This window comes from Sminthopsis crassicaudata, chromosome 2 (genome assembly GCF_048593235.1).
Source record: "Sminthopsis crassicaudata isolate SCR6 chromosome 2, ASM4859323v1, whole genome shotgun sequence".
Lineage (NCBI taxonomy): Eukaryota > Metazoa > Chordata > Mammalia > Dasyuromorphia > Dasyuridae > Sminthopsis > Sminthopsis crassicaudata.
In genome coordinates this window covers 599988343-600060431 of record NC_133618.1, presented here as the reverse complement: position 1 = coordinate 600060431, position 72089 = coordinate 599988343, and the positions used below count along the sequence as shown (strand labels likewise).

The 72089-nt window shown below is 33.6% G+C and overlaps 1 protein-coding gene across 2 annotated transcripts; it reads right to left on the bottom strand.

The window, feature by feature from the left end:
* Positions 1-23581: 23581 nt before the first annotated feature.
* LOC141553067 (scavenger receptor cysteine-rich domain-containing protein DMBT1-like) lies at positions 23582-54624 on the bottom strand. Of its 2 annotated transcripts, none has more exons than XR_012485269.1 (11): positions 54488-54624; positions 48966-49119; positions 46035-46231; positions 38660-38974; positions 36669-36710; positions 33699-33849; positions 32735-32942; positions 30640-30812; positions 27188-27585; positions 25192-25466; positions 23582-23829 (listed from the first exon to the last, which is right to left on the bottom strand). XR_012485269.1 is itself a non-coding variant. In XM_074284958.1 (11 exons), exons 1-11 carry the CDS (start codon positions 54543-54545, stop codon positions 23675-23677), a joined length of 2220 nt encoding a protein of 739 aa, XP_074141059.1. In that variant the 5' UTR covers positions 54546-54624; the 3' UTR covers positions 23582-23674. The 2 variants fall into 2 exon arrangements, 1 of the variants encoding a protein (XP_074141059.1); XM_074284958.1 differs by having other exon boundaries at positions 30640-30832; positions 32661-32942.
* Positions 54625-72089: the final 17465 nt, after the last annotated feature.

The window sequence follows — 72089 nt, the reverse complement described above, 5'->3', positions numbered from 1 at the left end:
GGGTGTCCTCCCTGGACAGAAAGATCGCGGAGAGGCTTTCACTAACATATGTCCTTGTTTTTCCCTGGAAGAAGAATTGGATCCAGATGAATGGGAATTAGTAGGAAAGCAATTAGGTGAACACTACAATTGCCTTTGTGACATTTTACCCTTTGGTTCCAGACTAAACTCAATTTCCAAAGATACAATTCATACATACAATTTAATCCAAATAGCTTTAAAAAAAAATGCTATTCTAAAGGAAGAGAAGAAAGAGCAAAATGAGGAAGTGTCAACTAAACTAGGTGAAAAGGATGAATTAGATAACAATGAAATTAAGTACGATCCTGAGCAACAAGAGCATTTCTCATCTCCTCCCTCAATTAACCCTTCAGGGGTGGAGCAAGAAGGAGGAAGGGAAGAGACAGAAACACAAACAGAATTGCCTGTGAAGCAGCCTAAGCCTATGACAAGATTAGAAAAAGCATTGGTTAAAGCTAAGAGAGAAGGACAGGATATAAGTGATTTTATACATGCATATCCTGTGATTGAAGAGATTGATTCTGTAGGTCATAAAAGGAGAAAATATGCACCTTTAGATTTGAATAAAATTAAAGATTTGAAAAAAGGTTGTACCCTTTATGGGGCTACATCAGCTTATGTTAAAATGTTACTAGATGGTTTGTCTTATGAAGTCCTAACCCCAAATGATTGGAAATCCATAGCAAGGACATGCCTGGAACCTGGAGAAAATTTGTTATGGCTTGCAGAGTTTCATGAATTATGTAAAATCCAAGTCAGATGCAATTTGGAAATAGGAGTTAACACAAAATTCACTTTTGAGCACTTAGCTGGTGAAGGTCGGTATGGAGAGAATTCAGAACAGACTAATTATACCATGACAATATATGAGCAAATTGCTAAGGCTGCAATAAAAGCTTGGGGTGTCCTCCCTGGACAGAAAGATCAGGGAGAGGCTTTCACTAAAATACAGCAAGGTCCCAATGAACCTTTTGCAGATTTTGTGGGACATTTACAAACTGCTGTCAAAAGAACTATTGGAGAAAATGCAGCTACAGAAATAATGACCAGACATCTGGCTAAGGAAAATGCCAATGAGATTTGCAAAAGAATTATATGGGGATTAGACAAAGATGCTCCTTTAGAGGAGATCATAAGATGTTGTGCTACAGTGGGAACAAATTCTTTTTACACCCGGACAATGATGAAGATGGAAAGACAGGGTCCCTCCTGGCAAGGGACTTCTAGAGAAACTCGGCGATGTTTTCAATGTGGAAAAATTGGACATCTAAGAGCTCAGTGTAGGGTATGGAGATACAGTGAGAAAACAGGGTGAGAGAAGACCTAAAACCAACCATGTCCAAAATGCAACAGAGGACTCCATTGGGTATCAGAGTATAGAATAATTCAGGGAAACGAGATGAGGGGCCCAGGTCCAGGGCCCCAAGCAAAAAAGACTTGGGGCATGATGGCAGCTGATGTTACACCCAAAGAGCCTTTTGAAGGTCAGGACTCTGATTTTATCAACCAGCAGAAAAGCAATCACATGGCAGAAAGGGATTACCTGATAAGTCAGACAAAAGGCAATCAGATTGCAAAAATGGATTACACTTGGGAAGAATACAGGCCTTTTAAACCAACAGGGCTGTGTCCAGTGCAGACAACTCCAATGTAATTGTCAGATGATGAGAAGAGATTTAGAAAGTGGTAAATAGAAGGAAATTAAATAGGTTAACTGCCTGGGAGAGAGGGTTTGTTTGTATTTTAACAGACAGAAGGAAAAAGATGAAGAAGGAAACAGGTGGCAACAAGCTCCTGGAAAGAGACAGAAAAAGGGAAAGACCTCAAAACAAAGGAGAAAATCTAAGAAACATCTGACACTGAAAGAGCATGGCTAATAAAAAGACTGTTAAAGAACTTTAAAAACCAGCAGGAATCATTGGACTTCCTCACACAAGATGAGACTAATGGACAATGGACTTATGGACATTTATAAATTCTCAATTTATGATTATTTGATCATGTTATTTGTCATATACTTCTAGCATGTGTTTATGTTACTATGTTACTATATGTTTATATAATCTATGTAATTATGTGTAAGGCCTCCCATATTCATGGATTTATGTTTCAAGGTCACGACTACCCTATGTTCTAAATCAAAAGAAAGGGGGAGATATTAGGTTCTTACTGAGTACTAATGAGATAATGAGATATTGGGTTTTTACTAAGTGCTAAGTCAGTACTTAACAATTTTCTAGTTCCAGACTTTCCTGGTAGTTTGACTTGTGAATTCCTGGGGAAGAGCTTGCGTGCTTGGGAGAAGAAAGCTCATTAGTTGAAGTGGTTCTTCTCAGAAGCCCTTGCATTATCCCACACCCATTCTCTAGGAGGATAAAGAGGGCAGCACTCCAGAGATAGAGAGTCTCTGCTCTACACCAGGCTTGATGCTGCTCTCTGCAGGAAGGGAAGTCACTTCTCTGGATAAGAGTTAACGGCAACTGTCTGGAGACAATGGTTCTCTACAGGAAGAAGAATCTGTCCTAGAGATTTGAGTTGACACAGCAGATCTCCTCCCAGAGAGCAATCAGCAGCTTCTGGAGACAATAGCACGTTACAATACATGTCCATAAGTCCTAGAAGGAGGATATATAAATGACAATCACACATACATCTCCTTCAGCAGCCAAGAGATAGTCCCAAAATCAATCTATTGTCCATTATTTCATGTGTCAGGGAATCCAAGGATTCCTGCAGATTGTGAAGTCCTGTATCAGTTTTATTGACAATTTTTATTGTTTATTGGCACTTGTAGTCAGAGATGGAACCATCTGATGTTTCATGGATCTTTTTCTTTGTTTCTTGGGTCTTCTCTGTCTCTCTCCAATGGACAAGGCGAATATGGCTCATTGGCATCCACATAATTCCTTCTCCATCTGTAGAGATACAAGCAAACCCTCTCCCTCAAGCAGTTAACCTATCTGGTCCCTTCCATTCATCTCTTTCAGAATCTCTCCAGATCACCTGGCTATTATCTAAAGATAATGGAGCTGCTCACACTGGACACTGCCCTTCTGGTGGGTTATAAAACCCATCTGCCAGAGTCAGTGCATCTTTATCAAAAATAAAAAAAATTAATAGTGTAAAGAGCTAAATAAAGAAGTTCTTTAGAGTTACCTATGGCAGGTATGGAAGTGGTGTGTAAAATCTGATTCTGTGAACAAAATTATGCAAACTGTTTAGAAGTATATGCAGGTTCATTATCTATTTTTATTTGTTGTGGCACACCCATGATTGCTAAAAGCTTATATAAGGAATTCAGTCTCCACTCAGACTGTCTCTATTGCTGCTGATATTTCAAAAATGAATTCTGAAAAGGTGTCTACTAAAACATGGATAAAAGACAGACAACCAAAAGATTTATAATGGGTCACATTCATTTGCCAAATTTCATTGGGTCTCAAACCCAATTTTTTTTTAACAGAAAGCTTTTGTATTATAAGGACCTTAGGGTATACCTCATATCCTAAATATTGAAAAGGAGTATGTCTTTGAATTTTTTCTATGTGCAATTTGTAGTTCCTTAGTGTTTCTATGTCTACAAAAGTGTAGACATGCTTCTAACATCTCAGGTGTTCATCCCAATATATCACCCATGTAATGTAATAATATAACTTTTAGAAATGCTTTTCTTACTGGAGCAAGAGCAGCAGCCACATATATTTGGCACATAGTAGAACTATTTTGCATTCCCTTTGGCAAAACTGTCCATTCATATTTTTATAAGGCTTAGCTAAATTAAAAAGACATTGAAAAGGCAAATATTTCACATCCTCCTTATCTAGAAGGATAGAGTAGAAACAATCCTTATTGTCTATAACCCAAAGAGGCCATTCTCTGGGTAATTGAGTAGGAAGTCCAGGCTGAAGAGTTCCCATAGTTTCTTTCTGTTCATTTGCTTTTCTTAAATCAGTCAACATCCTCCATTTTCCAGATTTCTTTCTTACAACAAATACAGGGGAATTCCAAGGTCTTAGAGAAGGCTGTAAGTGTCCTTGGTCAAGTTGCTCCTGTACTATATCTAATAAGGCCTGAATTTTTTTCACTTGCAAAGGGCCACTGTTCTACCCACACTGGTGTATCAGTGTGATCAGTAATCCTTCCTATATAGGAGGATTAATAGGAATTGAAGTTAGTGCTACCCCTTTGAGATGGACATTTGAAGGTGAAACAGGAATTTATACTCCTTTTATAGATGAAAAAATCCCCATCAGTCTATGGGGAAGAGACATCTTACAAGAGTTAGGATTACAATTGAGTAATTCGATTTTTTTTTATGCAGGGCTACTGTTCCCATTCAATGGAAAATTGATAAACCAGTGTGGATAGAACAGTGGTCCTTAAGTGATAAAATTCAGGCCTTATTAGATATAGTACAAGAGCAACTTGACCAAGGACACTTGCACATGTCGGCCTCTTTCCATCCTTTATGATCTCTTTGGGATATAAGCCCAGTAGAAACACTGCTGGGATGATCATTATTCTAAAACCAACTTGGCTAAATTCAGAGATGTTCCTTAAGAGAGAGCTTGTCATCAGTTTATTGTTTTTTACCCATTGATCACAACAATATTATCTACTATTATCTAATATTATCACAAATATTATCTACTAAATTTTAAATGGGCAGCAATCTTCACTAATGGAAGAATTAGGCACACTTGGAAAATCAGAGATTTTTAAAAATGTATTTGTAATTTTTATTTGTTATAAATTAGCATTTTGCAAATATCAATAGTTACCTCTGAATGCAGGTATCATTAAGTGAAGATTCTACAATCAACCTGTACCTATTGCCTTCGTTAATTTATAGACTGTAATCATATCCCTCCTCTATTGTCATCTCATCAGGCTGAAACTTCTTTATTTTTGTAAAAATTAAGTTTTTTATTGTAGTATCTTGCTTTGCATATCACCATGATTTCTCTCAGTATTCTTTCATCTCTCAGAGATCCATCTCATGTGATAAATAGTACTTTTAAATACAAAAGAGGAAAAATCAACATAAATTATCAGTAATAATTCCTTTGTGAATTTATAGACTACAATCATAGCCTTTCTTCATCTTAGCAGGCTGAAGTATCTTTTTGGAAAAAAAAAAACCAACAAATTTTTATTGTTGGGTTTTGTTTTGTATACTACTTTTATTTCCCTCAGGACCTTTCTTTCCCTGAAAGAATCATCCACTATGAACAATAAGGTTTTTAATATAAAAAGAAACTATTATAATTAAATATATTGAAAATTATTTATATATTGAAATATTTTGAATATATTTACAAATATATTGAGAAAATATGAAAACTTGTGCATTGTCTAACACATGTACTTTCACATCGACAACAGAGAGGTTTGGGTGTGCTTCTCATTTCTCTTTTTTTAATCCATCCTTATTCTCTAGAATTTTGCAACATTCACTTCTGATATATTTATGCATAATAATTATTTCTATTTACATTGTTGTCATTGTGCATATTGTTTTCTTAGCTGTCCTTACTTCCTTCTTTATCAGTTCACGTAAGTATATCTTTTCATGATTTTCTGTATTGTTCAGAATGTATAGGAATGAAAGTGATTAATATTAGGAATGATTCAAGGCTGAGATTTGGCTGAGAATAATTAGTGATAGAAAAGGGCTAGGGATTCTCAATCAATGAACATCTACTTTGTTTTCTATTCTTTGCTATAATAAAAAGTGCTACTAAAATATTTTGTTCTATATGGGTACTTTTTAAAAATCAATGGTCTCCTTCTAGTATGAGCCTTGTAGTAGAATATCTGGGTCAAAGAGAATGAATATTTAAATAATTTTCTTTGAACAATTCCAAATTAATTTCCAAAATATACTGGTTTTCAGATGTACCAGCTGTCCTTCAATCTTTTCTGTGCCTGTCTTTTGTCATCTTTTCCAATTTGCAGAGCATGAATGAAATTTCAGCTTTGCTTTGATTTTCATTTCTTGTTATTTGTAATTTACCTTTTTTCATGTGAATGTTGATAGTTTTCAATTAATTTAAGAAGAGATTGTTTGTCAAAGGCCTCATTTCCAAAATATATAGAAAATTGACTCCAATTTATAAGAAATCAAGCTATTCTCCAACTGATAAATGATCAAAGAATATGAACAGACAATTCTCAGATAAAGAAACTGAAACTATTTCTAGCCAGATGAAAAGATGCTTGAAGTCATTATTAATCAGAGAAAGGCAAATTAAGACAACTCTGAGATACCATGATACACCTGTCATATTGGCTAGAATGACAGGGAAAGATAATGTGCTATGTTAGAGGGGGTGTGGGAAAACTGGGACACTGATGCATTGTTGGTGGAATTGTGAATACATGCAGCCATTCTGGAGAATGATTTGGAACTATGCTCAAAAAGTTATCAAACTATGCATACCCTTTGATCCAGCAGTGTTACTACTGGGCTTATATCCCAAAGAGATTTTAAAGAAAGGAAAGGGAACTGTATTGCAAGAATGTTTGTGGCAGCCCTCTTTGTAGTGGCCAGAAACTGGAAACTGAGTGGATGCTCATCAATTGGAGAATGGCTGAATAAATTGTGGTATATGAATATTAGGGAATATTATTGTTATGTAAGAAACGACCAGCAGAATGAATACAGAGAGGCCTGGAGATACTTACATGAACTGATGCTGAGTGAAATAAGCAGGATCAGGAGATCATTACATAATTCAACAAAAATACTGTATGATGATCAATTCTGATGGATGTAGCCCTCTTCAACAATGTCATGAACCAAATCAGTTCCAATAGAGCAGTGATGAATTGAACCAGCTACACCCAGAGAAAGAACTCTGGGAGATAACTATGAACCAATACATAGAATTCCCAAATCCTCTATTTTTGTCCACCTGCATTTTTGATTTCCTTCCCAGGCTAATTGTACAATGTTTCAAAGTTCTATTCTTTTTGTACAGCAAAATAACTTTTTGGACATGTATACATATATTGTATTTAATTTATACTTTAACATATATAATATGTATTGGTCAACCTGCCATCTGGGGGAGGGAGTGAGGGGAAAGAGGGAAAAATTGGAAGAAAATACTTGGTAATTGTCAATGCTGAAAAATTACCCATGCATATATCTTGTAAATAAAAAGCTATAATTTAAAAAAAAAACAGGAAAAAAAGAGAGATTGTTCATTTCCTCTGACTATTTGTCTATTGAGGAATGGTTTTGATTTATGTAGATATACATATAGATATATGGTACAGATATACATATGTCCGTATTGTACACACATATTAATTGTTTAGATATCTTGGATATCATATCTTTATCTGAAAATTTTGATGCAAAGATTTGTTTTCATTCAGCCATTCTTATCTTATTCTAAGTGAATTTTATTCATGCAGAAGCTTTTCAGTTTCATGAAGTTAAAGCAATCTATTTTATTATTTACAATTGCCTCTAACCTTTATTTGGTTAAGAATACATCTCCTCCCCATTTGCCAAAGAAGTATATGATCTACTTCTCTTCTGATTTTTTTATAGTATGATCTTTAATATTAAAGTCATATGCCCAGTAAAAATGTATTGTAAGAGGGTGGGATCAAGATGATGAAGTGAGAAAGGGTTTGTTTTTTGTTTTTTGTTTTTTTTCCCCTAGCTCTTCCAACATACTTCCTCCACAATACCATAAAAAGCACCAAACCAGATACTGATGGGGAAAGCCAAGAAAAAGTCACTGTAAGTCACTATTTCAGCTCAGGGCCACTTAGGAAGCAGAAAATTAAAGAGACTATTGGGACTAGTGCAGGAGTGCAATGTAGCTACAGCAGCAACACCACATCACTCTTTCTATTTTGTTTACTAACTTCTATAATTTCCTTTAAGTTGAATTGTAGATGGTTTTAATTACTGATATTATATAATATAATTTGGGGTTTAGAAATTGTATTCACTTCTTTTGTACTTCTCATTATTCTTTTTGATATTCTAGATATATTTTTCCAAATCATTGTTTTTTATCATTTTGTCAAATTACATAAAGTATTTCTTTGATAATTTAATTAGTATAGCATTATAAGCATAAATTACTTTTGGTAGTATTATTTTTATTATATTGGCATGATCTAACCATAAATACTAAAATATTCTTCCAAGCTACTTAAATTGTTCTAAATTTCTTTATGGAGCACTTTGTAATTAATTCTACACCTTTTTTGTACTTTAGTAGACCGATTTTTAGATATTTTGTGCACTCTGTAGTTATTTAGAATGAGATTTTCCTTTCTATTATTGTCCCTGGGGACAATATTGAAATGATGAATGTTTTGAAGATTAGTTTTACGGTCTGTAACTTTACTGAAGCTATTAATTGTAGTAATTACTATTTTTGCTTATTTTTGAAATGTCTTTATATATTTACTTATTTTTATATCTTTAATTTCTTTCTCTTGTTTTATTTCAGTGCTAGTAATTCCAGAATCATACCAAATAGCAGTGAAAACAATAAGCATTATTGTATTACTCCTATGTTTATTGGTAAAAGGCCTAGTATATCCCTATTGCATTTAAAGTGGTTTTTTTGTATTAGATATGCCCTTTTTATGATATTATAAAAGGTTTTCTATTTCTATATTTTGTAGAGTTTTTAGCATAAATAATGTTTCACTTTGTCAAAGGTTTTTCTGCATCTATTAAGATAATTGTATGGTTTGTGATGCTTTTTTTTTTTTAATATGATTGTGTTGATTACTTTGCTAATGTAGAACCTTCTTTCTATCCTTAGTAAAAATCCATTTTTGTCATAATGAAAGATTTCTTTTATGAATCACTGTATTCTGGTTTACAAGAATTTATTTATAATTTTAACCAATATTCATAAAGTATACTTGGTCTATAGTTCTCCTACACTTTATCCTTCACTAGTTTCAATATTAAGATGAAATTGTTTCCCAAAAAAGGGATGTGGAAAAGTATTTTCTTTTTAAATTTCTGAGAATAATTTGTCAAATATAGATACTAAATTTTATTTTAAAATTTGATACAATTTTTATATAAATACATCAAAATCAAGAATGTTTTGCCCTTGGTAGATGTCTTAACTAATTCCAATTCTTTCTGAGATTGGATTGTCTAATATGCTTATTTAGTCTTCTAAAGGTTGAGCATTTATAATTTTGAATTTTTTATTTCTTTTATATTCTCCAATTTGTTAGCTTGTCACTCTATAATATTCTGATTATTATTTCTTCTCTTTTTGTAATGATTTTCCCTTGCTCATTTGCTATTTTGTAAATTTGATTTTCTGTCCACACAGCTGTCACTGACATTCCATGTCACTACTCTCTTCGAGAAGCTACAATAGTTCCCTGTAATCATGAGAGTATTAACTTAGGATCTGCAAAATTTTCCACCTAATATTTTGATGCTATATTTCAATTTAAGTGGTTTCCTTTCAAAACATATATATGTCTATTTTAACATATTTAACATGTATTGGACTACTTGCCAATGGGATGGGGGTGACAGAAGGAGGGGATAATTTGGAACAGAAGGCTTTGCAAAGATCAGTGTTGAAAAATTACCCATGTATATGTTTTTTAAATAAAAAGCTTAATAAAACTTAAAAGAAAAGGGGAAAAAAGAAATTGTATGTATTTTAGTTTGTGCATTTAAAATGATATGTTTAAAAAAAAAAAGAGGTTCATGGGTTTCACCAGCCTGCCAAGGGCATTCACAACACAAAATATTAAGCCTTTCACTTGCCTCTAGGATAAAATATCGTCTTCTGTCTCACTTTAGAAACTCTCCCTAATTCTACCTTCCTAGGCATGTTGATTTCTTCACACATTCTACATTCCAGTCAAATTGTCCTGCTTCCTCTTACTTTTATACGGTATCTCTGATTTGGCATAAGCTGTCCACTAGGGCTGGCTTTCAGTCCCTCCTTGCAACCCTCTTGATAATAACTAGTGAACATCAAAGCTGAGCTCCAATGCCCACTATAGGAAACCTATGCTTGCTACTTTCCTTCTCCAAGTAATTACTCTGAATATATTTTGTATCGAATGTAAATGTTGTTCTCTCCTAACAGAAAATAATCTCCTTAAGGAGGTTCTTTTTCTTCTTTATGTCCTCTCTAGTTCATTAACTAGAATACAGTAGATACTTAAGAAATATTTCTTAAATAAATGAACTTAATAAAAAAGTATTCCTATGATTTCACCTAACAGTTTCAAGTCATGAGATACTATTACCTTTTGAGGCAGCTCATACCTTCCACTTGAGTATAACCCTAATTATTAAGAGAATAGTTTTCCTTATATTAAGCTTAAATCTACATCTTTGCAATTTCTTTCTGGAGTAATATGGATGAAGTTCTATAACTGGATCATTAATGGCAGCTTGAAGCAAGCATTATATAAGTATACAACCTCAGTTACCTATTTCTCATACATGAGGCTCCCAAAATAGTTCAAGGTACTTTGTGAGTGACTCACAAATCCCTAAAATTGTGTTTATTTTTCCCTGATCTATCAGAAAATATAAATAGTTCAAATAATATTTAAGGAAAAAACATAGAGAGGTCATGGTCAAACATTCTTTATATAAACCTAGCATACCTTTCCTAAAAACATATGCAGCATCAGTTACGACAGTGTTAGCATATAGAAATCACAGGGGGGGGAGCACACATGTAGGGAACATGGATGTTTAGAACTTCTGAAACTGTGTGTTGCAATCCCTTATGGGTAGCTGAATGTGGGGACTGCAAAAAATTGTCAACAGTAAAAAAAATTTGAATGCTCTGTGTAGTGCAGTATCAAATATTTTACCTTACATAAAAATAAACAAGCACATCCATCTCATTAGTATGCAAATTTGCTTTCAATTTTGATACATGTTTTATATATGAACATACCAAGAGTCTCATAAAAATTTCTCAGATGAAAAGGGTCACAAGGAGAAAAAGCTTAAGAAACCTTGATCTTGAGTACATGAATGGAGGAGTAGTTAATGTCTCTCGGAGTTATAGGATCACTGGTATCTTCTGATAATGTTATCACACAACTTTGCTTGTTTCTACTGGTTTTTATCCTACTGGAGAGTCTTTTTATATTCCCCACCGGTACAGTGATAACGACTGGCTATATAATCAAATTAAATATTGCACCTCTCTACTCACTCTTGGACTCATATCTTCAACAGCCCCAAGTCATCTCAGTTCCAGGTTACTAGGATATACTAACTAGGACCTCTTCTTAATGAGAGCAAATTTCAGCCTATGTATGTGTATGTGCATATATATATATATATATATATATATATATATATATATATATATATATATGGCATCTTTGATTTTTTTTTCTTTGCATCACCTGTGAGTTCAATGAGGGTAGTACAATTATTGATAGTGAGATTATTAGTATAAAATATTCTGGCTCCCCTAGTTTGTCTTCTAAGTTTTTTATAATATATCCCAGACTGTTCTTTATAGACACCATTTGATCTGGTGTCTTTGATTTTCCTACTTCAAAAACAGTAGAAGTGGGACTCTTCTTTACCTCTTTGGAACAAAACCAGCACAAAATTCATTGAGTCACCATTTTCTCCCTTTCGAGTTTGAAGTATCTTATATCTTGTGATAATGACATAGCCATACTGATTCTTCTAGGAGTTCTTTTCTTCTTAGGGATTCCTATCCTTATAAAGCCTATGAGGTTTTTAATGATTTTTTTTTGAAGTTGAAGACAGATACTGAAGTTTTACACCTAAAAAAAATATAGGCTACAACTGAGATTTTCAAACTTCATCATCAAATCACCACCAAATGATTCAAGAACAGAACCATAGACTTTAAAATGTAGAAGTATCTTCACTCACAGATCTTTTCTTTCTCTCCCTTCATTCTACAGATGAAGAAATAGAGAAGAAAAGTAGTTGCAGCAAATGTATTCTAAGACATTAGATGTCTTTTGGAGATCAGACATCAAATAGTGATAGAACTAAGATAACAAGATTCTTCCTTCGAAGGTCAGTGTCTCCTTCTATTTTATTACTCTGGAAACTGCTATGATATCTTTTTAAAATATCCAATAAAATATGCAAATGAGCAAAACTTTCTCTCAACCCAAGCCAGAGTTCATAGAACTTGGGTCATAGTTTTAAAGTTAGGTAGAATCTCTCAGAGATCATCTATTGGATGTAAATATAAAATATAAAAATTTTACAATTTTTTATTTTTTTATAAATTTTTACAATTGTTTTTACAATTTTATATTTTTTTTTACAAATTTTATAATTTTTTTTTACAAATAAGGAAATGAGACCGAGTAAGATGATTTGACCAAGATAATAAGTGGTAGAGCTGGGATTTGAAAACAGTTCTTCTAACATAAGAGCTAGTATTCTTTGTACCATGTAAAATAGAAATTTTGCATCAGCAATCCAATCAAATAATTAAGTATACTAAACTTTCCCTTAGCTAAAAGAGAGAGGTAGGATGAAGGCTATCATTACATTGATTCTATAAGTAATCAAAATTAGGCACAGAAAAATTAAATCACTTATTGAAGTTCCCGATGTGGTAGCTAGATAGCACAGTAGATAGAACATAGATAGAGCCTCGAATCATGAAGACCTCAGCTCAAATCCAGGTTGATCTTTCATTTTCAAAGACAACCAAAAACATTACAAGTGATGACTTGTACATAAATTGTACAGAGTGGCACAAAGTCATTAGCTTCACTCTCTCTTCCAGTCATCAAAAGTCCAGTGATGTCAAGTCAGTCAAGATGACTGGCTATGGCCTGGGATGCTGTGGATGACCTTAACTTCTTTGAAGATTGATCAAATACTAAGCACTCCACAATGCCTGCTTCAGCCACCTTCATGGCTTTTGAAACAAAGTATTCTCATTTTCCTTTTCTGCTGCAAGAAGTCTTCACATGCTTGAAGTAGACATTCCTCTAACTCACCAATGGATTTGAGGACAGTCAGTTGCCCCAACCTGGTTTATCTCATCTGCTGAGAAGGTTTATTGAGGAGTGGCATCTACCCATGCTACAGCTTCTTGGAGCCCACCGGTAAAAGTTGGGAGAATAAGATGGACACTAAAGGTGGATGAACAACTCTAAAAAGGGATCAGCAAGCCCAGTTCTTTTGAATACTCCATATGACCAAGGTTGTGAACCCAGAAAGTTACTTAATCTCTTCCTATCTCAATTTTTTCAAATTTAAAATGGAGATATTAGCAGCACTTATATTCCAGGACTGTTGGGAGGATCAAATAAGATATAATTTTTTAAATGTTTAACATAGTGCCTGGCACTTATATGCTTAATAAGTGCTTACTCTCTTCTCTTCCCCTCCCTACTTTTACAAAATGGATGAAATCTTCGGTGCTTGGTATCTGAATATAGTGCTCTTTGCTTAGGAAATAAAAGTCCTATCACAATCATTACTTTCACTGAAGGAAAAGCAAAAAATACAACAGTGTTTTATATTAATATGCTCTTATCACTAGAGTTTATCCTCTTTGATTATTTCATTATTCATTGACTCTTAGAACAATGTTGATAAGATCCACAGCTACTGGATAAAGTTTAGCCAGGTGTAAAAAACATAGTTATATAATATACATTAAGATTAGTTCTATAAAAATAAGAGAGAAAGAATTTGATTTCTATATCTCTAAGTCTCTTCATTTAGGAACCTTGGAAAGGAGCACTCTACTACTTAGTGTCTATATAGACATTAACCAAGAACTTTGCTGATTTCTGACTTAAATTCATTTTATTTAATTATCCGGGGTCTAGCCTCCCAGTTTGTCATATTCTAGGGTTTCACTGTCTTTAGCAAGGATGATTTGCTTATATCCTTTCTGCTGTACTTTCAATCCATATTTCTAAGTAAAAAAAATTGTTGACAACCAAAAAAGAGCAAATTATTAAATTATTTGCTCTACTAGATCATGTTAAATGGCCTATAAAGTATATCTTCATCATTTTGGAGATCTGTAAAAATTTACAGATTTTCAGATGATTAACCGAATCTCTCTATTCATCTTGCACACTACTGTCAGATTGATCTTGTTAAAACTTTATTTTTCATCAATTTAATTCAATTCACCAAAAAAGTATTAAGTGCCTATCATGTGTAGGACATTGTATTAATAGGTTCTTAGGATAAAAAGGAAATCAAATATAGTCAAAATTCTCAAGAATCTTGCAGTTTAATGGGAGGAAGGGAAAGTATATAAATAAGTATGATTTTTAAAAAGAAGAGTGAGATATGTATAAGCAATTGGAAATATAGATAGAACTTAAAAATAGAGATATAAATTTGAATGTTACCAAGAAGGAGATGATAATTAAAGCTACTGAAAATAGATGTGATCATCAAGAAAAAGTACAGAGAGATACTTTTGAGGGGAAAAAAAAAGAGGATGAAGAATTGATTAAAAGAAAAAAAGGGAACAGAAATAATCAGAAATCTAGAAGAAAAAATGTGATTAGTGCCAATTAAGCCAAAGGAAGAAAATATTTTCAAAAAATTTTCAAAAAGAGAGAGAGAGACTTCCATAACTTTAGATCCATCAGGGAAGTCAAGGAGAATAAAAATAGAAAAAAATTCCTTGAATTTGTTGATTGTTGGCAAGAGTGAAGTTATTCAAATGAATAGCTTGATAGAGATGGAAAGGAAGCTGCAAAGGTCTAAGGAGTGACTGGGTGGTGCCAAACAAAAAGCAGCAAATGCACACTATTCTTTCTATAAACTAGGTCCTTTTTGAACTAAATTGTCAAGCATTTCAATGATACTGCAGAAAGCACAATTCTGATGGGCTGCTTCTTTGTTCAAATGCCAAATGCATACTTGCCAAATAGATTATTTTATGAAGAATTCACACAGGGCAAGCTCTTGCAAGATGATCTGAAAAATCACTATATGGACACTTTCAAGCTATTTCTTAAGAACTTTAGAATTGATTGTATGACACAGGAGACACTGGCACAGGACCACCCTACATGGTGTGCGCTTATCTATGAGCAGAGCAGAATTTAATTCTCTCAGAAGGAACAAGATATGTGCAAAGTTAGTGAAGCCACCCCTAATGTTCACAGGGACTATTTGTGTCCAACCTGTAGCAGAATGTTCCAAGCTCATATTGTCTGATCAGCTATAGTCAGTCACACTGTGACTCGACTCTAACATAATAATGTCATTTTGATCCTTTTCAAGAATGGGACAACCAATCAACCAACCAATAAATTTGTCAGTAAAAGAACAAAAGAAGATAGAATAATACAGTGATATGGATAAAAGAGACCCAAATGGAACTGTAGGTGAAGGGGAAAGACCCAACTCCATGGAATGGGAGAAGCTGAAAATAAATGAGAGAAAGGAAATTGTTAGAGAAGGTAACAGAGGCAATGATCTTAATAACATAGGGCTATAGATTAACAAATGAGGGAGGCTTTCTCCATTTGAAACTATATGACTAAGAACACTTAGTAGGGCAATAGTAATAAGAGAATTTATATCAAATAGCTGTAATATTTTTCATGAAAAATAGAAGACAAGATCATCTCCTGAGAGTGAGAAAAGAGGATTTTGTTGAGACCTTGGAGAATGAGTAAGAACATTGGCTGTAGAAGTATAAAAGAGTCAATAGGAGATCATTGAATCAAAGGTTTAGAGCAGAGAGATCTATTAGAAGCTACCTACTTAAAACTCCTCATATTCTAGATGAGAAAATTGAAGACAGACTTGCCTAAGTTTACATAAGTGGAACGTCTCAGAGACAGCACTTGAAATCCAGGTCTTCTGCCTCCAGATTCATTACTCTTTCCTATATAGCAGTAAGAGTCCAGTTGAAATTAGGTAGCAAAAATTTGCAATGAGAAGTATCATGGGTGCATTGCTAGATAGAGAGCTGACCTCAGAATCAGGAAGACATAACTTCAAGTTCTGCCATATCAGACTTGTAACTTGGGCAAGGTCACAACCTCTCAGTGCAACAAGCCATAAGCAACTAAAGGTTACAGAAAAAGTGTGAATCTGCTTCAATAGAAAAAAACAATCTTTAGCAGAAGTTCGCAGCACTGATGGTATTGAACATTTAATTTAAAAACAACAATAACCTGTAATGGAGTCAATTAGCCTAATTTTATCATTCACTTGATCAAAAATACTCAATAGTTTCTTATTACCTAGAACAATGGTTTTCATATCGTTTTATCCATACATGTCTTCTTGGTGTGGTTTGAGTGAGATCTGGAATCACAAGGAACAGTACAAGAAGGGGTACAAATCTTTTTTAGGATACCACTTATGCTTGGGAGAAGGAGTGGAGTAATAGTTGAGAGCAGGCACAGCCCTGGGGTCAAGGAGGACACCTACTATTGAGGGATAGAGGTTATTTTTTTTCTATCCATTATTTTCTATATTCCCTAAATTATAATATGGGAATTAGGTATGACTTCCAGGACCATTAATCCTAATCCTAGAATCTTTTTGATGCTTCTAAAGGAAAAAACTGGAATGGATGGAAGGTGAACATAGCATGAGTTGATGACTAGAAGAAATTAGAGCAAACAAGTGTTATGGGGGGAATTCTCAGAGTACAAAGGACTAAAAGGAAAGAATGAAACAAAAAAGATACATTGGGTTACCTGGAGAAAGAGAAGACTGCAGGGGGCAAGCTTCAAAGCTTTTGTTGTAAGATTGTCTGGGTCAAACAGTACCAGTTATGAGGAGACAGAGTGCAAAATCTAGCTTGGAATGCAAATCATGGTTCAGTCAGATGCTGACTCATTTTGGGGTGATGTCCTGAATAGTTGGCAAGCTAGTTGAGACTTTAACTTTTAAATGACAGAAAAAGGTCTTTCAATCACTAGAACATATAGACTTTACTTTTGCTAAATCAATTCAAAGAATTTGGTTTCTCTGGCTTCTTCACTTATTGATATGGAGATTTAGTTAAGGTTCTTACAATCAATTTGCCAACTCCTAGTATCAATGCCTCATTTGATAAAGGAAAAAATGCCGTAAAGAAGTGAAGTCGCATAAGAAATGACAAGACTGACTTAAAACTAGATAATCCAAATTCTATCCAGGACCATTTCCCAAAAAGAGTATCTGGGGGGGGGGGGAGAGAAGGAAGACATTCCTACATATTCTGTTCAAAGCACCCTGACATTTATAATGCTATTCTCTCCATCTCCATTTTGAAATCTTTGGGTTGCAAAAATCACATAGTAGATGGGGGAAAGCACTGAATCAAGAGCCACAGAAACTAGATTTGTCTCCCACCTCTCATATACAGACCCCTTCTAATAGATTCTATTATACTAAAGAATCTAATTTCTATGACTCTTGAGTCAGTGCTTTTCTTCCTTCTACTATGTTATTTATGCAATCCAAAAGCTCCAAAATGGAGATGGAGAGAATAGTATCATAAGTATCAAGTTTTTTTAAACAGAATATACAGGAATTATACTCCCCCAAGTAGTCTTTTATGTAATAATACTGGAGAGGATTCAGATCATCTATTTTTAAGTCACAGCCTTGTCATTTACTATGTGACCATTATAAGTTTCTTTACCTCTTTATGTCTACATTTCTTCCTTTATAAAATGAGGCATTGAAATAGCAGGGATTAACAAACTATGACCTCAAAGCCAAAATCAGCCTTCCGTGTGTTTATATACGCAAATGAGCTAAGAATAATTTTTACATTTTAAAATAAAGTTTTCTTGTATTTTAAGAATGCAAAAAACCCATTCCCTTATTTTAAAATGTAAAAAAAGTATGTTGCCTAGATTAGATGATTCCAGCTTCAAACATTGGTGGTAAGATCTATCCATTTAGAAATGACATTGTACTTACTGATCACATAAATCGATAGAATTTCAAAGAGTCTCAAGATTCTTAATCATTCCCCAAAAAAGTTGAGGTTAATTATCTGTAGAGGAAAAACCAAATAGACTAAGAATGATTATTGTCTAAAGACTGTGAAATTGAGTTAAATCAACATTCTTTGGGTTATCTGTCTTTCAGAATATTTGAAAATGGATACCAGGCTTTCAGGAAAAAAGTCAAAATGCCAGAGCAGAGAAAATACTCAACTGAGATCTTCCAATATTCCTTCTAAACAACTTTTTAAAAATACCTCAAATCAAATTCTGAAGTGGCAGAGCCAACAAAAGATCAGACTTCCAGTCCAAAATAACATAAGAAGTTAGTAAGAGTTATCTGGCATTTCAAATGAAGACAACTCTGAGATACCACTACACACCTGTCAGATTGGCTAAAATGACAGGAACAAATAATGATGAATGTTGGAGGGGATGTGGGAAAACTGGGACACTGATACATTGTTGGTGGAGTTGTGAAAGAATCCAGCCATTCTGGAGAGCAATTTGGAACTATGCCCAAAAAGTTGTCAAACTGTGCATACCTTTTGACCCAGCATTGCTGTTATTGGGATTATATCCCAAAGAAATACTAAAGAGTGGAAAGGGACCTGTATGTGCCAAAATGTTTGTGGCAGCTCTTTTTGTTGTAGCTAGAAACTGGAAGTTGAATGGATGTCCATCAATTGGAGAATGGTTGGGTAAATTGTGGTATATGAAGGTTATGGAATATTATTGCTCTGTAAGAAATGACCAGCAGGAGGAATACAGAGAGGCTTGGAGAGACTTAAATCAACTGTTGCTGAGTGAAATGAGCAGAGCCAGAAGATCACTATACACTTCAACAACAATACTGTATGAGGATGTATTCTGATGGAAGTGGATATCTTCAACATAGGGAAGAGCTAATCCAATTCCAATTGATCAATGATGGACAGAATCAGCTACATCCAGAAAAGGAACACTGGGAAAGGAGTGTAAACTGTGAGCATTATTATTATTGTTTGTTTGTTTGTTTTTCTTTCCAGATTATTTTTACCTTCCGAATACAATTCTTCCTTTGCAACAATAACAACAACAAAATTCGGTTCTGCACATATATATTGTACCTAAGATATACTATAAGATATTTAATAGGTATGGGAATGCCTGCCATCTAGGGGAGGGGGTGGAGGGAAGGAGGGGAAAAATTCAGAACAGAAGGGAGTACGAGGGATAATGTTGTAAAAAAAAATTACCTATACATATGTACTATCAAAAAAAATGTTATAATTATAAAAAATTTTTAAAAAAGATGGTTTGACCAGGAAGCACTTTGGAGATGTACATGTTTTAGTATAAAACAGATTGCCTAGTTCCCACAATCTATTCTGACAAAAACCCTATATTTCAAAAAAGAACAATGTTCCAGAAATCCAATGAGAAAATATAGTAAGTGACTGTCTCCACTCCAGAATTGTAGAAAAATTCAACCAGAATTAGCATTAGGGAAGTTTGCCACTAATAGGATCAGGGCCATCATAAGCAACGAAGGAAGCATTTATCCAGCTACTTAGACAAGGGCTATATGCATTTGTAGCCAGGGAGGTTCTATATCTAGAAGGAGAATGTGCTCTATCCTAAGACCCAAGCTCCCAAGAATAGCAACAATGAACAAGAATGAATACTCAGATAATTATGCCCAAAGAACCTAGGTCTCTGAGGTTCCTAACACTATATCTTAAGATATCATGAAGGACCCTAAAGACCTAGAACTCTGAGCAAACCAAATTACCAGTATCAAAAATGAAAATAGTGAACTTACCAGTAATTAAGAGGAAACTAAACAATGACTAGAACCTATTTTATCCAATTGCCAATAAATGTGATAATCTAAGTGAAATGGATGAATACTTATAAAAATGTAGATTGCCCAGATTAACAGATGCAAAAATAAAATACTTGAATAGTCCTAGTTTAGAAAAAAAAAGCCATTAATGAACTCTTAAAGAAAAAATCTCCAGGGTCAGATGGATTTACAGATGAATTCTACCAAACATTTAAAGAACAATTAATTCCAATACTATATAAACTATTTGGGAAAATAGAAGAAGAAGGAATCCTATCAAATTTCTTCTATGATATAGATATGATGCTGACATCTAAAACAAAAAGGATCAAAATAGAAAGAAAATTATACATCTATTTCCTTAATGCATATTGATGCAAAAATCTTAAAGAAATTATAAGCAAAGGGATAAAGTAGTGCTGAACATACACAAAGAGTTTAGTGTAGTAATACAGCAAACTCAACAAAGATAAGAGACAGGATGGGGGAAATTATAAGGAAGGGCAATATCAAAAAGGAAAAAGTTACAGGTAAAACAAATTTTCTGATCTTAAAGGATAGATTAAAAATAGAAAAAGAAAATGAAGAAAAGAACTAGAATCTACAGGGAGATAAGGTTAACTTGTTTCTTAGACAAGTAGAGCTTAAATTGACTCATGGACAATTTGGAATGACTGAACAAATTATGGCACATGAATTAATGAATATAGTTGTACCATAAGATAATCCTTTTCAGATAATCCTGGGTACTATGTAATAACTCTGTGTAATAAAAATCATGTCTCCAGAAGACTCGTGATGGAACATATTATTTATCTTCTCTAACAAATAGGACTCTCAACAAGGGATAGTTTATCTGTCAGATGTATGAAGAAAGGGAGAATTTATGATTGAACAGGAGGTAGAATATTATGAAATGCAAAATGGATAATTTCCATTAAGTTAAAAAAAAGTTTTGCACAAATAAGCCCAATGCTCATAGACCCACACTTACTACATACCAAGATAAGACCAAAATGGGTCCATGATTTAGGCATAAAGAATGAGATCATAAATAAATTAGAGGAACATAGGATAGATTATGTCTCAGACTTGTGGAAGAGGAAGGAATTTGTGACCAAAGAAGAACTAGAGATCATTATTGATCACAAAATAGAAAATTTTGATTACACCAAATTAAAAAGTTTTTGCACAAACAAAACTAATGCAAACAAGATTAGAAGGGAAGTAACAAACTGGGAAAACATTTTTATAGTTAAAGGTTCTGATAAAGGCCTCATTTCCAAAATATATAGAGAACTGACTCTAATTTATAAGAAATCAAGCCATTCTCCAATTGATAAATGGTCAAAGGACATGAACAGACAATTTTCAGATGATGAAATTGAAACTATTTCCACTCACATGAAAGAGTGTTCCAAATCACTATTGATCAGAGAAATGCAAATTAAGACAACTCTGAGATACCACTACACACCTGTCAGATTGGGTAGAATGACAGGGAAAAATAATGATGAATGTTGGAGGGGATGTGGGAAAACTGGGACACTAATGCATTGTTGATGGAGTTGTGAAAGAATCCAACCATTCTGGAGAGCAATCTGGAATTATGCCCAAAAAGTCATCAAACTGTGCATACCCTTTTATCCAGCAGTGCTACTATTGAGCTTATATCCCGAAGAAATACTAAAGAAGGGAAAGGGACCTGTATGTGCCAAAATGTTTGTGGCAACCCTTTTTGTAGTGGCTAGAAACTGAAAAATGAATGGATGCCCATCAATTAGAGAATGGTTGGGTAAACTATGGTATATGAATGTTATGGAATATTATTGTTCTGTAAGAAATGACCAGCAGGATGAATACAGAGAGGCTTGGAGAGACTTACATGAACTGATGCTGAATAAAATGAGCAGAACCAGGAGATCATTATACACTTCAACAATAATACTGTATGAGGATGTATTCTAATGGAAGTGGATATCTTCAACAAAGAGAAGAGCTAATTCAGTTCCAATTCATCAATGATGGATAGAATCAACCTCACCCAGAGAAGGAACACTGGGAAAAGAGTGTAAACTACATTTTTGTTTTTCTTCCCAGGTTATTTTTACCTTCTGAATCCAATTCTTCCTATGCAACATGAAATTCAGTTCTGCACACATATATTGTATCTAGAATATACTATAACAGATTTAAATGTATGGGACTGCCAGCCATCTAGGGGAGGGGGTGGAGGGAAGGAGGGGAAAATTCAGAATAGAAGTGAGTGCAAGGAATAATGTTGTAAAAAAATTTACCCATGCATATGTACTGGAAAAAAGAAGTTATAATTATAAAATTAATTAAAAATAAGGGAAAAAAACAAATAAGCCCAATGCAACCAAAATTAAAAAGGGAAGCAGAAAGCTGAAAAAAAAATTTACAATCAATGTATCTGATGAAGGCCTCATTTCTTAAAAAAATATAGAGAACTGAGTTAAATTTATAAGAATATAAATCATTCTCCAATTAATAAATGATCAGAAGCATTTTTCAGGCCTAAAAACAAGCATTAAAGATTACAAATCTTTTAAATCTTTTAAAAATCTTTTTTAAAATTCAGATTAAAAATCAAATAAATTAAAGCCATCAATAGTCATATAAAAATTCTCCAAAACATTATTGATTAGAGAAATGTAAGGTACTATCTCATACCTATCAGAGTAGCTAATGTGGCAAAAAAGAAAATTGATAAATTTTGGAGAGGATTAGGAAAATTGGAACATTAATGCATTGTTGTTGGAGTTGTAAACTGATCCAAACATTCTGGAAAACAATTTGGAACTATGCCCAAAATACTATAAAACTGTGCTACTCTTTGATTCAACAATATCACTACTACATTTGTATCCCAGACATAAAAAAAAAATTGGAAAAGGGTAACTATATAAAAATGTTTATAGTAGCTTTCTTTGTGATGGCAAAGAATTGGAAATTGAGGGGATACCTGTTAATTGGAGAATAGTTGAACAAATTACTATATATTAATGTAATGGAAAACTATTATTCTGATGAGAAGGTGGATTTCAGAAAAACCTGGAAAGACTAACATGAAATGAAACTGAATGAAATGATCAGGACCAGGAGAATAGTGTACATAGTGACAGCAGCATTATGTAGAGGATCAACTTTGATAGACTGCCTTTTTCAGCAATACAATAATACATAATTTAAGACAATTCCAAATGACTCATGATGGAAATTGCTATCCATATGCAGAGAAAGAACTATTTATTCTGAATGCAGATTGAAGCATATCATTTTTATTTTTTCATTGTCTGTTGTTTCTTGTGGTATTTCCTTTTTATTTATTTGTTTGTTTGTTTGTCCTCCTGACTTCAGGGCTGGTGCTCTATCCACTGCACCACCTAACAGCCTCCATTCCTTTTTATTTTTAATACTTCTTGTATAACATGACTAATGTGGAAATGTATTTTTAATATGATGGTACCTGTGTAACTTCTATCAGATTGATTGTTTTCTTTGGAAAGGGAACAGAAGGAAGGGAGAGAGAAAAGAAAAATCAAAATATTATAAAAATAAAATATTGAAGACAAATTAAAAAAAAAACAAATAATGGAATTCAAGACATAGAAAGAGACGTGCGTTTTTGCATATGGTCTCTGAGTTGATTCTTTTGTTCGGCCAGCTTATTTGTCACACAAGGGTTTGTTTGTTTCATTTTGATTTGTTTTTGCTTTCTCTGGTTTTAATTGGAAAGAGTGGTTAAAAAAGAGAGAAACAACAACAGGAATGTTCCCATTAAATGTTTTATTGTACTGACAAGAACAGAAGGAAATTCAGAAGTAAAGGGGGAAAGGAGAAATGATTTCTTCTCTTCGTCACACTTTATAGGCAAGAAGCCCCCTCCATTGTATCCTTGCTCCTCTTCTTCAATTGAAAGGCTCCAAAAACCACCACAACAACAACGAATACTCCGATAAAGGCAACAACGGGTTGATACAGCTTATTGTATTCATATGGGCCTTGAACATCCACAACAGCTAGATATGGAAAGATAAGATAAATAATGAGTATTAATAACTAGAGATAGACCAAGAAGGCTTGGAAAGGACTGGAGATGAGCTTCTGAGAAAAAAATCTTTATGAGTCAGATCAGAGAAGGAATCATAGTTGGATTTAATGACTTATAAGCCATTCAATTAATGATACTCTTATTTAATAGGTAGTTTTAATAATTTCATTGTTGTTTTTATGCAGACTTTATCCAATCTTTGTCAGAGTGAAAAATTAGATTGTGAGTTCTCTGAGATTTGAATTTTCTTTTTTAAATCTTTCTTCAAATCCCCAGCATTTAGCATAGCATTGACACAGGGAACATGCTTAAAAATGCTTGTTCACATTGTATGGATTTGAAACATGTCCAGTTCCTTCGAATTTGCTTGCACTGTGCCTGCTTTAAGAATCCCAAATCATTAGACACCAATGTAGTGTGATCTTAAGAAAATAATTTCTTTCCCTGGGTTTCAGTTTTTTCCTCTGTAAAAGTAGGTTTTTTAAATCTTTCTTTCTTTCTCTTCCTTTCTTCTTCCTTCCTTTCTTCTTTCCTTTCTCTCTTTATTTTTCTCCCTTCCTTCATGCTTTTTTTCCACTGGAGACTAAAAAATGCACTGGCCATGGACAAAAGATACACAGTAACAATCAAAAGGATTTTATAGTACTCCCTATGTGCCAGGGACTATACTAAGTATTTACAATTATTTTTTCATTTGATCCTCACAATAACCTTAGATAGGTGCTATTATTGCATTTTACAGTTGGAGCAACTGAGGCAAACAAATTAAATGATTTGACTGAAGTCATACAATTAGCAAATGTCTTAATTCAGGTCTTTCTGACTCTAGGCTAAGGACTCTATCCACTGTGTCACCTCGCTAACTTTTAGACCCATCCTAATCCAAGGAAATCCCAACCTTATTGTTATTCACATCAGACTAACCACTTGGACTGGTTATTGTATAACTAATGTGACAGTATCATATAACTTCATATCTCTTCCCCACCCTACTTCCAATCCTAATTCATGTACTGACTTAATAAGCTATCGGCAAATGTTTGTTGAACTCCTATTTCTGTTTAGGTTTATGGCTTTAAATTAGAAGTAGGATTGCTTTAGTTTGTATCCCATGTGGTCTTTTGGCACAGGATATATTTTAAAGGGGGAAATGTAGGGCAGATATCCATAAGCCCTACTGGTTTGAAGAGAAATAGTACAGTTCAGCAAACACATCATTAGAACTGCCAAACTGGTAATTAACTAATTATTTCACTGAAGTAGCCAAATCAAATAGCTGTATGGGTCAATCCATCCAGAGAAGTCAAGGATCACCAAGTCATTGAATTACCCAGATTTCTGTTCTCATTTCCGTCTTCTTTCAGAAGTTGAATTGGTCCCAGAACAATATCCATTTTTTCCTCATAAGTACTGGTATCTCTTTTAGTTCTTTCCATACAATGCTTGTAACATCTTGAAGAATAATCAAAAGCCTTACACACAACCATTTTACATTGTATATAAACAAAAGGATGTTTCTCTAAGAAGGCAAAGGATTTGAATCCAAAACGAGCCTTCTCTGGGAAAGGTGAGTCATATGTAACATAGGTCTCATCCTTTGCACACCTGAAAATAGAGAAAAAACAGCTGTGATCTTTCACCAAAAGGTCATATCATCCAGATTAAATATGTTCCTTTTGTCAAAAACAGAACAATCTAGATTTTATCACACACACAACACATAAACACACACAAAAACAGCATCTGGCCTTTTTTGTTATCTCAGGAAAAAATAGATTTACCTAAAGTGGGAATTAGACATGGTCAGTTGGTCCTGTTTGTCAAATAAATTTCCAAAAAAATATAAAAATGTCAACAATAATTTAAATTGTAAAGTAGAACACAGAGGGGCTTGGAGGATTTAGAGTTGAAATACTCCTTAGAGAAAACCTTAATTATTGTTTTATGGATGAGAAACTGATGTCCTAGAGAGGTGAAATGACTTGGCCAACTGGAAAGTTAGTGACTGCACTAGGATTTGACCCCAAATTGCTTGAGTCTGAAGTTAACGCTCTTCTTTCTGTGCCATGTTGCCTATTTCTATACCATTACAAATAAACACATAAACACATACATTTTTGCATAAACACATAGCTAAAAGATGTAGATAAGCCAGTTGCTTAGAAATAAAATAAAATTTTCCACAGGAACATTCAATCAGCCAACATTTATTTAGTATCTTTTATGTATAATGGCTTATAATGAAGTGAGAGGAAATGTAATATCTATTAGACATTATGTCTACTCTCCAGGAGCTTCCAATCAAGCAATAATAATTCAAATTTGTAGAATGTATTAAGTTTTGTAGTTTTTCTTCTCACAAAAATTCCTCAGAAATGTCAAAATATTTGTTCAAGATCATACAGCAAGTAAATAACCTAGCTAATATTCAACCCAGAAGTTCTTACTTTATATATTTAGTCTTATAACTATCATACTATACTAATTCTAAATTAAGGGATGTTTTAGGAATAAAAGTCACTTCCAGTAGGTTGATCTGCAATCATTATTTATGCAATCTAATCTACTATACATTCTTCATCTATATCAGGACTTCTATATCAGCAGACCCTTAAGGGATCTGTGAATAAATTTCAGTCTGTGAATATGAATAGGAAAAATTACAATTTTATGTCAATATAATTAAATTCCTTTGTAATTCTATGCCTTTTATTTTATACAATTAAAGATTTTCTGAGAAAGGATCCATAGGTGTCATCAGACTGCCACAGGGATCCATGACACAGACACAAAAAACCATAATAACTTCTTATGTATACATATATATGTATAATCAGTAAGTATAAATTGATGTTCATAAAAATTACGTTAGACCACAAGATTTTCAGTCATGTAAGCAATATTTTACTATATTCACTAGACTATATTTGTTAAACAAAAAATGAATCAGTACAATTGAAAAATAATTGTAGCAACAAGTCTTATTTGGTAATAAGGAGTTTTTGTTCTGAATGTAATTATTCATTTACTGCATATCCTTGAACAAATCATCTAAACTCTCCCAATCTCATTTTTTTCATATGCTAAATAAGGATAACAGTACTTATTGTATCTAATGGAATTGGTATCAGGACTAAACCAGCTAATACATATATTTGTGTTTTGAAAAATTTTGGAAACATAAAAAAATCATTATTAATAATTACTATTAATAAGAATTTGTGTTTGCTCAACACTAATCAATCAGTAAATTTACTCCTTGAGTATTTCAGGAAACTGATTTTTTTTCCTAGTGAAATTTTAGCAATAACAGAAATAGTCCTTACCCATCTCTGATTAAATCGTAAGTGAGGGTTGTAAAATCATCTGGATATGGGGATGCTATACATGTATCCACAAACAAAGTCAGGCTGGAATCAGTGTGAAGAATTTCTGCTTGAAGGAATAGATCCTGGTTTAATTTTATATAGTATGGTGTACTATTCACAGGTACGATAAAAGCAGAAGTTTCATAAAAAGCTAGTTCCACATGGTAATTGGAATATTGGACTTCAGTGATATCCACACCCCCCATAGAAGCAAACATAGTTTCTACCCAGACATTTTTGAGCATTTTGCAACTAATATGTAAGTGGAGAGCTTCAGTCCTTGTGATTATATCACTGCGTTTAGTTGTTTGATTTACTCTGAGAATGTTACTATAATTGATAGTATCAGTGGTTATCTGTAAAAAAAAAAAAAAAAAAAAAAAAAAAAAAGAAAAAAGAAAAGGACAATCAGCAAGATTTCAATACAATACCAGAAGTTGTCATTCACATATATGTGTTTGCAAAAAGTTTACAAAGAACTTTGCTCATAACATATCTGTGAGATATATAACATAAGCATAATAATACTCATTTTACAAATGAGGAAATTGAGGCTCAAAGATGTGAAATGATATGACCAAACTGAAACTGAAACTCAGATTTTTTTAGCTTCGTTTCAAGTGCTTTTGTTGCCATAATGAGTCAAAACAGATTTGCTGCGGTGTTTATGAAACTCACTGAAAATCATCCAAAAGCAGCATTCCCCTAACAAGTTAAGCCAATTCGACAATAAGATGTTCTCACTCTTCATTTAAGATATATTTTGATGATACGTAACGGAGGGAAATAAATCCCTGATCAATTGATGATTTGCCTAAACAAATCAAGGGCACAATATGAAAGGTTTCCTTGTTCACCTCAATGTAATTATAAGAAATTGGTCATTGAACATTGATAACTAGTTGAAGGTCAACCCCATGATGGATCCTAAAAAGCATGAGTCAAGAATCATAATTGAGCAGAAGAAAGGTCCCTCTTCACCTTTTTCCCTTGAAGAATACAGCTAGGCAGGGAAGATTTTGCTACATTCTTCCCACTATCTTGCATCAGAAGTATAAGGTCCTGTCCCATGGTAAGAATCCTTTGGAAGAATCAAGTTGAGTTGGTCATTAATAGGAGTGTAGGGCCTCCCCTCTGTAACCAGCATCTTGTTCAGTGAAAAGAAGATCCAAGAGCTGAAAACTCTGCCGGTGCTAAAAGTATAGGCTCTTGTTCATTCTGAAAATGCTGCCTCATCTATTCAAGAGAGACTTGACTACATATTCTTGTTTTCTTATAGCTCAAAAATTAGTGATTCTATAAACCTCTTATTAATGCCATGATATAACTTGCCTTTGAATTCCTTGCATTCTTTGAAATGTTTTCCCTTACAAGGTCAACTTCTCTTCTGGAATAAAGTAATTTAATCACTACTTCTGACTTTGTTCACTTCTAACAAAAATGACTGAGAAAGTCTATGACTTCCCAACAGATAAGGGATCATTAATATTCTGGGTCAATGTATATAAAGGCAAATTGTACATATTAAATTTAATGCTCCCCTTACCCCATAATAAAGTCACAGGATACACAAAACAGTATAGTAGATGGCCATAAAAATCTAGTGTTTGACAAACCCCAAGAGCCAAGATTTAGATACAAGAAGTCACTATTTGAGAAAAAGTGGTGGAAAAATTGAAAAGCAGTTTGGCAGAAACAAGGTACAGACCAAGATTTCATACCATATACCAAGAGAAGGTCAAAATGAATACATGATTTTGACATGAAGAGTAATATCATAAGCAAATTAGAGGATCATGGAATATTTTAACTGTCAGATACATTAATAAAGGAAGAGGTTATGACCAAATAAAAGATAAAGATGCAAAATGGAGTTCTGATCACATCAAATTAAAAAGGGATTGCATAAGCAAAACTAATGCAACCAAAATTAGAAGAAAAAAAGGAAATGGGGGAAGGGATTTTGTAGGAAGTCATAAGTTTATAGGAAGTTTCCATGATAAATGCCTTATTTCTCAAGTATGTAGAGAATCAAGTCAAATTTATAATATGATTAATTTCCTAATTGAGTCAAAAGATTTGAATAGAAAGTTTCAAAAGAAGAAATCAAAGCTACCTATTGCATAATATTAAAAAAAAAAAAACTCTAAATCACTCTCACTTAGAGAAATGTAAATTAAAACAACTCTGAGGTACCACCTTTTCCCTATCAGATTGCTTATTATGACAGAAAAAAGAACTATGGTATCAATTATTGTTCTTATTGTTATTGTTGTTCAGCTATTTCAGTCATATCCAACTCTTTTTGGACCCATTTGGGGTTTTCTTGGCAACAATACTGGAGTAGTTTACCATTTCCTTTTCTAGCTCATTTTACATATGAGAAACTGGGGCTTATGGCAATTCCTTACAGCAGAAATGAAGTACTTCAAAATGTAATGTGAGGTGTACAAATTTAGAGAGTCCACTCAAAATAATCACATGGACTACTTCTGCCTGACCAATGGCAGAGCATTTCAAGATCAATATTGGTCTGATTAGCTATATTTGGACACACTGTGACTTGGCTCCAGCATAGTGACATTATTTTGGTTCTCTTCGAGAAAGAAGGATGACAACTATCTCTAACTTTTATGTCCTCTTCTCCCCTTTGTGACAGCCAGGTGACTCAATGGACAGAATGCTGGGCTTAAAGTTAGGGAGACTCATTTTCTTCAGTTCAATTCTAGCCTCAGACATTAACTAACTGTGTGACTCTGGGCAAGTCACTTAACTTGTTTGAAAGCTAACTATTAAGGATGGATTAATAGGAGAAAAAGAAAAAGTAAGCACCAGCATCCAAGAATGATGAAAAGAGACACAAGAGAATAGAAACAGATTACTGTGAATATAGGTTACTAGTGTTGATCAGATTCTTTTTCATTCTATAATAAAGTATTATTTTGTTCTTTATTCTTATTTTTATAGTTTTATTTTTATATAATATGATATATAAATAAATAAATATTTAGATATATTTGTATTTTATTCTTAGTTTTAAAAAATCAGTATGGAAAACAAGTTGGATTGGAAGACCTATATCATCCCTGAGCAAACTAACATTGCTAGACTTCATTTTTTTTATTTGTAAAGTTAGGGGTTGGACTAGATGACTTCTTATCTCCCTTATGATCCCATGAATCTTTGAGTTTCAATTTCTCCAATTGTAAAATGGCTAAACTAATCCGTAGAGTACCTATAGCACAGAGATATCATACAGTGAAAATGGGGGGGGGGGAAGGATATGAAAACATCTTATCAATTCTAATGTTTCACATAAGAATGAAATAACAGTATTATACTTAATTTTTAAAAATTTCTAATCATGTGTTTTTAAAAGAAGCATTACTCAGAGAAAACCCAAGACATACCGTTTTTTTCGTGCCACATTTATCATATGGAATTTCAACTATGATATAAGTTATGTTTTCCATGGTCGTGCAGGATGAGTTATACAAGACAAAATTCCATGAAGTATAGCCCATTGACTTGAGATATTCTTTACTGAAAACAGCTGTCATTTGTTCTTGTGAGCATGTTAGAGCTGATGGAGGAAAAACAACCCTACTTTTAGTGTCTTCAGGGATCTGCAGAAGTTATTCTTCTCAAAAAGTAAAAACAGTGAGAGTCAATATCTGTGTTAAGGGTTTTGTTTCAGGAAGTATTTATTAGTAGCCAGCAGGATACAAGCAGGCTTTCAATATGACCAAACTTTATTGCTTCAAAACTATAATGAGCCAAATCCTTTCTTAAAATCAAAATACAACTCACTGGAACCTCTGAAGTAGCAAAAATGACAAAACAAATTCAGAATAACAACACTGAACCACACTGACCCCTAGTGTACTATCTATATAACCCTGACATGGGAGCCTTTTCAAATTTACAATTTATGGTCATACTTTATGTAATACCAAAATTATGACATTCTCTCTCCTTCTCTCCCTTCCCCGCCTCTCTCTGATTATATTCATAAATTCTTTATCATATCCAGCATAGGCAGATAAAGCCAATAGATCAGTTCCTTGATAAGTCCAATTTCATTATCAAGTTACTTTACCATCACTAAATGCTTTCAAGAAACCAAAATAGTTTATCATTATAAAAACTTATGAAATATCCTAGTTCCTCCTTTTGACCCACTATTTGCGTTAATGTTGGACAAGAAACCTCAGTTTATTTATCTATAAAATGAGGGGACTAGACTATATGATAAATCTTGTGATTCAGAATACAGAAATAAGTATCAAACTGGTCCCTATTGTGGATAATATTACACCAAGGTTTTTGATAGGATATGAGGGAGATTGTCAATCCTTAACCATCATGGAGGCAGTGATGACCTCCACCAAAATTCTGCTCTGTACTGTTAGAAATAAACCATAAATATGAACCAGGATAATACTTCCAATATTCATATAAGATCTAAGATGTAATTCAGGTGCCTGAGAGAAGGAACGCATGTTCTCAAGAGTTTCTCACATGTTCCTAGGGAATAATAAAGTACCAAAAGAATTTTGTTCTATTTCTTCTGAACAATTTCTTTCATGTTTCATTGTATCACCCTCCCCAGAGTCCTATTGTGTGTGGTGGGAAAGGGAGTCTGGATCCTTGAATATTATCAGAGAAGAAGCCTAGAAAATTCTACCTACAATCATGAAAAGATTGTGGTCTCAGAAACAGACTAAGTGTTCTTTCTGAAAGCCACTCTACCAATGTATGTCAAGGTTCATCAGTAGCTAATTAGCTACTAAGTAAGAAATCATTGTGGTAAGGTGACCCAAAAGATATGTTATAGTGTTTCAGAAAATAGAAAAAAAAAAAAAAAAAGACCAAAAAAGGCCCCTAGCAAACAGGAAGGTCCTCTATAAAGGACTTTTGGTAGGACAGGAACAATTCTTAGGAATTGTACTAGATAGAAACAGTGGACAGTTCATATCAATAAGCTACTGAATCCATCAAAACAGTGAAGGAATTTTTTGAACTGTCTGTTAGATACTGTTCTGGACTGGTAGAATGGAGATCTATTAACCAGCTACCTAATCCTCATCATGTTTCTTTCTCTCTATGAAAAGACTAAATGAGATGATCTCTAAGTATGTAGAACCATGGGGTTCATAGCCTGGAAGGACTTTAATCAGTTCTAATATTATCTAATTTTACCAAATTCAATATCAAATGCTGAAAGGAAGATTGGGAGGTAATAATCAAACAATTTAACAAGTCTACAACTTGACTTCAGGAACTGGAATCAGGTTCATTTCCCTCTTCTTCCCCCCCCCCTCCATTTAACAGTACCAAAAGAATTGAGAACTCAGTAGCCTGACTGTATTAATAATGGAGCTTTCTTTACTAATATATTTATAAATTATATTATTAATGCAAATTCCACTTAAAACTGGGAAGTAGTAGAGGCAAGAATCTAATTTGATCACCAACTAGCCATTTGTTGGAGAAGAAACTTACAACTGCCATTTTTGGAAGGTATGGAATAGTAGTGAGCCTGAAATCCTCGTCTGGAGTTACCACTGTGGCTGAGAAGCGAATCGACAGGTAGTTGGATGTTGACATGAAGGAGCCTCTCTTATTACCACAAATTCGTGTAATTCTAGGGGAAGTCTGGTAAGGTCCATCGTAGATTTCAATAAAATCCAGGTCACATTGTTCAAATAGGCTAGAGAGCCAAAAGCAAAGGATGTTTTAATTTTACCTGGTTTAAATATGAGGGATCCTGCTTTTCCCACATCTGCTTTTTCTTATCCTCTTTACTTTATTGCTCTTTTAAGGTATTCAGTAAACCTAATGCTGTATCTTGCTTGTCCAGGTAATCTCACTTGACCCATCACTTGCCCAGGGATTTTTTCCCCTATTAATGGGAATACCCAATTTCTCCTCACTTTCCCCTCTCTGAGATTATGTGTCACTCTCCCTTCAATTATATTATAATGCCAATTCCTTCCTTCTATTAATTATTTCCACTTTATCCCATATATAATTTGTTCATACATAGCTGTTTGTAAATTCTTCCTTTAGACTGTAAACTTCTTGAGAGCAGAAATAAAGTATATAATACAGTGCCTTGCACATAAAAGGTGTTTAATAAAATTTTATTGACTGCCTGTCTTGAATGGGTTGGTGAGGATGAAGAGAGAGATGAAGAGAATAATCCTATTGCAGTTGCAATAGATCTGATCCATGGGAATTGTAGAAAAAGGCATACTGTCCAGTAATAATGATAATGTAACTGTTAAATAAAACCAGCATTTGCTACTGATCATTAACAGGGAGAGAAGTTTTCACCCTTACATGGTGATGTATCCCTTAACTATTACAAAATTCACGTTTACAATAATGATTCCCCTCCCCCAATTTTCGAATTCACCATTTCAATTTGATTGTTTTCCATTCTATCAAAAGAGTCTTTACTTACTCAACATCTCCAAATACTATGGTCACAATGTAATTGTTTGCTACTTGAATATCCCAGAAACAGTTGGTGTTGTTTGAATAGTTTCCAGGGTAATTTGGGCTGAAGATTTTCCCTGAGGGTTGGGAAAAGTAGCCTCCACAAGAGTAATTTGCTGTGGAAACAAAAGAATTTAGATCTCAGTCTGACTATGTACAAAGTAGAAATAATAATCCTCTCCCTGGTGGCTTCATGGAGCTGTTGTGAAAATCAAATGTGATCATAGATATGAAATCATTTTTAAACTAAAACTAGATACTTATGCCTTTTGAGAATCATACGTGCATTAGTCTTATTGGCAGGGCTTTTTTGCACAATGTAATATCACAATGAGGACCTTGGAATGCAGATCAGCAAGCCTACCAGAATTGTCTTTTTAAAATAATGAATGTCATATAAAGGAAAAATTCAACACCTCTTATGTGTAGTTATGTGTATATATATATATATATACATATATGTATATATATATATATATATATACATAGAGAGAGAGAAAGAGAGAGAGAGAGAGAGAGAGAGAGAGAGAGAGAGAGAGAAAGAGAGAGAGAGATCTAATTCTCAACAAAACTGAGAATACACATACAAAAATAGAGGATTACCTGCAAAAAATAAAAAGTACAACAGTAATAGAACACCAAATAAAGATCTTAAATAATCCAATCTCAAAACTTTAAAAACCTTAGCAGACTGGATGGATTGAATTTTTAAAAATCAATATATATATTTACAAATTTTCCTCAAAAATTGACAAAGTGCTCTAGCTAACTCCCTTTTAAAACAAATAGGCTCCCAACAGCTAAATCAGGAAAAGATAAATTTTTTAAAAAGGAAACTAAAGGTCAATATCAAAGAAAATATGTACAGTTATGAATACAATGTCTTCTATTATTATATGTGCTTTCTTGAAATGAAAATTTGTTACATAATTTGAATCCTCCCTGATGTTCTGCTGGGCAATAGATAAAAAGTCAAAAGCTGTAAAATATATATATATATATATATATATATAAGAGACAGACAGATAGACAGAAACAGACAGAAAAAGAGGAGGAAAGGATAGAAGGAGAGAGAAGAGAAGCCAGACTAATTCTAGCTGCAGAAGTAGAAACCCAAAATGTAAGTACCTGAAGGAATTTTTTTAGCTAATTTAGGGGCAGCGATATGGCACAGTGGATAGAAGCACCAGCCCTGAAGTCAGGAGGAGCCGAGTTCAAATTTGACCTCAGACACTTAACATTTCCTAGCTGTGTGACCATGGGCAAGTCACTTAACCCCAATTGCTTCAGCAAAAAAAAAATAAATAAATAAAATAAAATAAAACTAATCTAAAAGCTAGAGCTGTTCAAGGACTGAACAGGTTTCATTTTGTCACAAAATGGCAAATTTTCCATCACTCACTAGAGATGAAAATTCTGTAAAGAGAATTCTTGCTTCAGAGAAGGATAGAATTAGATGATCTTTAAGGTCACCTCAACTCTGATGTACATAACATCTTGTAACCATAAATTATTATGCAATATACAAATCTGAATTGTAGCACATTGTATTAGGGGAAAAAAACTGAACAGGAATTCCAAAGATGTATTTTGAATATTGATTGGTAGTACCAAGCTATGTGATGATAGATGACATTTGATCCTTTTGCAAGAAACCTTTCCTGATTTCTCCTTAATACTAATGCCTTCTCTCTGCCAATCATCTTCATTTTCTCCTGTATATATCTTCTTTCTTTTATTTTTTGCTGAGGCAATTAGGGTTAAGTGACTTGCTCAGAGTCACACAGCTAGGAAGTGTCTGAGTGTCTGAGATCAGATTTGAACTCAGGTCCTCCTGACTTCAGGACTGGTGTTCTATCCACTGCACCACATGGTTGTTTACATGTCATTTTCCATATTAGACTGTAAAACTCAAGAACAAGGACCATCTATTGACATTTTTTGTACCCATCATTTAGCAAAGTTCCTGGCATATATCAAGTTCCTAAAAATGCTAGGTGGCTAACTTATTATAAAAGAACTTCATAAATTTTAAATAGCCATATGGATATGAATAGTAATTATTCTACTAATATCCTTTTCTGATGTCCTGTTGTGACATGGAAGTGATACTGGGTTGTTAGCCTAATTTAGTTCAAATTTAAAGCAACTCTAGCAAGTAGCACTACAGGTTTGCAAATAGTGGTGTATCTAGTGACTATTAGTTAAGAACTCATCTCATTTAGGTAGGATATACTCTCATTAGGAGATTAGCCACTAGACAATGAAATGTATCGGCCACATCTTCTCATGAGGATTGCTAAAGTTTGAAGGGGCATGAATAATTGGTCACCAGGAAAATACTGGCAAAATCAGGAACTTTTGATTGAAGAATGACCTGGTAAACAATAAGTAATTAATAAGTACTTGATAATAATATTATCATTGCTGTGGTTTCTATAGAGGGGGTTTCTGGGTGGGTTTGAAGACTAGACTGGCTAATCCTTCCACCTCTAAGTTCCTTTTTCACAGGTTAGTTTGCTATTAATACTTAGATCTTCAAAGGCATTGGTGTCAAGTCCACTTAGAAAATGGGAGCCACTTAACCATACACCAAGATCCCTTTAAGTAGTATATTAGAAAACCACATATTTATACTACCTAGATTCTATTGTACTTATATTGATTTTCTTCAATATTTTGCAATTGTATTTTATTCTGATTCTTGCAGTACCATCAGAATGGTCTTTTACACTTTGCTCTAAGAAATCTCATTCAGAACATAGGCTCATTTCAATTTGAGTCATCTAGGGGGAAAATGTATACATGATTTTTATTAGCATTAATCTTGATATAGTATGGCATCACTTAGGGATGAAGACAATAGATATTAGAAGAAAGTTAAAAAAAGAACCCCAGAATTCTCCACCAGAAAAGTCGGTGACACTCAACTTACCTACTGCAGGTGGTCTTGTGTAGTTCAAACTTGGATAAAGACCTGAAGTTATGAATTTTAAAAAGAAAAAGTTATTTTCCTATATAACATTTGGGAACCATTCTACAGCAACTTATTCAAGAAACAAGTGGAAATCCCTTTATCACTAATGCAATCATTTCAGGAATGAATTGGGCTTTACTTTTTTTGATGATTGCTAATGAAAAACAAATGGGTAATTTTTTTTAAAGCAACACTACAAAACACTTAAAAAGTAAAAAGTGTTGTGAGAGCAAACTGGGCAAGAGATAGCGAATTGGAAAATAATTTGAAGAAAAAAGGCTAGAGAGATGGAGAATGGGCAGGATTTGAATATAACAGGGAAAATATAGTTCAGCTATAAAATCATTATCAAAAAAATAACCTACCTTGTAAGCATAACAAAAAAGGAACAGTGTATCAGCTGCAATAGGATTTAGGCCTGGACTAGACCTTGGAGATCATCTCTTTTAACACCGTTACTTTGAAGATCTAAACCAAACTAAAGCCCAGAGTTTGAAAAATGAGATCTCAACTAGGATAAATTACATAGAGAACTTGAGGCTCCACTTTAAAAACAGTGTTATCAGACCAAAGATGAGGCACATAAAGATAATGATTTTTAACCAAGGAATAGTAAAGTGAATACTGTGCAAGGTAATATGAGTTTGTACAACAGATTAGAAATTAAGAAAGGCAGTTTTATAGCCTTTCTTTGTTTCATGTACTTGTCAGGTACTTTAAATAAAATTGAAAGGACATGATCAGCAATAATCAAGCTAATCAAGCACCAATAACCTCTCCTGATTTTATGAAATCCTTTATTTCAAGGAAACAGATTATTGTACTGGGAGAAAGACCATGAAAGTCCATTTATTGAGATAGAACTTAGAAAAAGAAGAGATTTCAGGAAACTGGTTATTTAAAATCCAGGAGAGGAAAAAAAATCTATCCAATTGCCTGATTGGCCAAGAATTTTCTACTTTCAGATTGTTGTTTTGGTGTTGGCATATATATAAGTGTACATTTGTGTGTGTGTGTGTGTGTGTGTGTGTGTGTGTGTGTGTGTGTATGTATGTATTCATGGTCTGTAGGATGTAGAGTGAATAGAGTAGATAGATTCATCTTCTTGAGTCCAAATTTGGCTTCAGACACATACTAGTTGTGTGGATAAATCACTTAACACTACTCAATTCCATCAATGACTTAGAGAAGGAAATGAAAAACCATTCCAGTATCTTTATAAAGAAAACTCCAAATGAGGTCATAAAGAGTTGGGCACATCTGAATTGACTTAACAATATACAAATAAGTGAAAATTTAATCCTCTCATGAAGCTTACAGAGTAAGATGTTGTGCTGACAAAAGGATTAATATGGCTGACTTATAATGAGGATCCAAACAACAGGCTGGAGGCACTTATCCTGTCAAATTTTTAGCAAAACTGAAGGACAACCATACATTCTATTTATTTACACACACAAACAAAATTTGAGTAAACATAAAATGAAGATATAAAATGAGCCTAATTTTTGACCAATCTACTAGGACTTCTACATCCAAACCAGGGCTTCATTCTTCTCTCCCAGGTCTCTCTTACAGTGCATCCTTCAGGGTCTTGCCCAAAAGCTACATCCTAAAGGAAGACTCCCCCAATACACTTCAACTCAAAATAACTCAAATTAATTATTTCCTTCTTTGAATTTCCAGAATCCTTCATTCTACTTTGACACTGCTGTCCTATTCCATTTTGTATTTCAGTTAATGGAGTTGTTTTCTTTCCTCCCTCCACTAGTCTATATGTTCCATGGTATAAATCAAGATATGATTCAAGGACTATATGTTGTTTGTAGTCTTTCCGTCACCTATTCCAGACCTTGTACAAAGTGGATTCTCAAGGAATATTTTAAAATGACAGAATGAATAAATAAAGGAAATGTGACTCCCCAGAAAAGTAAGAAATAATAAAATACCTGAACAGGTAACACCAGCATCATCATGGTGATCACATCTCTGAGAGAACCAGCCTGAATTCTGACATTGCCAGAGATTTGCCTCATTCCCTTTACACCACACATTATTCAGGATGATAGGTCCAGTGCCTGGACCATAAAAGGCTTTTCTTGGAGCCGAAATAGCATTTCCACAGCCTAGCTGTCGACAAATCACTTTGGCAGTTAATATATTCCAAAAACTATCACAAATTGTCCCCCACTGTCCATTGGCTAAAACTTCAACACGACCAGAACAGTCATAACTGGATGAATTGATCAACCTCAAGTCTGCATCTGAAAGAGAAACATAGCATTAAGAAATCTTGAATCTTTAGCCACAAATAAAAGATATTTTAACATGTCAAATTAATAATCTGTGGTCTTATTCAACCTATCTTCAGTCTCACTTAGCTTTTTGTGATAAGAACATGTCTTAGGAAAAGCGCTTAAGAAAAGATTCTGGGCAGCAAAATAACTGTTTGAACATGTATACTAATATTGTATTTAATTTATAATTTAACATATTTAATATGTATTGGTCAACAAAAGGTTTGGCAATTAATGCTGTAAAATTATCCATGCATATAACTTGTAAATAAAAAGCTTTAATTTTAAAAAAAGAAAGAAAAAAAAAGATTCCAGGAAGATGGAAAAGTAGGTCAAAAAATTCCAAACTCTCCAGATTTTCCCCACAAACAAGACAAAACAATGCCTCCAAGAGAACTTATAGTGATAAAAATATACAAGAGTTGGGTCAAAGCAGTGTTCCTCCTGGGATAAGAGAAGAAATTCTAAAGAACCTGCTAAGACAGAGCACTGTGCAAAAAGAAATCAGCACATGCCCAATGAAGGCAGAAGCAGTGGAGCAGGGACACTGCTGGCTGTGGGCACTTATAGGAGGGCAGAATTCTTGGTTTCAAATCCCAGACCAAAGGGGAGAATTGAAAGAGAACTTGAGGCCAGAGGCACCATTCCCCCAAAACCCTATGATTAGATGTGATTACACTAACAAGCTGCTATTTTAAAAAGAGAGCCAGAAAAGAAAGAAACCAACCATAGAAAGTTACTATGAGAATAGAAAATACCAGAGTTCATCTACAGAGGAGGATTCTGACACACACACACACACACACACACACACACACACACACACACACACACACACAGGCTCTTCTACCCAAAGGATAACAGCAAATGGTCACCTACCCAAAAGGAATTCATAGAATAATTTTATTTTAAAATTTAATTTAGTTTTAAACATTTTAAAGACTTTAAAAATAAAATGAGAGAGACTGAAAAATTGAGAGGTTGAAGAAAAATAAGAAGAAAAAAATTATGAAAAGAAAGTCAACCATTTGGAAAAGGAGATACAAAATCTTAAGGAAGAAAATGACTCCTTGAAAATTAAAACTGGGCAATGGAAATTCAGCAAAGTTATAAGAAACCAAGAAAAATAAAACAAAATATATAGAATTAAAAATAGAAGAGAATATGAAACATTTCAAAAGAAAAACTAATCTGAACAATCAAGATCAAGAAGATAAAATGTAACAATAATAGGGCTTTCTGAAAGCTACAATCAAAAAAAGAACCTTGATACAATAATGCAAGAAATGATTAAAGAAAATTGTCCTGAAGAGTTAGAACAAGAGAGGAAAGCAGAAATAGAACAAATCTACCAATCGCCACCAGAAAGAGATCCTTTGAGGAAACTTACCTGAATATCATAGCCAAATTCCAAAAACCCTAGCAGAAGGAGAAATATGAGCAATAGAAAAAATTAAAATATGATGGAGCTACAATTAGAATCACATGAGACCTAGCAACAGCTACATTAAAAAACTGCAGATCTTGGAAAACTATTTATTGAAGAGCAAAAGAACTAGGATTGTGGTTAAAAATATCATACCCAGCAAAGTTAAACAAAATCCTTAACAACAACAACAACATTGCCAGACTTACAGGATTTTGTTGCAAAAAAAAAACCCTAAACTTAATAGAATATTTGACATAAAAGAATCAAGAAAAATATAAGGTAAACATCAAAAATTAATTATAAGCAACTCAATAAGAATAAACTATTTACTTTTTATACATGAAAATGTATACATCCAATATGTCTAAGATTGTCATTAGTAATTGGGTATTAAAGGAAATATGGAGATAGAACTGAGTATTATGTAATTCTACAAAAAGCAAATTTTATAGGAAAAGGTAAAAAGAATAATTATACAAATGAGGTATGAGAGAGAACTGACACAAAGAAATTAGATAGGGAAGAAGGTGGTAGTTCTGGAACCTTACACTCTCAGGTATGGGTTAAATAGGGAACAATCCATATATATAGAAGGATATAAAAGTCTTCTAAATTCAGAAAAAAATGAGGATAAAGGGATAAAGAGTGTGAAGAGGACATAGAAGAGGATTTTAGAGGATATCCTAGACACATAAGATCTGTGTTAAAGAGAAAACAACATATACATTCTGAAGAGAATAAAAATCTTCTAAATGTATAAGAAATAAGAGGGTGAAGGACTAGGATAAGGAGTAGATATAGAAGGATGTGTATATCAATGGAAATAGAATAAAGAGAAAACAATATATATATATTTGAAAGGCTATAAAAGTCTTTAAATTTATTTAGAAAGAAGAGAGAAAAGGAAAAGGATTGAGGAAGAAGATAGAAAAAAGATCCTTTCAGGAGAAAAGAGGAGATTAAATAATAAGAGGGAAAGATAGGGGGTAAAGTAAAACAGAAGGGTTAGGAGGGATAGGAAAAAAAAAGATACACAAAAACGTAAAATAAAGATTAGGATTACAATATATTAGGTTTAAAAAAAAAAAAGCAGGGATACTAGTCATGACCTCAGACAAAGTAAAAGCTAAAATAAATTTAATCAAAAGAGAAAAATGGAGAAATTACACTATCAGCCATAATAATTGTTTAAAACTATGTAAAATAACCAGGTAGTATAAAGTTGAAATATTTCTATGGTGTAGGAAATGATAATTTGGTAAAACATGGAAAGAATTGGATTTATGAAGAAAGTTGTTATCCACCTTTAGAGAAACAGAAGACAAGCACAGTACATTCTTTCATAGATGTGTATGAAAGCACATGTGTACATATGTGGATGATTATAAATATCTATGTATGTGTATGTCTATGTAAGTATTTTTATATATGTATGTATATGTAAAGGTTTGTGTATATATGTATGTATAAATGCATATGTATATATGTATGCTCATATATATACATTCATATACCCATGCTTAATTGTAGCCTTCTTAGTATGGGGAATGGATCCAGAAGGGGGAAAAAAAGAATAAACGCACAGCAGAGAACAGAAGAAAACCTACAAGGAAACAAAAAAAAAATGGATAGCTCTAAACACAATGTGTAGTATTTATTATAGAGGCTTTATTGAAATAGAAACATTGTTTCACATTTTAATCCCCTCTTATATTCTGTGCATATGGCAATTTTTTTTCTTTTAATATTTTATATTTAGAGAAGAAAGAAGGTAGGAATGAAGAAAGGAAGGAAGGAAGGAAGGAAGGAAGGAAGGAAGGAAGGAAGGAAGGAAGGAAGGAAGGAAGGAAGGAAGGAAGGAAAGGGAGGGAGGATGGGAGATTCATTATCTACAAAGTGAATGAACTGTACTAGGTGATCTCTAAAGATATTTCTAGCTCTAACACTTTATGATTCTGTTTTACAAGTAAGATAATTTTTGAAGGAGATTTTTATTGGATGATCTGGATCAGTAGTTTTCAAGTTTTTTGGTCTTAAGAGCCGTCAACACTTTATTTTTTTAAATTTTATTTACTGAACTAAAGATAAAATAAGAGAAAATAGAATAGAAAAAAGAAAGACAGAAGAGAAAAATAAAGAAAACAGAATAAAACTATTATCATATGCCCAAAATAATGTCAGAGATGATTAAAAATAAATGTCCATTTAAAAAATATGTATGTATATATCTACATATATACATATATGTAAAAATATATGTAATAATAGAAGAAATTATATTCATGAGGGTCCATCTTTTCTTTGCTTCCTTATAGGCTACTCTTTTGTTCTCTGCTGTGTACTTTTTACTTTATTCTTTTTTCCACCTTTCATCCTCCCCACTTCTCCCAAGCAGGATATAGTTAAGCAAGGATATATTTACATATACATACACACATGTATACACACATATACACACAAACATTTATACAAGCCACATACATGTACATATATCTATAAATGCACATAGACCTACATGCATACATACTCACATAGACACATGTACATATACATATATACCCCTATATAAACATCTAAAACAATATTCATATGACTGACATATGTTTGACTTTGTCTAAGAACAATTATTACTAACCCTATTTTTTTCTCATAAATTCTACTCTTATCCTTGTTGTAATGTTCCTGTATATCTCATATTTCCTATCTCTGCTAGTTTTTCTAGTTTAATTCTGCTCCTCCTTAACTTACTTTGCTATTACTTAACCTCACCCCACTCACAGATTCCTCCCTTATTGTCTCCTCCTATTCTTTCCATCCCTTTTTATCCCATTCTCATTCATCTACACATTTTGCCCCACTACTATAAATCTACACATTCCTCTATAACCCACCTTATACTACTCCCTCTCCTTTTATTTCTTTGTGGATTTTGGAGAGTGTAATACTCTTCATGGTGTGTGTGTGTGTGTGTGTGTGTGTGTGTGTACATACATATATATGTGTATATGTGTATATACACATATATATGTATGTACACACACACTTTTAACATTTGTAATTTTTACACATATATATGTATACACACACACACACACACACACACACACACACACACACACACACACACCATGAAGAGTGTAACATTGAGAATGGGTTAAATAAGGAGCATTACTATTCCCAATGTGAGTAGGTTTTCACAACTTTGAGCCCTCCTCTCTCTTCTCTAATGTCTCTATATCAGGTCTTTCTCTGCACCTCAATTGTATAACATAATTACTATTTTTACCTTCTCCTAGACAATACTGCTTTTTAGAACAAATCATACTCAATTCTTCCCCAATCTTTTTTTTGAGCTACCAAAGACTAATGTCAATCTTAAATATATGGTTCATATTTCCATGCACAATATATAAATGATTTGTTCATGTTGAGTTCCTTGAAATTAATCTTTGATATCGTTTCTTATATGTATTTTGCTATTAAGTCCAGGTTTGGTTGAGACAAAGTCTTAGAAATCTGAAAATTCATTGAATGTCCCTTTATTTTTCATTTCACATTATAGATAATTTTGCTGGATATGATAGTTTTGGCCACAGGCTTAGTTCTTTTTTGCCAGTATTTTTTATTCCAAGACCTGCCATCTTATTGTGACTGCTGATAAGAATTGTATAATTCTAATTGTAACTTCAGGATGCTTGAATTATTTTTTGTTTGTTTTTTGCAAAATTTTCTTTTTGATTTGGAGGTTTCTAAATTTAGCAATAATATTCATATGTGTTTTCCACAAAGGATCTCTTTGAGGTGGTGATTGGTGGATTCCTATTTTATTTCTACTTCCCCTCCCATTCCAAGACAACTTTCATTGATTATTTCTTACATTATTGTAGTAAGATTTTTTTAGTCACAGCTTTCAAGTAGTCCAATTATGTTTATATTTTCTTGATCTGTTTTCTAGATCTGTTATATTTCTTGGTCTCATAGCTTCACTGGCTTCTCTTTGGCCAATTCTAATTTTTTAAAAAAGGCTCTTTTTAAAGATTCTATCTCTTTTTCTAGTTGGTTAACTTTTTTCATAATCTTGTTTTACTTGGATAGTTTTTTTCATTTAGTTTTTCTCAATCTTTCTCATTTGATTTTAAGTCTTTTCTGATTTCTTCTATAAATTCTTTCTGGGTAGATAGCCTTTTAACTACCTTTTGGAGTAGAAGACACTAATTTTTTTTTTACTTTATTAATCTCTGTAGATGAACCTGAGTTTTCCCTATCCCATAGCAAGTGCCTTTAGTTTCACTTCAGCTATCCCCTCTAATCTGGAACCCCAAACCAAAATCTCTACCCTCTTTCAAGTGCCCACAGCCAGCAGCATTCCTGCCACACTGATTCTGCACTCATTGGGTATGCTGGGTGTCACCAAGTGCTGTGTCTCAACAACTGGGCCTGGCATTTGTAATCAGCAGAATTTCTTTCAGTCTTCGTGAACTCAGACCCCTGACTCCCTATCCTGTCCAGGAGGTGAAATGCTGTCTGGGAGGTGAAAATTCCTGTACATCCAACTGATACTCCAGCCAAACCTAGCTAACTCCAGAGTTATTTCTGTGGAGTTACTATGGAGGTTTTTGCACTTGAAACAGGTTAAACCATGTCCTGGTCTTTCTTCAGGTTGGCCCACAAGGATCCCTGTTCTGTCCCTAGTCTATTTTTTTATTTTTTACTAGTCTATGTTTGTCCTGAGATCCAAATTTATTCTGTTTGTGGGGGGAATCTGAAGAATTTTACTGACCTACTCTGACATCTTCCCAGAATCCTTCCCTCCCCCCTAACACTCTTAAAAGTTATTGAACTTTTATTTGGATTATATCTATTGATATTTATTATATTAGAAATTTAAAAAGGTTAAAACTGAGCCCTACATTGTTTCATACTATGCCCTTCTAGGCAAACCAGATCATGTGTCCAGAGACTTCTCTGTCTTCCTATGCTGACCCAGGCTGGGAAAAAAATAATAATTTGCTGATTTTTTTCTTGTATTTTTTCAGTTCTCAACAAAATGCATTTTCTAGTTCTATCAGGGGAAGTTGATAGAGGGATATTTGCTGTTTTCCTTCCTCCCTCTATACTTCATTATCTTGTATCAAGCTTCTCTTGTTAATAGAACATTAAAAGAAATAACAGCTCCATCAAAATTAAAATCTTTTTTCTCCTTGAACACAAGTATTAACCATATGTCAAGCCCTGAGCACATATCTAAAAATATCTTCATTTTGTTTCTTATATATAAATAGTTCCTCATGAAAAGCAATATTGCATAGGGGATAGAAAGTCAAGACTCAGAATTATGAAGATGTATATTCAGCTCCCATCTTTGGTTCATTTTGGTTGCCTTGAGTCCAGGTTCAAAAAACATGTATCTATGCATTAATGTTAATTCTTAGCTATAGTTTGAAATAAACCATTCAGAGGATAAGAAAAAATTTTAATTCAATGTTTTTCACTTTCAAGATGAGAAAACTGAAACTCTAAGTGACTTGAAATGTTCTCTTATCAGAGCTAAAGCACTGATATCTACTATCTACCTAATCAACTTTTGTAAGTTCTTACCTTTTGGAAAAGAGTTATACCAAGCAGAAAATCCTGTGTTTTGCATAAAGATTTCACTGACAAAGTGCACAGTCATAATGTTGGTGGAGGAGACAAATATTTCCTCAGTATTTTTGCAAAGTTTTGCCAGCAACCGACTATTCAATGGGCCATCATAGATTTCTATAAAATCGGTACAAGTAGTTTCTGACAACAAACTGAAAAGGAACAGTCACAAGATAGCCTATCAGCATCTTAGTTGCAAATTAACTGTTCAGTGACTCAACTCCCACATTATGACAATGCAGAGACTTCTATGTTTTATACAAAATAGTTCATTGGACTCTTGAAACTACATATAATATTGAGCTAGAGTCAGATCCAGAAAAGTAATGGTTTATTGTTATCTCAAAATAACAATCAAGAAAAAAATACCATATTTATTAATATCCTCCCCAATCTACTATAACCAACACACACACACACAACACACACACACACACACACACACACACATCTTTTTCAAGACAGTTTATCACTAAAGCGTAAAAGAGCAAATGAAAGCAAAGTTTCTGCTCTTATAGAATTTGGGCAGCCTAACATAAAATATTTGTCCCAGCTCTTCTAGGGTGCTGAAGCTTCAAGCAGCCTGCAAGCCCTTTCAGAATGGATGGTGAATTAGGAGGGTTTGTTGAAGACATAATATAGTGGGGTATAAACAGAGGTCAACTATTCCACTTATTCTCTTCAATCTAGATTTGATGAAATCTGATTCTCAAGTGTCCTGATAAAGAATTAGAAAGTATAGAATGATTGTTACCTAATTGTTCCTTATCATAATCTCTTTTTTAGAATTGTCATCCATACTACTATGTTCCTGACTGTGATTGTTCTCCAAGGCTCAATTCTGGGCTTTCTTTTCTTCTATCCCTAGATTCTCTCATCTGATGGTCTCATCAGCCACAAGGAATTTATCTTCATCTCTATGTAGATGGCATATATATCTATGCATATATATATATAAAGTGTGTATGTATACATATATATATATATATATAAATGTATATATGTATAAATGTGTTTGTGTGTGTGTACACATATGTATGTATGTACTTGTATGTATTTCCAACCCAAGTATCTCCCCAGGGTTCCAGTCTCACATCAATAATTGTTTTGAAGACATTTCAAACTAGATACCCACAGAATCTCAAATGCAAAATATACAAAGCTAAACTTCTCTTTTGCCCAAACCCAATGCCTTCTTCTAACTTCCCTGTTTCTGCCCAGGGCATTTCCATTCTTCTACCATCCCCTTTTTACAAACTCAGTATCACCCTACACTCCTTACTCTCACTCCCACCACTCCAATCAGATGCCAAATTTTACTAGCTCTGTCTCCGTAGCATCTCTCATATCCATCCCCTTCTCACTATTCGCTTAACTACAATCTTTTTCAGGTTTGGTATCTTAGATGGGCTCCTTGCCTCAAGTCTCTCCCCACTATAATCCATCTTCCATGCATAAACTAAAATTATTTCCCTTGAGTATAGGTGTGATAATTTCTCATTTCCCTACTCAGCAAACTCCATTGGTTCTCTATTATCTCTACTGTAAAATACAAACTCTTGTGTTTGTCATTTAAAGCCCTTCTCAGCCTGGTCCCAAGTTACTTATTTTTTTCAGCTTCATTACATATTACTCTACTTCCTATGATGTATGATCTAGCTATACTGGCCTTCTTGGCATTCCATACACATAAGACACCCCCATCTCCTGTCAATGAAAATTTCTCTGGGCTTTCTCTCACATCCAGGAAGTTCTCCTAACTCATCTCTGCCCCATATAACCTTTTACTTCTTCTTAGACTCAATTCAAGCCTAACTTTCTAAAAGAATTCTGTGATTCTTCACCCTAGTACTACCCTTCTTCTCTAAACGGTCAAGAATTTGTTCTTTATGAACTTATATGTGTGTATTTATGCATATATATATATTTAAATTGTTTTCCCCATAGAATATTAGGTCTTTTACAGCAAGAACTGTGTCTTTTTTGCCTTTGTAGTTCCATCACATAGTATAATTTTTGATGGATAGTAGATGCTTAATGAATGCTTGTTGACTGAATGATGGATTGAATGAAAAGAAAAGCCAGCCAGACCGGGAAAATGTTTTATATTGTGCATATATAATGTCTATGTATATAGTGGTGTATAAATGTATATCTTTCTCACCATCTCCCTTTTTTATTGTTTAAGTCATTTCAGTCTTGTCCAGACTCTTTGTGACCCCATTTGGAGGTTTTCTTGGCAAAGAAAAAGCAAACAGCACTTAATTACTTGCCAGGTGGTAAGTTTCCAAGACCAAATTTGAAATCAGATCTCCCTGAATCCTATCCCAATGCACTATCCACTAAGCCACCTAACTACCCATCCCTCTTTAACTTCACATGAAGTTTTTCTCTTTGATAACTGTGATTCAATGTATGACCATTTTATAAAATTAGGTTGCTCAAGGATGAAAACTAGAATATCTAATTAGTCTGTTAGTCCTATGTGAATAAAGTAAAAAAAATCCTGATTTTTTTCTTCTAGCCAACATTACTCACTGACTCCTGCTGACCTGAGGATTTTATAAGAAATTTTCTATCATACTCTACTATGCCTAACACATGACTCCTAAATACTTCTAGATATAGCATTTGAAGAACTAATTCTTTAATTTTGTTGTTCAGTCATTTTTTACATCTGACTTTCCATGATTCCATTTGAGGCTTTCTTGGCAGAGATATTAGCTTCTCTAGCTCACTTTACAGATAAGGAAACTGAGGCAAACATGAAGAAGGTCACACAGTAAGTGTCTGAAGCCAGAATTGTGTTTGACAGTAAGTGTCTGATTCCAAGTCCATCACTCTATCCCTTGCACCACCTAGCTGACCTGTGGCAGTATTACTTACTTGAAATAATTGAAGCCCAAATTTATCTTATTGTTAGGTTTCACTTCTATTGCCCAGATGCAATTGAGTTTCTTTGTAGAGAGTGGCACATTCAAAGGGCTTGACAATATCCCAGAGGTGTTTTTAAGGAAGCCACCACATAAAGAAGAATCCGCTGAGAAAGAAAAAGAGAGAAGGGGGGAGAGGGAGTATTATTATTTTCTGTAGAAGTTTTATGAAAGTTTCATTCATTAGTGTTTCAAAATATTCTCAGAGTATAGACTCACTAAGATAGAGCAGAATCAGGACTTGTAATTCTACCCGTTTGTATGTGAAGAAAGAAGTCCCCAGATTTAGTAACCTGCCCATTGTAAAACAGATATTTGCCACTGAAGGTAGGGATTCAACATAAAGGCTCTAATTCCAAATCCATTGCAATTTCCACCACACCATTAATTCCATCATGTTTGCATTCAAAGGCAGCATTTCTAGCGCATTAGAACTCTCAGTGATCACCAGAATGAAGTTCCAAAGGCCACTCACAAAGATTACTCCTTGGTTTTCAATTCATCAGTGCTACCCTTTCTTTAAAACCTGTTCTGGGCTTCAGCTCCAAGATTCCTTTTAAAACTTTCCAGGTCAGCATAGTCTCTCACCAGATGCCTTGAGTTAAGGAGTTACCAAATGAAGCCAAATAAGAAAAGACAAATGAGAAAGTATCTGAAACTGAGAGCCCATATTGAATGCTTCCGAGACAGTCAAAGCCCTTCCCTATTTATACATGCTTTATAGTCTTTCCAAAGTATTTTCCTTTTACATCATCAAATATCTACTGAAAGAAGCCTTCCCATGGTCTCTATGTGGAGAGAAGCCATCATAGGTGCTCTATATATGCACCAGATCCTCCACTACAAGAGAAATATGCTATTATCAGTTTCTATCATTATCCTATATTCTGGTAACCTGTATCCCTCTATATTCAGTAAAAAAATAGACAATGTGATTTGTGGGAACAAATCAAAGCTAAGCTCCCCAGTTTATGACACTTATTTAACAACAGCACTGGCCACACAAAGTCTATGTATTCATTTCACTGGAGCATGTAAAAATATCCTGAGAGTCAATCCAAAGAGAAAAACAAACCCATTTTGCAAGTATTAAGAAGTCCTGAGGAGATATAGGAGTTCAGATCAGACAATTTAGCCCTCTAAAAATAATCAGAGAAATCAAGAAATAGTCCTGTCCAGGGCACTGTGCCATCTAGAAAAGTCAGTCTGCTCTTTAAGATGGGCTGTGACCTTTTTAAAAGGAAAGGTCCAACTTGCAAAATAACAGATTAATCACTCTTTACACATTTCTTTAACTTTCCAATCTCTAAGCAAAGGAATTACAATCCAGATAAGATTAATAGCCCTGGAACAGGTTGGGATCTCATGCATGAACAAGTAGAGAACTTTTAAAGTTAGAACACTCATTCAGCAGTTCTTTCTCCAATATGCTTTTATGTTTGATGGGCAGAAGGCACTTCATCAATATCATGCTTATTATTTAGGAAGACTTAGGTTCCCTGATAGCTATAGCTACTTTGCCCAAACACCCCAGCCCCTTAGAAGAAGAAGTCACATTGCCTGTCTCTATGAAGGAAAGGGAAAGAAAGGGGAAAATTAGGTGGGTTAAAAACAGAACAATCAACGCAACATGAAATCTGAGGGGAAAGTAATTAGAAACCCAGCTTGGATCACGGCTATATGGCAGAGGTTACTCATGGCAGGAATATAGTTTGGTGATTCCCATATTCCATATTTTTGGATGCTGAAACAGTCCTGTAGTTATTTGTCTAAATTTGTCTAAATTAATAACAAATTCTCAAAGGGAATGGTGACATAGAAAGAATTATCTTGTTCACTTGGCACTGTGGATAAATTATTCAGAGTGATTTTAGTTTCTAAAATAAAAAGTTAAGTTCAATCCCATCCTGGGGTACAGTGATGGTTAATGAATACAAAATTGAAAAGAATTAGCTAAATTCCAGCCATTCAATGATTTAGGAAACCCCTAACAGTCATGATTGTCTCTGATCATGAAGCAGAAAAAAAAACATTATCTAGATTTCATATCTCTAATTAATTAATAATTCCTTAACTGACCTAAGAAAAATGATTTATTCACAAACTACAAATTAAGCAAAATGTCATAAGCTAAAGCAAGTGTTAAGTGCTCTTAGGGATTTTCTTTTAGAAATATTATCCTTAATATTTCTGAAAAGCAAAAATTCTTGTCACCGAGTATCCTTTTTCTCCTGCCATAGGGATTTCAGTTGGCCTGGCTGCTGTTCTTGGAATAGCTATCTCTGATCATAAAACTACTAGCAGGCACTCTTTATCTTGGCATTTGTTGTAGGAGGAGAGGCCATTTGGCCTTAAATATGCTCCCAATCTTTGAGCTCTGTGTATGTCTACTCTTTTCTGTTCTAAGTGAAAAGAATAGAATACTCACCAATCTTGAGAGTTTTAAAAAGTCCAGTATCTACCTCAGCTTCCTAAGGTTCTAAAGTCTGGGTCCCAGAACCATCACAGCATGGATATCCCAAAGAGTTTGGGTCAATCGTCAAGACCAGCAATAGAAGCCAAGACAAGGATCCATCTGTCAGTCATGCTGCATTAGATGTAAATTTGATGGGCCCAATGATATTATTACCCCCTGTTACATTGGGGAAACTGAGACCAACAATTATTGCCCCTATATCTGAGTTCCCATTTAAACTGAATTCTTTCTTATTTCTAGCACTTGACCCATGGTGTCAGCTATACTAACAAGAGTTGTCTTTCAGAAAAGAACTTGTCCATGTTAACTTCACTTTTTCTCTATTATTGACTCTCTAACCTCCTTCCTTACAGCTCCTATCTCAGTTTCATAGGAGAGTGAGGAAATTAAATGTAATTAAGGATTTAATGTCAGATGATCTTGGTTATGATTTTCTAATCCCCCCCTTTCTAGGGACTCATCTCTGTAGGACATTATTGACCATGCCATAAAAATCTCTTCTCCCTAGAAGCTCACTCCACTCCTTGAATGCCTTCTCACACTGAAAGTACTTTGGGCCTCATCTTCTGAGCAGGGTTTCTCCCAGAACCATTCAATTAAACACAAGACTCAGAACAAAGATTTCTCCATTAGGAGCAGCAAGATAATTGTATAAATATGTAGGCATATATTAGATTTAGCATGTATTTCTACCATGTTTAACATATATTGGATTATTTACTGTCTTGGGGAGAGGGGAGAAGGGGAAGGAAAACTGGAACACAAGGTTTTGTTTTGAAAATAAAAAAACTTTAATAAAAAAGATTCCCCCATTAGTCTCCATGTTGCCTGCCTGACTCATCTCCACTAGATTTTCTCTGCCATGCCCGTAAGCAGGGTACATTTTCTCCCCATCCTTTTACTTCCCTTTTAATTATTTTTCCCCATACAAGAATGTAAGCTTCTAAGGGGAAAGGACAATCTTTCTGCTCCTATTTGTATTCTTAGTGCTTAGCACATAAGTGCTAGGCACTTAATGTTAATTAATAATTAGTGCTTGGTATGTAATAAGTACTTAATTAAGGCTGGTTGAGTGACTGATTCCACTCTTTATCTTGGCATCTTCATTTTTAAAATGGGAGATTTGGGGGGGGGGAATGTCTCAAATTATCTCTAAATTCTATCTAAATCCTACAACACAAGTCTCCCACCAAATGCCAAAATAAAGAGAACCTACTGGTAGTTTTATGATCAATTCCAAGAACAGCAGCCAGCCCAACTGAAATCTCCATGGCAAGAGAAAAAGGATATTTAGTGACAGAAATTTTTGCTTTTAAGAAGTAATAAGAATAATATTCCAAAAAGTAAGAAAACCCCTTATGATATTTAACACTTGATTTAAACTATGAAATTTTGTTTAATTTGTGAATAAATCATTTTTCTTAGGATTTATCTTATGGGGGGAGCTAGGTGGCACAGTGGATAGAGCCCCAGCCTTGAATTCAGGAGGACCCGAGTTCAGTTATGTTCAGTTCTTCTGTTAGTGATTAAAGTCAATCATTTAGAGTCATATAAGCTCCCTGCCCCTCGACAATAAAAGCCATGGTATTCATAAAATACTTCAAATGAGTAAATATCTCAAATTTACTTGAGCTTAAGAAAGAGGAATTTATGATGCTGTCCGTCCATCTTAAATGGTTTTAGCAAGTACACTGCCAAACTCAGTACTATCAGTAGTACCAACAATCACCAATTCCAAAGACAATGGGGATTTAAATCCAACTCAGATTTTCACTAGAAAGTTCTGAATATAGGAGATTAACCCCCATTGCATCTGTCATTTGAAGGCTAAGCCCTTCAGGGAAAGACCATTAAAAGAATTAAGAAAAAAAATTCCCCTATGCTCAAAACAACTTAGTCTTTTATTCCCTTCTAAAGTTCAAGGTGGGAGAGTAGATGGCAAATATGAAAAACAATGTTAATTTATCACTTAACCTTCACTCACATAGTTAAAGTCTATGTATGAATTACACACCAACAGTTATATTTCCTTGTGAGGAAGTGCAAAAAGTTGCAAGGGGGAAGCCCATTTTCTATTATCATTTTTAAATTTGTCAGATGAAATATCATGTCCTTCGATCTTCTTTTTCTAGCTCCTGGGGTACTGATAGACAAATGGCTTTCAATTCTGACAAATAACTTCGTTTATGAAACATATGAACCTGGCAAAAATATTAAAAAACAATACACACATATAACAACTTGCCCAGTTAGCAGCCCTGTGAAAATTGGCTTGGAAAGATAGTCAAGAATCACTAAATCCTGTGCTCCTCAAAGTTTGCCTACAGCTTTTCAGGCATTTAGCCAACTCTTTCATAAGATACCTAGATGTGGGTAAGAGGCTAGCTCCAGGTCAAATGCAAAGGCTGTGGCAGGCAAAAGTGGATTCCTTTTTCCCTTTTCTATCAATAAAACACTTAGTTATGTGTGTACTCTAATTATGAAGTGTTTGTAAGACAGATAAGTCTTCAGGCAGAATTCAAATTACATGCCTTTAACAAATATTATGTTAACAAGAGAATATATCCTGCCCATTTTTACATCATGGAGACTGTGGTTTTACTATATTTCAGCAAACATTTTAACTTAAGCCACAAATACAAATAATTAGAGGCTAAGAGTTATATCATTCTGATCCATGCTAAATTATTTTAACATCCATGTGATTTCCAAGACCAGTTATTCAACTGCCATAATGATTTAATAAAACCAAGGCATCACAATTAGTTTTTTCTTGTTGCAATTGCTTAAATTTTCTAATGGTAGCAAAACATCCATTTTTCAACCCCCAAAACAATCATCTGCTCTATGCTTGATGAGTGCAAGACACTTTGTAGTCCTCTGACTACTTCAGTCTGGGACAAAATTCCTTTTGAAATACACAATTAAATGCCAGTGTTCAAAATACTAAAATTTATATAATTTAGTAGAGAATCAGATATTATAATTAATTACATTACCTGCATCGACAAGATGAAACATTAACAGCCATATCCCAACAAACATAAAGATACCCATGTTGCTGGGGAGTCAAATCTAAATTAAAGACACTTTGAAATTTATATCTTACCAGGTTTAAAGAGGTGTGTTCTCTCATGTGCTTTCTTATTTTTACAGCTCCAAAAACATTTAATTGAAAGGAAGTGAAGTCACTCATAAAGGGTTCACTATCTATAGTAATAACATAGGTGTGTCTAATCAGTTGTTCACTAAAAGATTTGGCAATTGTAGAACCACTTTGAAATTAGTAAGATAATTTGCCACTTTTCTGCCATCCAGTGGGTGAAATTCTAAACACTTCCATGGTTGGGCTTAGGAGAGCTAGATTTGCCAATAGAAACTATGCTGTAAAATAATCTACATAGAATAAGATGTGGTAGGTTAGTGAAATAGGGGACATTTAGCTGAATATTGAGTCAAGAAGACCCAAGTTCAAATTCAGCTTCAGACATATATTAGCTGCATGATACTGAGTGAATCAATTAACCTCTGTCTGCCTTAGTTTCCTCATCTGTAAAATGAAGCTAATAATTTCATCTACCCCACAGTGTTATTGTGAGGATAACATATTTGTAAAGCACTTTGCAAATTTTTAAAATATTATTAAAATAATAGGGCTATTGTTTTAATTTCATAAATAGTGAAGAGAAAGTTAAAATGGAAAATACTCTTTAATGATTTATTTGCTCTGCAGAATATTCTCTAAATAGTCCCAGAATACAAACCTGTTGTCCAGTATGGTGGAATATGGTGATGGTTTGTGATGTTACAGGCCTGAAGGCAGAGAATCACAAGTGGCTAGACATTGACTCAAAGCAAAGACAGAATAATACTTACTTTAAGTATCTATAGGAGCAACTGCTTCACAAAACCAATTTATAGATACTGAGCTGTTTCTTGAGCATTTCTTAGGCAAATGCTCCATTTTTCTTGCTTTGTTCTTGTTTTGTTCTTTTTATTTATCATAGAGATGTTGTTTTGTTCTTTAATATCATTTGCTCTCATGCCATGGATTAGTCTAGAATTCTACAAATTCTAAAAGTTTTACAAATGACTGTCAGTTTTTGGAGAGCACCAAGTGTTCATTGCCAAGTCCACTAACAGGCCATTGATGGGGATCAATGTCACTTGGGAAAGAGCTAAATTTTAGCCACTGGTAAGAAATTACTTGATCATATCTCAATAGCCTCTCTTCTTCTCCTAGTGACCTCTGGTTTTGGAGGTAGCTTCCAGCCCACATCATCCCCATAGAGTCAGCATTGTCTTTTAGTTACAGCTTTGAATATTGGTGTCAATTTCTAGAAAATAGTAAATATATAATGCATGTCTATTGAATTAGGTTTTCATACACTTAGAGTGACTGCTTAAAAGGCACAGTGGATAGAGTATGGGGCTCAGAATCAGGACTTCAAATCCAGTCTCAGACACTTATTAGCTGTGTGATCCTGAAAAATTCACTTAACCCGGTTTGTCTCAGTTTCTTCATTTATAAAATGATCTGGAAAAGGAAATGACAAACCCCTCCAATGTCATGAAGATTCAGAAATAAGTGAATAACAACCACAAGACCCAAAATACTCCAATATGTTAGGTCATTCCTATACAGATGATTTATTGGAGGAAATAGGCAAGAATAATTCATGATGAAAAATTATGTATTAATGATATGCATCATTGGAAGGAGCAAAGAAATCATGGAAACCAGAAGTATTGTTATAACCACATAACAACCATGCATTGAAATAGAGTTTACAGTTAGCAAGATAATTTCACATATATACCATTTTCTATAGCTTCAAGAGGCAGGCAATACAGGTATCATTATCACCATTATACATATGAAGATACTTAGGTTCAGAGAGGTAGATTTCAAAGTTATCCAGTGCTATGTCCAGGGACTTAGAATCATAAGATCAAAGGACTTGAACTTGAAGAGATCTGAAGGATTATCTAGCCCGTCTTTGCTCTTGTCTTCCCCTCTCCTGTCATTTACTTGTCATCTGCTCTGCATAGATCTTGTAAGTACCTAGTTATTTATATATCTTTCCTACAAAAGAATGTGAATGCTTTAAGTTCAAGGACAATATTTTTCCTTTCTTTGTGTCTTCCATGCTTAGCACAGAGCTTGACACATAGTAGACAACTGTTGACTAATTTACAGATGAAGAAAGTAAGGGATTTTTCCTAGGTCATATACAATTAAATAAGAATATGGATATTTTGGACTGGGACTTTTTGTTCCAAGTCTGACGTCCTTTCTTCTATCCTAGGTTCAATGTCAACAAGGCAAAAGGTTCCCAGGGATATTCCCCAAAGATCTGTGTTTGAACTTGTGCTGTTCAACATTTTTACCAATAATATGAATAAAAGCCTTGATTATTTGAAGGACTGTAATGTGGGAAAGAGTTTTGTTTGACCCACGAGTGTAAATCCATGAATAATGGAAAAGTTGCAAAGGGGCCAATTGGGTTTAATGTTAGAGGGAGAGAGGGAGAATTCCTAAATATTAGACTGTCTACAAGGTGAATGAGCTGCCTGGAGAGATGGAAGTTTCCATCTCTTTGAACAACTTCCTTGCAGAGGCTAGCTAGTGACTTGTCTGGTAGTTTGCAGTGGAGATTTCTTTTGGAAAGGATATGAATTAGACTAGATGGCAATTGAAGTCCCTTTCAACTCCTTACTACTGTTTGTTTGAAAAGCTCTATCATATTTGGTTCTTACGCAATCTCTCTATTTCATTCATTTACTTCCTTTTGTCACTGTTCTCTTTTCTTTTTTTCACAAGCTTCCAGAATGGAGCAAAGGAGAAGAAACCATTTCTTTTTCAAGACTCCTATCAAGCAACTGTTAATGGTGACTTGTGGAAGAACATGATGATTTCTAAGTGTGCTCAGGTGACCTGATTCTTTGACCTCAAGTTTCTAGTATCTGCTACTTTTCTAGTTCTTTTTTCTAAGCACAGGCTAACTAGTAAATTCTAGGGCTAGACTTTCCCTATCTAAACATCTAGGGAATGGATAGAGTTCCTGAAGAAATTTGTGGCAGAAATAGATATACACTTGCAGGTTACCTACAGGGAAACATACTGAGGGTTACCTTCCTCAGCTTTGCGTATTTTCTTTTGTATAATCCCAAATCTGAGAGTTCCTAAATTTAAAAGTTTACATACTATTTTTCTTGAGGGTTTTTATTTTCATTAGGGTGGAAGATATATGTTTATTTTCACAATTTGACTTTTATGGAAATGTTTTGCACAACTTCACATGTGGTTTCTTAATTGTGGGTGAGGATATGGGAGAGAACCTAGAACTCAAAAAAATTTTAAACAAATATAAAAAAAATGTTTTGAATGTAACTGGAGGAAAAAAAAAAAACTTTAGGTACTTCTCCATGGGAAAGATTTCCTGTACAGCATGTTTCTTTGAGAAGGCAGATTTCAACAGAAAAGCATCCTGCATTTGAGAGACAAAAAACATGCAGTGGGGTGTGAAGATTATCACTGGTTCAAAGAGTATACATAGTGTAGGGACTTTTTAGGTGGAGTTCCAAATTCCTTTCTAGAACCCTTAGACCATTACATAGCTGTATCAATAGTCCACTAACATACCTGTCTTCTGATAAATCTTCCATAAGCATCATCTTAAGCCTTCAAAAAAATGTCATTTTCTTTTCTTGTCATCTTTGCCGATCTGATTCCAGAATGTAACTTCACAGGAGTTTTAATTTGCATACTTTATATTATTAATGATTTATAGCATTTTTCACATTGTTATTAGTAGCTTACATTTCTTTTGAGAATTAGCTTCTTTATATCTTTAAATAGTCCATCAATAGGGAAATGATATTTGTTCTTGTATATTTGAATCAATTCAGTCTTTGACAGAGAAATTTACTGCAAAGATTTTTTTCTGGGTGACTGTTTTCTTTCTAACTATAATTTCATTGACATTTTTTGAAAAAAAAAACTTACATTTTAAATAACCTTATGGTTATTTCTATCCCTTATATTTAGTCAAGAATTATCCCTCTATTCATAGTTGCAAAATATATCTTTCTTTCTCCCTCTCTAATTTGTTTACAAGATGACTATTAATATCTAGAACATATACATTATGGAATATAGTGTGAAATATTCACTAAACCAAATTTCTCCCTGAATGTTATCTTATTTTCCCAGAAATTTTCATTGAACAGCAAGTTAACTTCAGTCTATTTTTTCAAGCATTATTGTCTTCTAGCCACTATCTAAAATGACTCAGGAGTAGTGCCATAAAATTTTAACCCAGAAGAGACTTAAGAAAACTTTTCTTCCAATTCTTCATCTTTCAGTGAAGAAACAGGGAGATAAAATAGTTTTTTGGAGGTTAGACACCTAATAATGATAGAGCTAGGACAAGAGAGAACTCAAATCCTCCAACTCCCTTTCTGGTCTGAATCCTTTCCATTATCTCACATTAGAAACTTTAATCCAAAAGATTCAAAACATCTGATCAAATAAAACAATGTGCTCATCTTTCTCTTAGTTCAAGGAGGGAAGTAGAAGGAATTGGAGATATAGTTGAAAACTCAGAGACTTAGAATTTAAATCTGATGTCCTTTGTTTAGGCCATAAAAAACAATTACAATCTACTAGTTAAATTTCAGGGAAATAATAAAACATAGAATTGTTTCATGTGTAGACACTATTATCAATGTCCTTCCTAATTAATCATTTCCTTCTTTACTCTTGAAACAAAATGAATACACCAATAAAGGAATAATCTAGTACAAGCCATACTTGTATAAAGGAATATTGGATAAATAGCATAAATAATAATTAAATAAATAATATAAAAAATATAAAAATACTTGGATAAAGGAATATTCTAGTACAAGCCATACAATTAATAAGGGAAGCAGTTACATAAAAACAAGGGAAATTATTTACTTCAATCTCTGTAGACACAATGTGTAAACACAATGCCTTGTGTCTTCTCAATTTTTAATTATTTGGGGTCTAGATCACCATTTGTCTCAGCTTTAATTTATCTAATTTATAGGCACACTATTTGCCTATATATATATCCCCTTTTGCTCTAATTTAAACCCAATTCTTTAGTAAAAAGGGAAAAATTTGACATCATCCTGAACAAGAGAAATTTATTATGTTCATTATTTGCTTTGTAAGGTGGTGGTGAATGGCCTGTATAATATATCTCCTTATAGTTGGAGACCTATAAGAACATTCCCATCATTGCCCTTATATCTAGATCCATTTAAGTAATGGGATTTGTATTTGTATGAACAAAGGCAGGGAAGGACAAAAGAAAGTAAATGGAGAAAATTCAGTTTGGCTGAAATGTAGATCACCTAAAGAATATTATGACAAATAAATTGGAAGTAGGTTATAGAGGGCTTGGAATTCCACTCAGAGGTTTATATTTTATTCAATTGGAAATGATGAAATGTTAAAGATTTTTGAGTAAAGTGAGATATGTTAGGAAAATTAAGACAGTAGTAGAATAGAGAATAGATTGGAGGCAGGATTGTACTGGTAGCATAAAGTTCAATTCAAGAATAACAAACAGTATGAAAAAATGAACCAAATCGCCTTGGGAAAATGTAAATTAAATCATCTGTGATGTGTTATTCCTTTGCTACAGACTTATCAAAGTTAGTACAAAAGGGAAATGACAAATCTTGGAATTGTATGAAAACAGGGATATTAACATACTGTTGGTGGAGATATGAACTGAGTGAGCAATTCTGGAAATCAATTTGGAATTATGCCTGAAAAGTTAATAACTTGTGAATCCTCCTTGACCTAGTAATATCATTATCAAGTCTACACCAGAGAGATCAAAAGAAAAATAAAAAGTATTTCTTACAGCTCTTTTTGTGGTAGCAAAGAACTAAAAAAAAATTGGTCAAAGAACTAAAAAAAGTAGTCCTTTCTTTATATTAATACTTTACAACTGGAGAATGATGGAATAAATTATTTCATATAAATTAAATGGAATATTACTGTGACATAAGAAACAATAAAGGAGACAGGAAAGAGAAACATCAGAAGATTTAGATATAGTGATATAGAGTGAAGTTAGCAGAACCAAAAGAACAATTTATAATGTAGCAGCAACATTATATTTTTGATTAGCAACTCTGAAAGATTTAAGAACTTAGACATTAATTTTTTAAGGATTTTTCTCTTTATTCCATAGACGAGAACATATCAGGAAAGATGTAAAAAAAATTAAATAGAATCAATGAGACATAATAAAACAAAATATTACTGGGGAAAAGAAAGCAGTATGTAGAATTATTCAAGGGGAAAACGTTGCAACCCAATACAGTGTATGCGTGCTGGGATTGGGTTCATAATCATGGATCCAAAATGACAGAGGTGATTAGAACTCTTGATCCCTTATGGAAGCACTTCCCATGATGAAAAAAAAAAAGCATAAATAGCTCTCATTCAATCTCCCCTAAGCTGGCTATGTTTGATACTAAGGATGAACGTATTTGGGTCCCACATAAATCAAATTTTGACTTCAGAGTTGTTTATGAGGTTTTCTTTGGGATTTGTGTAGAATACCCAAGTCCCACATTATTGAACAATCCATTGAAAGTGGATTAAAACAGGTGACAACTTCAGCAATCATCTTTTAAATGGGAAAGATTCTTCATAGATTCTTATCCTTTTTATGTCATGAACCTATTTGGCAGTCTGGTAAAGACAATGAAGAGCTTTAAATGTCAAATAGAAGAGTTTATAATTACTCTATTTGGTAATAAAATATCTAGAGCTATACTCTTTTTGGTAACAAAAGCCTAGTAAATAAGTGAGTGTTCATCAATTGGAAAAGAAATTAATAAAATGTAGCAGATAAATGTAATGGAATATGATTGGGTCATAAGAAAAAAATAGAACTAAAATGATTCAGAAAAATTTGGAAAGATTTGAATGGACAGTTGTAGAATAAGGTAAATAGATCTAATAAAAGTAACAGGCCTAATTGCAATAATGAAAAAATCAATTAATGTTTAGGTCAAGGTTATTCATCATGTGTGATCACAAACAAGGTAAAACTGGTGAGAAACTGTATAAATGTAATTTGTTAATAAGTTCTTGATTTGTTTTTATTGCATTGCCATGTAATTGAATGCCTAAATTATAGACATTTCTGCTCAACTCACCTTCACTCTATTAGAAATTACCTTTTCTAAGACATCCCTCTATTATGATACTGATAACTACAGTCTAACCATCCCCCTATATTTGTGATCAATATGATTCTTAAAGGAAGATGATTACCCAAACCTGAGTATGGCACACAATTAAAATGATTTAGTAAACTTGTTGAAGAATAAATTGTAATTGGCAGAAATCAATACCTAATAGTCATGTCAAGGTGCTGTAAATAGCATAAAACACTGACTTTCATTTTCTATAATAATAAATGTTTTTCATACAGTAGGACACTTCCGTTCTAGGATTACATTTCATTAGAGCTTGACAAGCAAATTAAAGAGGTGGCTAAGTGGTGCAGGGGACAGAACACCAGTTCTAGAATCAGAAGAACCTGATTTCAAATCCAGCTTCAGATACAACACTTATTGGCTGTTTGATCCCAGATAAGCCCTTTAACCCCATTTGCCTACTAGAAAAGAATGGGAATCATATTTTTAAAATATGCATTACTTCAGATTTACATTGTACAGTATCATAGATAAGGGTCTATAAAGAATCTTTTATGTCACCTCATCTAGTCCCATTGTTTTACAGACAAGGAAACAAAAACATAAAGATCTTAAATGACAGGTCTCCCTACCTCTGTATCTAGTACCTTACTCATTACACTGCCTCATATTATACTGCTATTTGTATATTGAAGAATATTTTGCTAAGTAAAAGAATTAAATTGAAAATATATAATTGAGTCACCAAGGAATACTCTTCTCTCCCCTTCCCTCACTGTGTTCCTAAGGTCATATTGTTCTGGCCACTAATTCAGCAATAATGAAATTATCATTGGGAGAACCTCAACAACTACAAGAAATCCTTCTTTCACACTTTTTATTCATGTTTCATAAGCAAGCATTTATTTGCTTTTTTTTTTTTTTTTTACAACCATGAGGCCTGTTACCTCTAGGGAATTATCCTATTAGATTTGTTTTCCTTGATCTACAATTGTTCATTTGAGTCTTTCCAAATATCTCAAAATTGTATTTTTTTTCTTATGATTTGACCATATTCAATTACATTCATTTACCACATTTTTTTGTTTGTTTCTCAGTAGTGTGTACCCACTTGCTAGCTAGGATTTTTTTCCTATCAAAAAGAATGTGTGTGTATATGTGTGTGTGTATGTGTGTGTATAATTACACATTAATGAGTATTCATCTACTAATTTATTCATGTTTCGCTTATTATTAATTAACAGGTCTAATAATATCCTTTTTCCATCTTTTGAAGAATCATATAGTATATAATTTTAATATTTCTTTAGGATAGTATTTTCTGCTAAATGAAATGTGCTTTTTCTTCAGCCAAAAAGAAACTTAACAATTTTGTATTCTCTAGAACTTGTATGACCACAACCATAGAATATAGTTTACAAATGACTCCTTAGTTCCTTCTTGAAACACTGGGCAAGAGTGACCTTAATGCCTTTGTTAGTAATTGTCATAAAATATTTTTTCATATTATGAAAAGATGGAAGAGTAAGCATATGGAAAATCCATTCCCTCATAAATAAGTGGTCTGAAGTTATGATCAAGTAGTTTTCAGAAAAATAAAAACAAATGATTGACAATCATCAAAAAATCACTAGCAAAAAGAGAAATTTAAATTAAAACCACACTGAGATTTTGTCTTACAACCACAAATCTGCAAAAACAAAACAAAAACAAAAATAAGGAGAACCATTCACTTTATCTTTAAGAAAGGAGCAAGAATTGTATTTTTACTTTCTAGACTTGGCTACTTTTTAAAATGAATATTCTATCCATTCATCCATTAACTTACTAAAAACATCTTAGTATAAGCAACTCACCCTTAAGTTATGCTTTTTTGGTTAAATGAGCTAGAAATATTGCTATGTTCATTTGGAAAAAAAAATTTTCTTCTAGCAGTTCATATGATCAGCAAACATGGGATTTCTCAAACTGAAAAAAAATGGACCATTTGAGCTATTATAATTTTGTGGCTTCCATTACCATGCAAATGATATAGCACATCCTCATTCTCTCTCTTTCTCTCTCTCTCTCTCTCTCTCTCTCTCTCTCTCTCTCTCTCTCTCTCTCTCTCTCTCTCTGTCTCTGTCTCTCTCTCTCTCTCTCTCTCTCTCTCTCTGTCTCTCTCTCTCTCTCTCTCTCTCTCTGTCTCTCTCTCTCTCTTTCTCTCTCTCTCTGTCTCTCTCTCTCTCTCTCTCTCTCTCTCTCTCTCTCTCTCTCTCTCTTTGTCTCTCTCTCTCTCTGTTTTCTCTGTCCTCTCTTTCTTTCTCTCTCTCCTCTCTTCCTCTTTCTCTCCCCCCTCCCTCTCCTCCTCTTGTTCTTTCTCTCACTTCTCTTTTTGTCCTCTATACTTATGTTATACAGATACATACATATGTATATATATTTTACCTTTCTTTTAAAAAAATGGAATCATATTGTTGGCCAAAGAGAGATAATATACTCAACACAAGAAAAAAAGACATGTAATTTTAGATATATCCAATGTAAAAATCTCCCTCTCCCCAATCTACATATATGTTACAGTGGTTTTGTTTTTGTTTTCTTTTTAAAAATTTATTTTTGGGAGAATGGGAATGAATTATAAAGTTGCCTAAAATAAAATAAAAGAAATAAAAGAGGGTAATTGAAGCATTTTTAAATGCATAGAAGAAAACAGAAGGAAAGCTAAGAAATAATAAGTACGACAGCTTTGAAAGTTACATATTGCACTTATTATATACTTAAAAGGACAACCTACCTATATATAAAACATATTCACAGTATCATAGACAATCTTCTTTTTTGTTCTATTTGCACATGGAAATGTTCATTTTATTGGTGTTTTTAAAATTTCAGATAAAAACCCTCTTTAAAAAATTTTTTTTAAAAAGAAATAACTAATATTGGTGGGGTTGTAGGACTAAGACAATCATATTGATACTAAGCTGGTGAAGCTATGAATAAGTCCAGCTTTTCTAGAAAACAAAGTGTAACTGTATAAGAAAATTCACCAATAACTGATCATAACTTTCAGTCAGGAATACTCACTATTAAGCATATTTCCAAATAGCTTAGGGACAGAAAGAAAGATTCTCTATGTAACAAAATGTTTATAGCAGCTTTTTGTGGTTTAAAAAAAAAGAAAGAAATCACCACTCTTTTTTTAACTGTAGTGTCCATCAACTGGGAAATGTATGATAATAATGATATATTATGTATGAATATAATGGAATATTATTTTGTCAGAAAAAAAATACTAAGAATTTAGAGAAACTTAGGTAAACTTAAACAGATGGATGGGCAAGTAAACCGAATAATGAGAATAACATTCATGATTGACACAAAAATAAGAAGAAACTTGCACTATATTATATCAAAACTCAGAACTCTGCAATGACATTGCAGATGGTAATGTCTGATGGTTAAAAAATAGCTTCCCTCTTGATAAAGAGATTGTTTATAACATGTGCCAGCTAGCTGGCCTCAAACATGTAGCTGAATGATCCTGGACAAGTCATTTACCCCTCTTTGCCTCAATTACCTCATCTGCAAAATTAATTGGAGAAGACAATAGTGAACCACTCAAGTATCTTTGCCAAGAAAGCCCCAAATGGAGTCATGAAGAGATGAACATGACTCAAAAACAACTGAACAACAGAAGGGTATGTTACTTGTATTTTTCCTATTCCTTTCCCCCTCTTTCTTTCTTAATTTTCTCCCTTCTTTCTTTTTGTGTTAAAATTGTATCTCATTCTGTTCCCTCTAACTGCTATCACACTTCCATGTCAGAAAGAAAATTAGCTTATAAGCAGCCAGTATAAAGAGGCAACAGCAGGAAATAAGATTGCAAAGAGGAACCTGAAAATCACATAGGAACAATCCCAAAGATCAAAGGAGCATGATTTGCAAATTTTATCATACAGTAACAAAAAAATCACATCCTGATAATGTGTGCCAATTCAAGGGAAGCCAGTTTGGACTTTGTTATCAGGGTCTCTTAGTACTATGATATGCAAATTTCAAACAAGTTCCAGATATCCTTAGTAAGAATAGCAGAAGACTAACTGATGATGAGGATTCTGAGATGATAAAGACATGTTAATTTTAAAGTCTTACTGACAATATTGAAATTATTTGGATCTGTTAGTGAACTAACTCCTAGGTGGAACTGGCCAAAACCCTATAGCAATAAGACCTTAAAATCTTGCCCCAGCCTCTCCCCAGCACTCTCCAGCCCTTGTGCTAAGTGCTCACAACTTTGATCCATGGTCACATGAATGATTCTCCATGCCTCTCCTCCTCCCTATCTCCCCCTGCCATGTTGTCTTTTTTTCCTCCATCACCCCATTCCCTGTCTCTATGACACTTCTCTCTGTGCTTTTGTCTATTTGCCGACTATAACCTGTGTGCCTTATTAAAGAGGTGATGGTGAATTAACTTCCAGCTGCCATCATATCTTTCCCAACAAGAAACCAAAGAACTAGACATGTCTGCTCCCATTTCATAATATCATAAATATTTGTTTTCACCTTGGTTTTATTTTCAAATATTCGTTTAACTTAATGAAGAAGACTTTTTTTTAAAAATTTGAAATGACCATATTGTCCATATTCCTCCCCTCAAATATACCTCCCCTACCCTTTGCAGTGATTGTTGTTGTTTTAAGGTGGAAGAGGGGTAGCCTGAGAGGTAACATCATGTAGTAAACAGAAAAAAAATCTTGTAGTCATGAAGTCCTGTGGGCAAATTCTAATACATACTATAGGAATCTGGGCAGGTCCTTTAATCTCTGAGTCTCCAGTAGATAACTTTCTATAACTATAAATTGTAACCCAAGTGCTGATGTACATAGTTAGAAAGGAGCTTCCTAAAATGATTAAATAACTGGTTGAGGGTGAGGGGAAGGAATCTAGAGTTTAAATTATTTAAAAGGTACTGTATTGCATAAAGCTGCATACAGTCAAGGAATTTATAATACAATTGGAGAGATAAAAGAGATAGACACACAAATCCTCAGGCCAATGTTAAAATTCTTCCACAATCTACATCACCCTCCCCTACCTTTTTAGGTTTATCTCAGATAACTTAACCTTTGTACTTTCTCTCTTCCAATTAAAATGCCAATTGTTCCTGAAACAAAATATTTCAAGTCTTTGTACAAAGAGGATCCCAAATCTGGAAATTCCCCCTTCTTTTTTCCATTTTCCCTCAAAATACAACTCAGGTACCAGTTCTTTCACAAGGTCTTTCTGAATTATATTAATCTTATGACCCTTTCAGAATTATTTTATGTTATTCTACATATATATTTTATCTTGATTTATTTGTCAATGTGTTTCCTTATCTTTAAAATAGAGGCTAAAATAAATCAGTGACAGAAAGAAAAGTACCTATGTATACAAAAATACTTATAGCATCATTTTTATTATGTCAAACAACTGAAAATAAAGTGGGCAATCAACAATTGGAAAATGGTTGAATAAGTTATGGTATATGCATGTAATAGAATATTTTTATTGAACTATAAGAAATGACAATAAAGGTGGATTGGGAGAAATCTGAGAATTATATATACTATGCAGAATCTAGATCTAGATAACAATTAATGTAATGATTACAGTAATGCAAAGGAAAACAGCTTTGAAAGAATGAATAACTGCAATTAATATGATGAGTAATATGACTTCAGAGGACTGATGAATCACATTTCCCATTTTTTATTATAGAAGAGATGCTCTAGGTACTCAGATTGAAGATAAATTTGAGAGAATCTGATTTTTTACTACACTTGTGTTATTAGAGAAGATCCTTACTGTATTTGGAGGGCAACTGTGGAATATTTTTTGTGGGAGAGTGAGTGGGTAGTAACAGTGACACAAAAACAAAATGAGAAATGAAAAAAAATGTTAATGAAATATTAGAAACACAGAAGAAAAAAGATGCAAGTTCAGAGGGGAGAGTGTTGAGATTATCATTTAAAATTATTATATTCTTTTTAAAAAAGATTCACAATTTCACATGTAATCCTCATCTTTTTTGTACTTTATTGAATACAAAAACCTCCAGGTTTGTTGATGTTTAACTTCAAAATTAAGGTAAAAGTTTTAAACAAAATGAAGGATTGAACTAGCTGCTCTCTCAGATCACTTCTAGCTATAAATCTATGATCCTCTGATAAACTGGGGCAAAGACTGTTTTGTCTCTGAATACTCAAAGACTAGCATGATGCCTTGTACATGGTAGATGCTTAATAAATGCTTACTGAATTTAATTAGTAACAAAATAGGCATATGTGTCATGTGAACAATATGATCAATAAGCATTTATAAGGAGAGAATGGGGAGAAATCATATCTAACTGGAATAATAGGAGACAATTTCATTGAAGAAGTAATATATGATTTGGACCTTGAAAACAAAGATTAGAAAGAAAGAGGGAAAAGAGATGATAATGATATTAACAAAACCCCAGAGACAGAAAAGTACTAGATGTTGGGGGGAATTGTAGGAAAACTTGTTATGAAGAATTTAGAAGACTAGTTTTTTAGATTTTTTAGTTTTTTAGATTTTTTTTAGTTTTTAGATTGAGGGATTTTCTCAATTTCTTGAGAGAGGCATATCTTTTCAAAAAGATGAGGTCAAATTGAAAACAAAAAGATGTATTACCCTACTAAGATGGATATATTACTGATGACAATTTCAGCTTTCTTTTGGTTTTTACAATCTTGCAAGACCACTGAAAGTAACCAAGCAGCAGCATTCTGTGAAAAATTCAGGATTAAAAAGTAAAGTATTTCAAGAAAACAAGAGAGGTAGAGGAAAAAAGGGGGATCAGCCAAGGAAGAGGGAGTCTTTGGAATGCAACCAGCCAGATTTGTTAATGGAGTAAGAAAAATTCCCTGTTCAAACGCAGGAGACAAGGGAAAGAGACCAAATACTTTTTACAATTGTGAAAGAAGTCCTTTTAGACAAAACAGCAGGGTCTCTTATACAGGATCAGCAAACAGTTGTTATAGAAGGGGATGAGAGAGTCCACTTAAATGTGTCTTTGCACAGGGATTATGGACTTTCTAATAATAGATCAGCAGAGTGTTAGGGGATTTCTATGTTTTTAGTCCTTCAAGATGTATATGAAATAATTGTGGATCCTATTTTCCTCCCACAGTACATGAGAAAAGAGTTTCCTAACTATTACTTTATGGAAAAGGGTAAGGAATTGCCAATAGTCATCTTATAGTTTTCTACCCTCTACCAACACTGTGGTAACTGTGACTAAGAAAGATTATACTAGGAAGGGAATCTAGTGGAAAAGTAGAACATTCAACAAAAATAATCTTACTTATCTCTACCCTTCCTCCTTCTTAACCTCCTTTATGAATCCCTCACATCAAAAGACAGTGGTTAACCTGTCAGTCCAAGCATTCATGAATTATAAGCACTAAAATCTTCACCTAAACCTTGAACTAGGAGAACAGACCAAAACAATTCCCTTTTAATTTATAAAATTTCAGAGTTAGAAGGGATGTCAGAGGTTACATTTTAAACCCTACCTCTACTGGAAATCCCACTAAAACATCTTCAACAAGTGTTTATACAATCTCTTCTTTAACGCATCAAAATGTAGTGGGGGAGAGGGAAGGAGTGAAATGCAGCACCTCTGGTATCCTTTCTGTTTCTCACATGAAACACTCCATTTTTTGAACTCCAGCATCTTCATTGGCTGTCTCCCATGACTGGAATCTCTTTCATCTTTGTCTCCTGACTTACTTGATTTTCTTTAATTCCCAGCTGAAATCTCAAGATTCTACAATAAAAGTTTTCCAAATTGCCTTTAATTCTAGTACTTTCCTATAAGATTATCTCCAATTTGTCCTATATATAGTCTATTTGTTCATAGTTTGTTTTTTTTTTTTGTTTTGTTTTTTTCATATTTTGTCTCCTCCATTAGATTGTAAGATTCTTTGAAGATGGGTACTTTTTTGTGCCTTTCACTTTATACCTATGGCTTAGCACAGTGACTGGAATTAGTGCTTAATATTTATTAACTGATTGCCTGACCTTATGCCTACATAATCACAGTTACTTTTAAAATCCATTCACTCTATCAGTTGCAAATCTACCTACTTAGTTACTCCCACATGTCTCCATTTTGGCAAAGATCTACTAACATGACTGTTTTACTCAGATATCTTGCTAGAATCCAGATATGTAACATATTCAACAAAGGCTGGTTTTACAATTCTGATAGATACCTCTGTCCAAGAAAAAAATGAAGTCAGTCTAGCATGAGCAGTTTGTGTTAGAGATTAATGATCACAGTACCTCTTTCTAAAATATGGTTTAGAATTTTGTCAGGAGTTAAAGCCAAGCTCATTAGTGTATGTATTACTTTCAGGTTCCCCTTCTGCCCTTTTTTGGAAATTTAGATATTTATGCTTTTTTGAGTTTAACAGTTCTCTCATTCTCTATAACGTTTTGTTATTTGAGTTTCCAAAGGTCATTGACAACTAGGTCAAGATTCTTCCACAACATTGAAATACAATTTGTTTAGACTTGGTAACTTGAATTCGTTGATAATTCTCTTCTGTTATCATACTTATTTGGAATTCTATCTTTTTTGCCTTTTTTTTCCTGAATTATCCAATGATCATTCTTGTTGATAGGGATCACTTCTCCAAAACTTTATTACAAAGATACCAAACTCTCCACCTGTAGACTGAAAATACCCCGGGAAACTACCAAATATGATAGCAACCAGATTAAAGTATAATTGGGAAATGTTCAACAAAATAAATAAAAAATGTAATACAACATAGATACTACTAATTTATGTTTTTCTAAACCAGTAAGTGGTCTATAAGGATCCTGTTCTATTTTCATTTCATGCCATTGTTTTTAATTAATTAATTAGAGCTCAGTGATGTCATCAATATAATTATTCCTACAAAAAGAATACAAATTGCAACCATTCCCTGCCTTCTCTTCCCTATCTTTTCTTGTTTATGTCCTTTTCTAATCTGTTTTTTCTCTAAGCCTTCTAACATTTGGTTGGAAACCACTGCAGCATGTGGAGTATCTATCTGTGATCCCCCACTTTTGCTAAATGGCATTGTTTTCCATTAACATTTTCCAAATTAGAAACATAATATTTAAACCTTTGAAACCTTTGAAACACACAAATCACAAGATAGCACCTCCTCCCCAAAAAAGTGATTAAGAATTGGATAATATTGTTTTCTTTCCATTATCCATCTTTTCTTTGGCCTTTCTCTGGACCTAAACATAGTTTTAAGAGTTCTTTTTGTTATCCATAGCCTCATCTCATTCTGAATTTAATTATTCTAGAATTATTCTTAAAGAACCATACTGTTCATTTGCATTTGTTCTCCATTAGCCACTCTTATTTTTACTTTCTATGTTTGTCTTTTGAAAATGAAAATTCTTCATTTACTTCCATGTAAATTCACATTAATCTCTTTAGACAGTTTTCTCCTTTTTTTCCTAATTGGAATTATCAGAACTTAATTATTTAAAGCAACTCAGAAGAAGTGTTACTTCATACTCATCAAATTAGTAACGTTAACCAAAAAAGGAAAATGACAAATGTTAGAGGGACTATAAGGAAATAGATAGAGGAATATATTTTTGATAAATCTGCAAATTGGCATAGACATTTTAGAAAATGATTGGGAACTATCTCCATAATTACTAAATATTACTTTTACCCAAAGATACCACTACTATAATATACATACCTCAAAGAGATCAAGGAAAAAGGAAGAGGATCACTATGTTCAAAAAATTATTTATAGAAGCTCTTTGGGACAAAGAACTGATAACTAAGGGAGTATTCATCCACTAAGGAATGGTTTAACAAATAATTCTATATGCCATTTTGCCTTATGAAATAACTAAAGGAATGGTTTTAGAAACACCTGGAAAGATCTGTATGAAGTGATGCAAAGTAAAATGAGAGAATGAGGATAACAATTTATACAATCATAACAACTTTATGATGACAAATAACTTTGAAAGTGGTAAAAACTATCAAGAGAATGACTACCCATGCAACTAGAAAGGTGATACACTATATATATATATATATATATATATATATATATATATATATATATATAGAAAATGGGACACACACAAGCAATGTAGGGATTTGAATTTATTTTCTATGTATATTTGTCATATGAATTCCAGAGTTCTTCCAGTAAGGCAGTAGTAGAAAAAAATAAGAATTATGAATTTTCTCTAGTGGAAAAGAGCTAAAACAAATGTTTATTCATTGGGGGTAAATGGGGGAAAAAAGGAAACTCAAAAAAAGCAGGAAATAGAATGAAATAGAAATAGACTTGAG

What these genes read in the sequence shown, in the direction of transcription:
- LOC141553067 (XM_074284958.1), bottom strand. Translation starts at nt 54,545, where the DNA reads ATGGGTATCTTTATGTTTGTTGGGATATGGCTGTTAATGTTTCATCTT. An exon ending in GTTTCATCTTGTCGATGCAG is followed by an intron (nt 49,120 to 54,487) that starts GTAATGTAATTA and finishes TTTCTTTCTCAG; the next exon opens with CGGATTCTTCTTTATGTGGT. An exon ending in AATGTGGCACGAAAAAAACG is followed by an intron (nt 27,586 to 30,639) that starts GTATGTCTTGGG and finishes TTTTTTTTACAG; the next exon opens with ATAACCACTGATACTATCAA.